Source organism: Protopterus annectens, chromosome 5.part0 (genome assembly GCF_019279795.1).
Source record: "Protopterus annectens isolate FY-2018-M chromosome 5.part0, PAN1.0, whole genome shotgun sequence".
NCBI lineage: Eukaryota > Metazoa > Chordata > Ceratodontiformes > Protopteridae > Protopterus > Protopterus annectens.
The window spans coordinates 1,869,652,692-1,869,724,780 of record NC_056735.1 but is presented as its reverse complement, the minus strand read 5'-3'; the positions used below and the strand labels follow the sequence as shown (position 1 = coordinate 1,869,724,780).

Genomic DNA, 72,089 nt, shown 5'->3' with positions numbered 1-72,089 from the left:
AAACCAATGTAATATCAAATCCAAAAAATAATCCAGCACAAGGGAAAGATGAAAAAATGTTTTAAGAATTTATTGTGGCAAACCCCATCAGCTAGAAAATTATAGCCTTCAAAAAACATTCATTAGGGCAAACCCTTGAAGCTGCTTATATATATATATATATATATATATATATATATATATATATATATATATATATATATATATATATATATATATATACATACACACACACATATATATATATATATATATATATATATATATATATATATATATATATTTATGGCAAAGACTTGATCACTTACTTGAAATAATTCATCAATTGGTTCAGACCAGAACAAACTTAACTCATTCAAGCCTGGTTTAAATAAAGCACCTAACGTAATAATCCAAGCAGATTCTTTTTGGTTTAATAAATTGCACCATCCAGCTTTACATAACCTATTCATATGCATTTTATCTATTATGGTAAAGGTGAATTTGGCAGTTTTATGTGTTAGAGTGTGTTTGTAGAGGGCATTATAAACTCTTTTATTTCTTATTTCACTTAAATGTTCGCTGATTCTATGTCTGAAGAGTCTGGATGTTTGTCCAACATAAAATGAATAACAAAGCAAGTGGCCAAATAAACAATCCAATCACTGCTGAAATTTCCAAAACATCTTATTTCATAAATTTTAGATGTGTTACAGCTAGTAAATTCCTTAGTTTGGGATACGTGTGTGCAAGCACTACAATGACCACAAGAAACACATCCTAATAGTATGTCTCCGAATAGGGTTCTCTGTTGGCTGATAGGTGGGCTGTAATGTTTGTAATAGGTTAGATATGAATTAATAGTTCTGCCTCTACGATAAAAAAATAAACATCTGGAGTTGAGCAGTTCACTCAATTTATCCTTGGCTAACAAAATATCCCAATGATTATTTATGATGTTTTTAAATCTATTGGTATTGGTCCCAAAAGAAGTGACTAGCCTGATGGGTTGCGGAGTATGATTTTCAGCCTGAATGGTTCTATCTTTATATTGTAACAACTGACACCTATCGAGTTTGTCAACCTGATGTAACGTCCAAATAATAGAAACCTGATGGTATCCTCTGGTAAGTAACCTGTTAGTTAGATCATCTTGGCAGGCTTTAAGAGTTTGTTTGGAGGAACATATATGTTTGATACGTAGATATTGAGACTTAGGAATATTGTTGATGATGTGGCGAGGATGGTGGCTGAAGGCATGTAACAAGGTGTTATATTCTGGAAATTTTCTATATACTTGCAATTCCAGTGTATGATCCTCCTGTCTGGTTATGATGACATCCAGAAATGTTTTTTTTTGTTGGTATTCAATATGCAATGTAAACTGAATACCCCACTTATTCTCATTAAGGTATTGAATGAATTCATGCACATATTGTTGATCCCCCCGTCACACCATCCAACAATCGTCCAGATATTGTCTTCAAATATCAAGCTGGTCCAAAAATAAATTATGACTGTCATCATATATTAACTGTTCCTCCAAAAAACCCATAAACAGGTCTGCATAAATGGGAGCAAAGGATGCTCCCATAGCCGTATCACGAACCTGCTAATATGATTTCCCATGAAAGTAAAAAACATTTTTGACAACACGTGTTCAGTTAAACATATAAGGAGTGTGTTGAACCCAGGAGTGTATAGTTGTGATTTATCAAGCCAGAATTGAATAGCATGTAGACCTGCCCAATGCGGTATACTGGTGTATAGGGAGGTGACATCAAGTGTACATAGATGCCAAGCTGGTTCCAGTTGTGTATCCTGAATAATATTAAGAAATTGTGTGGTATCCTTCAACCTAGACCTAACCATGGGTAGTAAAGGTTGCAAATATTTTGTAAGGAAGGCAGATAAAGGTTCAGTTAATGATCCCCTCCCAGATACTATTGGCTGTCCTGGATGACTAGTAGGATGTTTATGTATCTTTGGTAGTAGGTATAAATACTGGGGTACGGGATCTGAACCCTTAAGTTGTCTACAAATTTTCTGACTAATTATGCCTTCCTCTGTTGCTAGGTCTAGGAAGGAATCAATTTCTTTTTTAAATTCGGAGTTGGATCCACTACCATGTGTATGTAAAAATGGGGATCAGACAGTTGTTTTTCAGCCTCTGCCTGGAACATGTTCCAATCCATAACCACAATGCCACCTCCCTTGTCTGCCGGCAAAATAACTAGGTCATGATTATTACTAAGGTCCTGTAATGCTTGTTGTTCTGCTTTGGACAAATTATATATAGCCAATTGGTATTCATGAGAAAAGTGAAGATATTTTAATACACACTCCTAAAACACTGCAACGTGCTTATCCATGGGAGGCTCAAAATTAGATTTTCCAAAGTGGAAACCAGTAGATCCTTGAGTATTTTGTGTATCTGAAAAAAATATTTTCAAATTAAGTAATCTACAAAAATCATTAAGTTCATTGACCAAAGTATGTTCAGGTACCACAAAAGTCAGCACAAAACTGAGACCCTTATTCAATAGTTTAATTTGTACATCAGACAATTTGTATGAAGAGATATTATGTACATTATTCACTGTGATACAATCTTCTCTAACAGTTGTTGAATACTGTGTGTTTTTTCTATGTTTCCTGCCCCCCCCCCCTACGTTTTTTATGCCTAAAGGGTCTACATGAGGTTTCCTTTTGGCCACTGGAGATTCTTGGGTAGAAAGGGAGTCTAAATCAGTGGCAGAGGATGAGTCCTCATCAGAAGTGCCACTATGAGTCTGTGTTGATTTTATAAGCATTGATCTAGGTCTCTTTTTTCTTTTGGTTATTTTGAAACCAGGATCTGAAAAGTGCACACTTTTTTGGGTAACAAAGGGTTTCCCCTTTTCATAATCTGTGATGTCTCTTTGGAATTTTTGGGTTTTCTTCTTAACAAGCTGTTCCTCCAATACTGATAGATCTTTGGCCAAGTTGCATAGATAACTATTAAAAAAAAGTTTCTGTCTCATATGCCTTGTCCTGTTCACAACTAACAGTAACTTCCCCTATGCTTTTATCAATCATCCTTTCATAATATGCAATCAGGATGTCCACAAAAAGCATGGATGCTTTACGTTGTGTTAAGGCCCAGTCCTGAGAAAGTTGGTCATCTATCTGGCCCACCAGGGGTTGAATCCTACTTGTAAACCTTCTGGTTTGATGTCCTTAAGCTTGTAAGCTTTAAATATCAAAAAATCAACATCTACGTATTAAACATATATATTCCTCTGAACAAACTTTTAAAGCCTGTAAAAAAATCACTGTTCCACTGGTTAAAGCCTGCAAAGATGATCTAACTAACAGGTTACTTACCAGAGGAAATCATCAGGATTCTATTATTCGGACATTACATCAGGTTGACAAACTAGATAGGTGTCGATTGTTACAATATAAAGGTAAAACCATTTGGGCTGAAAATCATTCTCCACACCCCATCAGGCTAGTCACTACTTTTGGGACCAATGCCAGTAGATTTAAAAACATCAGAAATAATCACTGGGATATTTTGTTAGCCCAGAATAAATTGAGTGAACTGCTCAACTCCAGATGTTTATTTTCTTATCGTAGAGGCAGAACTATTAATTCATATCTAACCCATTACAAACATTACAGCCCACCTATCAGCAAACAGAGAACCCTATTTGGAGACATACTATTAGGATGTGTTTCTTGTGGTCATTGTAGTGCTTGCACACACGTATCCCAAACTAAGGAATTTACTAGCTGTAACACATCTAAAATTTATGAAATAAGATGTTTTGGAAATTGCAGCAGTGATTGGATTGTTTATTTGGCCATTTGTTTTTGTTATTCATTTTATGTTGGACAAACATCCAGACCCTTCAGACATAGAATTAGTGAACATTTAAATGAAGTAAGAAATAAAAGGGTTTCTAATGCCCTTTACAAACACACTCTAACACATAAAACTGCCAACTTCACCTTTACCATAATAGATAAAATACATATGAATAGGTTATGTAAAGCTGGATGGCACAATTTATTAAACCAAAAAGAATCTGCTTGAATTATTATGTTAGGTGCTTTATTTAAACCAGGCTTGAATGAGTTAAGTTAGTTCTGGTCTGAACCAACTGATGGATTATTTCAATTAAGTGATCAAGTCTTTGACATATATACATATATATATATATATATATATATATATATATATATATATATATATATATATATATACATAAGCAGCTTTAAGGGTTTGCCCTAATGAATGTTTTTTGATGCACTGAAGAAAGCTATAATTTTCTAGCCGAAACCAGTTTGCTTTTACTGTAGTTATGAGGTTTGCCACAATAAATTCTTAAAACATTTTTTCATCTTTCTCTTGTGCTGGATTATTTTTTGGATTCAATGTAAGATACTTAGCCCCACCCAGCTGCTCAAGGGCCTCATCTGTCCTAGGCATGGGGCAAGCATCTGACTCTGCGTGACTATTTAATTTCCTGTAGTCCACACAGATCCTGATACTGCCATCCTTCTTTGGCACCAGCACCACTGGGGAGGCCTAGGGACTGTTGGACTCTTGAATTATCCCTAGTTCTAACATCTCCTGTACCTCCTCCATCAGAGTCTGTTTGATTCTCTCAGGCACTCTATAAGGGGCCTGCCTAATAGGACGTTGGGGTCTTGTATCCACCTGGTGCTGCCCCAGGTGGGTGCACCCTGGTTTCCCAGTGAACATGTCCCCAAATTCCTACAACACTGCTCAGATTTCCCAATCCTGGGTAGGGGATAGCTGTGGGGACATTGCTACCCCTTCTATTGAGGTGTCAGCCCAAGCCTCATTGAGGAGATCAGTCATCAGCTCTCCCTCAGACTCCTCCCGCAATCCACTGCAAATACTCAGCACAAGGGCCTTCCTATCTTGGTAAGTTTTCATCATGTTAACATGGTACAATTTGTGCCCTTGCTTTCTGCCTACCAGTTCCACCATGTGGTTAACATCGCTTACCTTTCTTACCATCTTGTAGGGTCCCTCCCATGCTGCTTGCAGCTTGCTGTGTCTGACAGGAATGAGAACCATTACCTGCTGCCCCCAGCATACTCTGTAGCTTGAGCATTCTTGTCATACCACACCTTTTTCTGTTTTTGGGCTTCTGCCAGGTTCTCCTGGGCCAAGTCCATGAGTTCCCTCAGCCTTGTCCTGAGGTTTAGGACGTATGCCACAACAGACTCCTTGTGAGATTCGCACTCAACTTCCCCCTCATCTTAAATTAAATCTAGAGGTCCCCTCTCCCTATGCCCATACAGCAACTCAAAGGGTGAAAAACCTGTGGATTCCTGGGGACCCTCTCTGTAAGCAAACAACAGATGGGGCAAATATTTGTCCCACTTCCTCTTAAACTGATCTGCAAATGCCCGTAGCATGGACTTGATTGTAGAGTTTAACCTCTCAACAAGATCATTAGTTTGGGAATGGTAGGGGGTGGTCTTCATGCGCTTCACCCCACAGAGCTTCCATAGACAAACCAGCAGGTCTGACATGAAATTGGGACCTCTGTCAGTCAGTATTTCTTTTGGGAAACTTACCCTGCTGAAAATCTCTAACAACACAATTGCCACCTTCTCTGCCTCAGTAGAGGACAAAGCCAACACCTCAGAGTATTGTGTAGCATAATCCACTACCACTAGGAAATACTTTTTCCCTGTGGAACGTGGGGTACTCAGGGGACCCACAATATCCATAGCTACCCTCTGAAATGGCTCCTCAATCATAGGTAAAGGCATCAAAGGAGCTCTCACCTTGTCTCCTGTCATGCCTACCTTTTGGCACTGCTCGCAGGTGCTGCAGTACCCTGTTACATTTCTGAAAATTCCAGGCAAATAGAAGTTCTGCATAATACGCCTCTTTGTATATTTTATGCCCATATGACCTGCAAAGGGAATATCATGGGCTATGGCTAGAAGCACCAGATGGCAGGCTCTAGGCACTACCAACTGCTGTACTCTCTCACCTTCTAGCCCTCCCACAGGGGTCCACTCTCTGTATAGTAACCCTTTGTCCCAGTATACAGATTTCCCCTTTCCTTGAGAATCAGGTGCCTCCCTAGCTACCTGCCTAAGGCCTTGCAATGTAGGGTATGAGAGCTGAGCCTGTCTCAACTCTCTCCTTGTAACCCTTCCCAGCTCCCCTTCCACAGGAAGTCTGGCATCCTCTGACAGTGGTGCCACACTGTCAGCCTGGGTACTACTACTCACCTCTACCTTTGCAGTCACTCTGTCCAAGGGACCATTAGTACCCTCAAGCAGCTGTGGCACACCTTCAGTCTCACTGTTACTGGGTAGCTCCCTCCCTGAAGTAATAACCTCACCAGTCCTGGCTGCAAGTATGCGGTCTGTCTGCGTCTCCCCCAGGCTACCAGACCCACATGCTTGTCTCCTAGCCTGAATGCATGTAACTGCACAAACACATGGTACTGCCTCATCCAAATCCTTCCCTATCCAGACATCTGCAGGATGGTAGTTTGGTACCCTTGTTGTCTCAAGACAACCTACTATTGGCATTTTGTCTTTCCCACTTACTGGCTCCCTCACCTTTTGTTCGCCACCTTGCCTCTGTGGACACCTGTATGCCACATGGCCCCACTGGTTTCATTCAAAACATTTAACCCTAGCTCCTGGATGTGTACCTGGACTAGTGGCTTCCCCTGCTACTGGCAGATTCTGTTGGGACAGTCTGTGCTGCTCACCATGGGTTCCTTTAGACCCATGATCAGTACTGTGGGTCCCTTTCCTGTGCAGGGCTGTCCTGCTTGCCAGGTATATGTCTCCCCTCTTCCCCAACACATCTGAAGTGGCACATTGTCTATCAGCTAACCAGATCCTCATGTCCTCAGGCAAAGTGCTAAGGGCTTGTTCCCTCACCAAAAGGTCTGCCAGCCCTTCAAAAGTGGTGACCTGACATCCACTCACCCACCTATGGAAATAAGTGTTCCATTCAGCAACATATTCACACACACTTTCATCTGCCTTGTGTCTATGCTCACAAAACGTTTTCCTATACGTTTCAGGTGTTAGCTTAAACAATTCTAAGAAGTGATTTTAACAGCGGTATAATCAAAACATGCAATGTCAGACATTTTTGACAAAACAGTTACAGCTTTACCATGGAGTAAGGGGGTCAGGAACCGTACCCAGAGCCTTTGGTCAACACCATACTGTTTGCATACCCTCTCAAACATATGAATGAAACTATCAAAATTATCCCCCTCTTTAAACTGCAGAAGAAATTTACTGACCTTTTGTGCTTCTCAGTTACTCCTTTCCCCATTACCTCCATGACTCTGGTGAAGAGTCAGAATCTGCTTCTCATGCTGCCTCTGCCTCTTCTTTTCCTCAGCTTCCAGGCATAGCAGTTTCTCATTTTCCTCAGCCTGCAAACATTGCATTTTCTCCTTGTCCTCACTCTCTAGACGCCTTACTCTCTCAGCTGCTTCTAGATCCAAACGCCTGGCCTCCAACTCGTCTCTTTAGCTCCAGATGGATTTTTAAGTCCTCTGCAGAAAGGTTGAGCTGTCCATTCTCCGAGGGTATTAAATCTCCCCTGCCAGTCTGATTGTCCTCCTGGTTGCTGTTTTCTGATGCAGCTGTAACCAAGGCTGCAATCAGGTCTGCCTTAGTCAGGTTTCTATGCACCAGTCCCCTAGCCTGGCACATCTCAGCCAGCTTGCTCCTTGTCAGCTTTCCATACTCCTCTGATGACATGCTGCCTGCTCACCCTGACTAACTAAGCTAACAAAAGAAATAAAACAATTGTGATCTGAACTCTGAGTATTCACTGCGTGGCTGATTTAGAGTACAAAACACCTTCAGAACTCACTGTACACCAGCTACAGGAATTCACTCTACCCACACCACTACAAGCCAGTTGGTATTTGCCAACCAATTAATATGTGGTGTGGATATCCCACCACTGCCAAACAATTAATATGTGACTCCCGTGCCCTGGCCCAGCAATCAAGGAGCCTCAATCCTCAACACTAACACCAGTGAGGGGCTTCTCATATAGGAGGAAAGGATAACAAATACACATGGTAAAGTGCAATTGCCCTTAAGAGCACACAAAGATCACAGTCTGGGGCTGGTCACTCCCTTGCTCTCCAGGTTCCCAATAAGACTCCCCTCTGGCAAAGCTAAAGGGTCCAGATCTCAGCCTAGTGGGCAAGCTAAAACCCCCAGCACCCTCTCTGTCCAACCAGTGCTTCATGTCCCTGTCCACTGACACACACACACACACACACACACACACACACACACACACACACACACACACACACACACACACACACACACACATGCACACACTTTGAGAAGAGTTTATACAACCACACAGACACTCCTGGAGAAGGCTGGCACAGGTATCCAGCTGTGCCGCTTTTTCCCCAGACTATACGGTAGTACCAGAAAAGCAAAAAGACATGTTGGTCACACACAGCAGGCAACTTAATCCAAAAATAGTAAGCGCTTTCACTGAATCCTACCGCTTCATCAGACTAACAGTGAATGCAAAGAACATCACATTTAAAAAGGTTCACTATATCAAATTAACCAGTCAACAGTTATGCTAGTAATTAGAGCCCTATTAACACTAAAAAGGCCATAGTTGCAATACCTAATAGTAAATAGAAAATAACTACATTCATATGAAGTATGTGAACATATATAACATTTGAATACATTATATGTAAGATGCTTTATAAATAAAAACAATAGCATAAATATAAATTTATATAAAATATTAATGTAAAATCAATCAATAAAAATCACAGTACAACCATTTATAAAATTAATTTCAATGCTTAAGGGCCCTGGCTTTAAGAAACGGTTTAAGGGATACTTTATTATTAAGGCCTGGTGGCCTATCAGCTTGAAATTTCAGTATCCATTCCTGTTCTGAGGCTTCAGTATTATTGCTCAGATTACCCCCCTCTTATTAATAGGGACCACCTCAAGCACTAAAAACTTAAACCTATGAATAGGTCCCTTTTTCTGTACATGTACAGCTAACGCATTGCTCTCTTTCACATTCTTAATGTCACGCATGTGCTCTAGAATCCTGTCTTTTAAATGTCGGTTAGTCTTACATGTATAAAAGGCAAAACACTGTACACAATAGCTAAAATAAACCACATTCTTGGTATAACAATCAGCATAAAAATTAGCTTCTATTGTAAACCCCTTCTGTGGGTGTATAAATTGTCTTCCAGCATGTATACTAGTGCATGCTGTGCATCTCCTACATGTATAGGTGCCAAGTCTGTCCGACTGAATATATTTATGGGTGCTTACAGCTTTATAACAAAGTTGCCTTTTAAGAGATCTATTATTCTTGAAAGTAAAATATGGTTGTTCTCCTACTACTCCATTTAGTTCCTTCACACTAGAATGTTCCAATTATTCTTAACAATGTCACACACCACATGTATATTACTTGCATAGGTCAGCGGCAGTCGTAGTACTTCACTATCTGACTCACCCCTCTCCATAGTACCATTAGCCCTAGCACTATGAGATCCTATCCCTTCACTACCTTCCTTGTTATAGTACGGTTTACACCTACCATCCCTTTCTCTCCAGGCTACATCAATCTGTCTATCTATCTCATTCTCTCTATACCCTCTTTCCAGAAACTCATGTTTAAAGGACAATAGTGCTCCATGTAGTGTGTAATCATCATTATGTAAATGCATACAGCAAAATATTTGACCTTTCAAAACATTTAATTTAGTATGCCTTGGATGCATACTGCCGTTCTGTAAGACATTATTTTTCCTAACAGTTTTTCTAAAAAGTGTAGTCGAAACCCAATTGGGGGCATCTCTAGTAATCTCCACATCAAGAAATTCAATCACTCTATCAGAGTATTTATAAGTAAAGTTCAGAAACGGAGTGATGTTATTAATGTATACCAGAAACTCATTAAGGCGTTCCTCGGTATCATGCCACAGCAAAAAAATATCATCCACGAATCGTTTATACCATACGATAAATTCAGCAAATGCATTATTTGCCAAAACATAGGTAGTTTCCCATTGCACAAGAGATAGGTTGGCATAGCTATTGACACAGGCAGTACCCATAGCTACACCAACCTTCTGTATAAAGTGTTCATCACCAAACATGAAAACATTGTTCTCTAAAATAATTTCTAACAATGCACAAATTAATCTAACCTTACTTGCTTGAACATTCCTTGCATGTAGTAGCTCTCTAATATTCTCTATGCCCCAGGCAGTACCAGCTGCCATCACCCACTAATATTTATCAGCTACTCAAAGGCCTTAAAATGGTGTCCAGTTATTACTGTGCAATATTATTATCCAATTGTTAGTATAGCCCAGGGCTAAAGCTATTGAAGTGGCTTTGTACAATTTTACCAAAGGCATGCAAGTACTCTAAAGAGCTCAAATTATCTCTACAAAAACAGCCACAGTTGAAAGGGTTTAAAAATATTTAATAACAAATAGTCAAAACACAAGACAATACTTTTTATTACACAGTGCTAGTCAAGAGTTCAGAGATCACAGAGAAATACTTAAAATAATTCAGTAGTACAGTTCTGACATCACAGCAAAACATGTATTCTAATATTTCTAATTTCTAGCTATTTCTAAGAGAAAACACAAGTCTAAGATAAACTTACATATAGAGCAAGACAGTGCTGGTGAGTTGGATGGACAAGACAAAAATGCTTCTTGCTATCTGATTCTCTGTGTTTTTAAAATCACATTCCTGGTTCACATTACATCATTCTTCACACTTCCCTGGGTTCCCAGGCTAACAGAAACTACATTTACATTCTTCACCTCTGGGCAGAAACCAGAGCAATAAAGGACATTTATGCATGCAAATTCTGGCCATTAACTCTGGCCATAAAACAATAGGCAGGATGCCTCACTCTAGACTTACTTGCTCCGAGTTTTAACATCAAAGGGTCACAACATGCTTTACTTGGTCAGTAGAGTGCACTGTTGTTACATTTTTTTCCCAGTTCCACATGTAACACTATTTTTACCATTTAAGACAACAAGTCTGTGGTTTGCATTAATATTTACAGATGAGAGAATTATCTTCAAAATTCTATCTGGCTAGGCTGGCAGCCTTCATCTATCTTCAACCAATCTTCACAATAATTTTCAAGATCATTCATATTTTTCATAAAAGGGGCCAGATCTGTGGTAATGTGTGCTAATCTGTAGCCTACTGATTTTATTACATTGTGCTTAGTTTTTACTCGATGCATACTGGCTCTGTGAATTAAGTGGTTCACTCTTGTTCGGTTCCTGTATAAGTTACTAATAAATCTTCCTCTGTCTTTATCAATACTGGTAGTCATATCAAGGAACTGCACTGCCTCCGAGATGACGGAAGTGGTAAATTTCAGTAAGGAGATAGAGTTAGTGATGTAGTGGATAAACTCAGTGAGTTTAGATTTTGCACATTGCCAGACAATATATACATCATCAATAAAGCGAAGGTAGCTGGTCATAAATCTCAGGTATTCACTTTGCAGCACAAATTCCTCCTCCCACTTCCCTAAGGCTATATTGGTGAGGCTTTGGACCATAGCTGCACCCATGGCTATACTCCTCATTTGATTGTAAGCCTGGCCATTGAAACTGAAAAAATTGTAACTCAACACCAAGTCTATTAGCTTTCCCAAGTATTCAGTTTGCCCTTGTGTAGCATTGTTATTTCTGCTATAAGCCTCTGTAGCTAATTCAATACAGTACATGTGGTAATACAATATACAGGGCTTCAATGTCAATAGTTAATAATATGCTTTCTTCATTCACATATACTTCTTTTATTTTTCTTAAAAAATCAAGTGAATCTAAAATAAAAGATGAGTTATTTTCAGCAAGAAGCTGTAGAAAAAATCTAAGTATAGGTTCATAGGTTCATAGGTTCATACTCGGCTATCTGCCCTGGGGCAATTATAAGCCTAGCCCAATTCTGTATGGCTTACGCCACCCCTTGATTTGAGTATACTGTGCCCTTTTTAAGGTTTAGTTTACTGTGCCTCTGTCTAATAGTGACACGGGAGTAATCCCTGGGACAAACCTACGATCCCCCATCCACCTATTGAGATTCTTCTTGAAGAGATTCAGTGAGGTGCTCTGTCTCACATGAACTGGAATTCTATTCCAGAGTGAAGGGAGCCCCTGGGTTATGAACCTGTCCCTCCAGCAAGTTCTATTTATTTCTGTGCTGAGGTTCAAGTCCCTCGAGCGTGTGGCTCTAAGGGATTTAGATTTACTGAGGTGGAGCATGTCCATTAATTCTGGATTTGACATAGCTTTGTATGTCAGGCATAGATCGCCTCGAAGTAGGCGGTATGCAACTGAGTAGAGCTGAAGTTTTTTTAACCGAGCAGCATACGGCATCTGTTTGAGACCCTTGATCCTCTTGGTGAGATACTTTTGGGGTCTTTCTAATTGCTGCAGGTGTCGGGTAAGGTACATCCCAAAAGGGGCATTGTATTATATGATGGGCCTGATGAGAGATGAATAAAGGGGCACGATTACCTCTCTTGATCTAGATGTGAAACTCTTTGTGATGAGGTGAGCTATGTAGAAGGTTTTTCTAACCACTTTGGCAATGTGTTTTTCAAAGGAGAGATTGCTATCAACTTGGGTCCCCAGGTCCCTAATAACTTTCTCTGTACTTAATGGGTTTCCGCCTATGTGGTAATTTGTGGGCACATTGTTTTTGCCAAAGGGTATGACTATACATTTTTTGGCATTTAGCTTTAAACCATGGCACTGGCACCAGTTATCTGTCTCTGTGAGACCTTTTTGAAGGATGTTTGTGTCAGCTGGAGAGTTGATTATGGCACCCAGTTTGCAGTCGTCTGCGAACTTGGTGAGCCATAGTCATCCCACGTTTGCCTGTACCTCAGAAAAGTATATACCAAACAAGAGTGGTCCCAGGACAGAACCCTGTGGGATGCTACTTGTGACCGGTTTTGAGTCTGACATGGCTCCAGCAACTCTCACTCTGTGGGTTCTGTCTTTGAGCCAGTTTGTGACCCATCTTGTGACATAGGGGTTTATATTTAAGCTGGATAGCTTATCTATGATGCCCAAGTGGGGTATTGTGTCAAATGCCTTTGCAAGGTCCAGATAGGCTCTGTGGACTACCTTCCCTTCATCTATGGCTTTGGTGACTGTTTTGAAGAAACGAAAGAAGGCACCACCAACCAGGAATGAACACGAACCAATAAAGGATCCAAAAACAGTCAAACAATGGTGTGACTATTAGATGTGGTTTTAATTAAATTATTATATGTACGAATTTTACTTTGTGAAAATGTTCATTTTAGAATAATTAACTAATTGATCAACTGTTTTAAGAATTGATTTATTGATTTAATTGATGTTAATAGGTTTGTGTATATATAGGGTTGTTCAGTGGTTGCTTTTCATTCACTGAGGAAGTTGATGATGAAAACGTGTTGGAACTGTACTAGCGTTTGTGGAATAAACTGTTTTTGGATCCTTTATTGGTTCATGTTCATTCCTGGTTGGTGGTGCCTTCTTTCGTTTCTTGGTTGTTTTTGCACCGTTGGTCCCTGCTTTTGGTTAACTGTTTTGAAGACGTCAACCAGGTTCAAAAGGCAGGATCTGCCCTTGACAAAGCCGAACTGGGTAGGATCTAGTGTCTGTAGGTCCCCAATGTCTTTGTTTATGAGCTCCATGATGATCCTCTCCATAGCCTTGCAGACTAAGCTAGTCAGGCTTATGGGGCGATAGTTTCCAGGGTCCTTAGAGGATCCACCTTTGTGGAGTGGGACCACTGTTGCTGTACGCCATTCTGTGGGCACATATCCTGTAGTGAGGCTGAGATTGTATAGCTGTTTTATTTGAGGGATTAGTTCCTCTTGGAGTTCATGTAGGACGCAACCTGGGACACCATCTGGTCCCATGGAAGCAGTGTTTTTTGCTTTGGAGAGGGCAGCCTTCACCTGAGCATCAGAGATGTTTGGGAGGCAGCCCTCTCCCGGGATAGATACTTGCTCTTTTGGGGGGGGGGATTTTGCACTGAACCTGTCTGCCAGGCAATGGCCTCTGATATGGAACCTCCACTTGCAATGACAGGTCTGTAAGGTGGATCTTCCCTATTCTTATGGGGTTTGGGAATCCCAAAAAAATAAAGTAACTTGGGGTGAGAAGTGTTTAAATACTCAAAAAGGTTTTCACTAATAAGTTCTTCATTAAACATTGTGGTTAGCTTCTCTTTCCATTCTGCAGTTTTAACCTCCTCAAAGAAATGTTTAGAATAAAACTCAGGTGTGTTCAGCATGTTCACTAGTTTCATTATATAACTGTCAGTATCTGTAACTAGTATGCCCCCACCCTTGTCAGCCTTCGTAATACATCTAGTTCTGTCATTGCTCAAATTCTTAAGCGCTAATATCTCATCCTTTGAAATACTATAAAACTTACATTTTGATGTTTTTTTCAGAGCCTTCCTTATGTCTAGCTCACATTTTGTCTTGAATGCTGCAAGGGTGGGATGCAGTGGGGGCAAAAACTACTGGGTCTTTTAATTTTTTCTTCGATGGGTTTATCTTCCTCCATGTTGTTTTTCTCATGAAAGAAAAGTTTCAAATTCAAGTTCCTCACATACATTTTTAAATCAATGATGGTCGGTGTCTCATTATTCCTTTTGTGAGGTATGAATGTAAGTCCTCTCTTAAGCACTTTTTCTTCGAGTGCTGTCAGTGGTTTCTTCAAATGATTCCAGATCCTTGGGGCTACTTCCATTTTCAGGCTTGAAGTCCTGATGGGTAGAAGCTGTTCTTCACCAGGTACCTCAACTCTCTCACTCTTGTCCACTGCTTCCTCCTCCAGTTGTTCTTTTCCTCACTCCATGGATTCAGATGGTAGTTCACTTCTTCTCTTTGAAACCTTGGTGGGCTGTATCTCTGGTCATAGTTGTAGTTGTTGTGATGATAATTCCTGTTCATGTGTACTGGGCTCTGGTGATATGAGACCTGGGGGTTGTATTGTGTGTGGCTGGGTTTGTATTGTGGCTGGGTATTTCTGATATTTTTTTGTTACTCAGGATTGCTTGTTTGTGATGAATAAAGGCTTGTTGGTTTGGAACACTACATGGGTTTCATGATTTTTGCAAATGATTGTGACTGAGCTCATCAACAAAGTTTTAAGACTACCAGCATTTCAAGTTGCTTCACATAAACATACAGTAATCACAGTAGATTATATGAGCTTACTTCATATAAATACATATCAATCCTTCAAAGCTAGCTTAGTGACAGTTTACACTTCAGACATCTGATTGTGATAAAAAATGCAGTAATGTATTTCAACTTTATTTCACACAGACAAGTAGCCACAGAATAAGACATTCCAACTCACCTCACACAAAGCGCATTTACCCTATAAAGACAAAATAATGAGCAAACAAAAGCAGCCATTCATGTTCCTCCACAGACAACCCCACAATTACAGTTACTTTGTTGTACTCACTAATCTCAGATTCCCAACTTTTATAAATTAATAAAAAATAGAAAAGTGAAGAAGGATTATACAGTAAAATAATTATTCTCTTTTGCTTGCCCTGCAAAGCCATCCACTGCCCATATCTGGATGCCTGCCAGGCTTACCAGAATAATCATCTGCTGCTGCTGTTGCTGTTCTTTTCCAAAGCAACTGTCCATTTTATCACTTAATAATCATGGTCTTTCTACCCTTTGGCATCCCATAAATCAGGTAGATTGTAGCATGGTAAGGAGTAAAAAGTTCCATGTATTGACTGGCCCGGTGCACAGCACATCCTCCATTGAGCACCACAGCTTTAGACTGCGGGCTGTTTAATAGTAAAGAAATGCTGCTGCTGCTCTGTTTCATTACTTGAATAAAAATGGCAGAAAAGCTTCCCTAGCTGAGTGGTGCCCTAGGCAGCTGCCTAGTTTGTCTATCCATAAAGCTAGCCAGGCATGCTGTGGTCTATCAAGAGACTGTTGGTTTACATCACACATGGAGGCATGGTATCTACAACAGGCAAGTCAATCTCTGCAAGCAGCAGTAACTGGTAGACCTGCTCATCTCTTGTAGATACACTCCCCTGTTTTTGGGGTGGCTGGCAGTTCTACCTCAGGACAAATCAGGCTCCCAGAGTTAGGACCATGGATAGAGGAGAGTGAGGCTTACAGAAAGTCATGTTGTCACAAAAGAGCTGACCAAAACCCATATAACTCAAGAGCGGCAATAAATAAAATAAAAAAAATTATTGCAAGATGTGGACAAATGTGTCAATAAAAGAATATTTGTGAAGTGTCTTTCATTTCAAATCTAATACAAGTTTTCAATCCCACAGAAGTCGCAAAAGCCAATATATATGGTTTAAACAAAAAAGATAGTAAAAAATATCATAACAAAGACTATCTTTAAAGTGTATACAGTGAAACAATGGAAGACTAGCACAGAGGGGAGTAAGGCTATTCACTGCTAAAAAGCTTTATCTAGTAGTCCATAATTTGGTTCCATTAGTCTCCATATACCTACTCCACAACTATGACCCAGTCACAGAGCTCCCAAGCTGACTCTGAAAAGAGGGTTGTACCTAGTGGGTTTACCCAGTTAACAAATGGATAAAATAACATAAAATAAACAAATGACTAAAAGTGGCAAATATATGGTAGAATCACAGACCGAGATCAAAATGTGTATTTTGTTTTAGATGTAGAAACTAATAAGTTATCAGACAAAATGGAGGGGGACACAGAAGATGAATCTTTTAACCTGATATGCTCAGAACTGTACAGCATGAAATGAACTCACCAAAAACATTTGAATCACTCCAGATGTAGCAGGAGTGAGACTTAAAATGGAATTATATACAATAACTGTTTGAGCATATGACAGGGTGCCTAGAGAGAAGTTGTGGTGTTGTATGAGGAAGTCTGGAATGTCAGAGAAATATGTAAGAGTGGTACAGAATATGTACGAGGGCAGTGTGACAGCGGTGAGGTCTGCAGTGGGAGTGATGGATGCGTTTAAGGTGGAGGTGGGATTACATCAAAGATCAGCTCTGAGTCCTTTCTTATTTGCAATGGTGATGGACAGGTTGACAGACGAGATCAGAGAGGAGTCCCCGTGGACTATGATGTTTGCAGATGACATTGTGATCTGTAGTGAGAGTAGGGAACAGGTGGAGGAGATCTTGGAGAGGTGAAGATATGCTCTAGAGAGAAGAGGAATGAAGGTCAGCAGGACTAAGAATATATGTGTGTGAATGAGAGGGAGGATAGAAGAATGGTGAGGATGCAGGGCTTAGAGGTGGTGAAGGTGGATGAGTTTAAATACTTAGGATCAGCAGTTCAGAGTAATGGTGAGTGTGGAAGAGAGGTGAAGAAGAGAGTACAGGCAGGATGGAGTGGGTAGAGAAGAGTGTCAGGAATGATTTGTGACAGACGAGTACCAGTAAGAGTGAAAGGGAAGGTCTACAAGAGGGTAGTGAGACCAGCTATGGTATATGGGTTGGAGACAGTGGCATTGACAAAAAGGCAGGAGTCAGAGCTTGACATGGCAAAGTTGAAGATGTTAAGATTTGCACTGGGTGTGACGAGGATGGACAGGATTAGGAATAAGTATATTAGAGGGTCAGCCCAGGTTGGAAGGTTTGGAGACAAAGCCAGAGAGGCAAGATTACGTTGGTTTGGACATGTGTTGAGGAGGGATGAAGAGTATATTGGGAAAAAGATGCTAAGGATGAAGCTGCCAGGAAACAGGAAAAGAGAAAGGCCTAAAATAAGGTTTATAGATGTGGTGAGAGAGGACATGCAGGTGGTTGGTGTGACAGAGCAAGATGCAGAGAACAAGAAGCAATGGAAACAGATGAGCTGCTGTGGCGAACCCTAACGGCGATAGAAGAAGAAGAACTGCTTGATGTATGATTTTGATGCAAGTATGATAAACTATTGTCATGTTTACCACTGAATAAGTATGAAGCACTATGAAAGACCTATTATAATGAGAATGTGACACAAAATGACAAAGGAAGGACATCATTGCCTGAGAGAATGTGGATAATAAACAAGTTTAACTAAACCAGGAAGTGGTGTCAGTGGGATTAAGGACCATGCTTTCAAGTTTCCAGTCATCTACATATCTGGTAAGCCAATCACAACAGTCAGTTTGAATAGATAAGAAAAAGATGACCAAAGAAGTGTCATCACAACAGAGTCTTCTGAGAATGCACTGGTGACAGGGGATTATGAGGCTAGGAGACCTACTGTTCCTACCTGTTGTGGACAATTATGAAAACTGTTGTGGGTCCAAGTTGCTATTGCTTCACTTCCATCATGAGGTACAGTGCCAAATGTCAGCCAAATCAAAGTAAGCTACATGGATAGACATCCAAGGTAGAACACACACTCTCACAAATATTAATGGAGTTAAATTTGCAAGATCTACCCATGGCAAAACCATACTGGGTTAGGCCATGGAGAAGGAGATTTTCTGCATCTATCTGACCCCACTGTTTTTTTTCAGGATTTTTCATTTCAAATCTAATATAAGCCAATCAAATGAGGATTTCATCCTTCAAAGCATAAGGGTTCTGTAAAATACAAGCCAGTCACTTGAGAAATACTTTTGAAGTTCAATTGGAATCATGACATTTATATTTCTGCAATCACTCCTTCAGTTTCATCACATTCCTTCCATCTAGACAGCCTTACCTGCTAGGTAACATGATAAATACATTTTACTATCGAAATATCAAAAATTAAAAAAAAAAAACGGTACAAAACAGCGAATCGTTTCGCCGAAAGTGCAAATAACCTAACGGCCCTATTGTCAAAAAACAGCTGTTAATGCCCAAAATGTCGACAATGACATTTTACGGCATTAACAACAATGCCACCCTTGCCATAACTGCCTAATCCCTACACCTAACATCCCATTTATGCAGGGGGGCACCCCCCCAACTTAATATTCCAACTCCGAGATCGTACTACAGGGATGTATTTCCCTAACCGCACTGTACCGCGATCCCTGTACATAATCGAATGTTATATTTGCGAATGCACAGTCCAATCACAAATATAGCATTCACTCTGTAGTTAGAATACTTCATAGCCGTGCAAGTGCATGGTGACATTTCAATAGTAAACCGATAAATACATTCTAAAGTAAGGATTACAGTACAGTGGGAGGAACTTAAGAGCTATATCTAAAAAACAAAGTCCTATGTGACTACATTGGGAAAACAAAATTTAGTCAGAGTGGATGCTGTCAGAGACAGAAGAGGTTTACCCAAGGGAGAGGTATACTAAGAGATCCAGGTATCCTGAAATATGATTTTAGTGTGGACTTCAAGAGGTTAGGTTTCCTGATCTGTTAGATGTAAGTGGGTGGGAAATTCCTAGATAAAGGGAAGTCAGAGTAGGAGTTTTGGGAGGGATACAGGTCAGGAAATTATCTGAGATTATCTGAGAAGCAAAGTTTTCTGGTGGAAATATACCATTGAAGAATATTTGTAAGGGCTAGGCAGCTGCCTGGGCTGTGTAAAATTTTATGTGATAAGTTAAGTTGACAGTAGTTGAGGTAATTTGGCTTTTCAAGCAAAATTACTTGTTTTATGGCAACGTAGTGGTTGGTTTTGTTGTTTACGTTGGTAGTGAACTCAATTAATTTACAGTAGCATTGCTCAAGTTTTGCAAGCTGGGTTCAATACAAATTTGTGAAGATGAGAGCAGCATACGAGTGTGTGGAAAGTAAGTAGGCATTTGCTGTGTGCTTACAAGAGCACTCTGTTAAGCAGGATTTTGCTATGTATAACAGCCCATGTTTTTGTTTTGTTTTCTTGACTTTCTATTAGACACGGAGATAAAATTTTAGATTTTCCACAATGATGATACCTAAGAGTTTTATGTAGTAATGCCATTTGAAGAAAGAAGGATGATTGTCACTTTTAGGGCAGTATTTGACTTGGAGTGAATAGCATTAGCTTACTTTTAAGGGTTTAATACAAGCTTGAATTGCTTGAGCCAGTCTTCAATGGAGTTGAAGGAGAGTTGGTTGATGGTCTGAAGCTTAGGGATTGTTTTGGCATTAACATACTGAGTAAGGGCTGAGTTAGTGGAGGTAAGAAGAAGGTTGTTGATGAATGGGTTAAAAATGGGGGGAGGCAAGTATTGGGCCTTGATATACTCCAACTAGTATTGGAAGAAAGCTGGGTTTAGACTGTTGAAATTTTGCACTTTGGGTCCTATTAGTGAGGTAGGTATTCAACCATTCTAGGATTGAGGGAAGTGACCAAAGGATGATAGCCAGGTGAATAGTATGGAGTCAGAGACTATACAGATCAACCATTCTGGGATTGAGGGGAGTGACCAAAGGATGATAGCCAGGTGAATAGTATGGAGTCAGAGACTATACATATCAACCCTTCTAGGGTTGGGGAGAGTGACCAAAGGATGATAGCCAGGTGAATAGTATGGAGTCAGAGACTATATAGATCAACCATTCTAGGGTTGAGAGAGGTGACCAAAGGATGATAGCCAGGTGAATAGTATGGAGTCAGAGACTATATAGATCAACCATTCTAGGGTTGGGGAGAGTGACCAAAGGATGATAGCCAGGTGAATAGTATGTAGTCAGAGACTATACAGATCAACCATTCTAGGGTTGGGGAGAGTGACCAAAGGATGATAGCCAGGTGAATAGTATGGAGTCAGAGACTATACAGAATGCTTTTGATAAGTCAGGGAAGACTGATGACACAAGGTTCTGCTGTAGTGAATGGTGTTAACTAAAGACAGAATAGCACTGTTACTGCTATTGGAGAGACATAATTCATGTTGGGATGGGGAGAGGAGGTTGTTGTCTGACAGACAGGTTAGTACTTGAGAGTGGATGCATTTCTCAAGGATCTTAGACAAAGCAGAGAGAGAGAGAATGACAATGGGTCTGAAGTTAGTGATTTTAATCAAGGGATCACCTTTGTGTAGTGATGGGATATAGGCTTGTTTGCATGAGATAGGTCATATGGGTACCTGTAAATATTAATTATAAGGCTAGAGGCATGATAGGCAAAGGCATTGGTAAGGTAGCTTGAGGTATTCTGCAGGTAGGTGGTCTGGGGCCAGTTTGTTTAGTTTACGTTTAGTGAGATACCGCTTTACTGTGGATATCGGTACGGGCTGGAGAGTGAAATAGAGTTGTTAGGTGGAGATTTAATTAGTGGAACTACATTGGAGTTGTGCTTTATAAGACCTGTGGCTGCAGTGACGAATTCTAAAGACAAAAAAAGTGCATAGAATTCATAGCAACAATTCATCCTTAATCCATTTCCCTATATTTCCCTAGGAAAACAATAAAAATAAATGCCACATTCTAATTAAGTATTTACATATTTTACATATTTTGACAACATGCACAACACAGAGAATAAATTTGCTGTGCTCAATGACTGTGATTTGGAGGAAGTGTTAGTATACAAAAGTGTAACAAATCCATACATTAGCTAGCAATACAACAGGAGGAGGAGAATGGTGCACAAATATATGTGACCCAGTGACAACAGAAAAAGAATTTCATAACACAAATTCAACAAAACCAAGTCATACCTATTTTGCACTGTTCTGAGATTTGGATTTAATTTAAAATTTATTTCAAACTTTTACAGCAAAATACTGTCATTTGTAAAACAAACAAAATGGACTCACACTGAAAACAGGCTTAACATGAGCAACAGTAAACATTTCTTCCCTTGAAATTCACACATAATGAAAATGCATCTGGCAACCCAATAAACTACAAGAGAATTGCTAGGATTCATATTTACATATTATATAGTGAAGCACTAATCAGCAGCTACTTCAAGGATGCAACAATTAAAAAGACAAATTTGCTAACAGCCTGGGACAGGTCAGTAGACACAAGTGTCCCTTGCAGGAGCAGCAGTCCAGGAGTACTGTCTGGTGAAATGACTTGGTCAGTCACACAGAAGGCAAACAAAGGTGGAGGAAGTAGTTTATTCATCTGCATTTGAGTTACCAGCAACCCAAGCAGATGAGACCTCGGTTTAACATTGCATCAAAAGGACAACACACTCAGGAATGCAGCATCCCATTTGATACTGCACTGTAGTGTCAGTAATTGATCTACCTGGTGTGGGAATAGAACCCACAGGCCTTTGCATCAAAGGCAAGTGTGCTACCTGCTGCACCACTGACACTGCGGATTAACTACAACCAGCCATGTGACTGTACACCTTGGATATTACCTGAGATTAAGTGAACGAATAAATTCATAAATAATGACCCAGAAATGGGTCTCAGCTTGCTACTGTCATAACCACAGTGCAACTCCCTACTACTATCTCAACTTCTAATGGGTCTCGGGTTTAGCTTTACAGACATGTGATCTCTCTTAATGGAATGGGGGTGGCCATCAAATTGCCCAAGTCCAGAACTGGCACCATGACTCCCAGATACCTGCAGCTCAATGAAAATACTCCTCTATAACAGAGTGCTACAGAAAATGAATGCTTAACACACCTTGGGAAGATGGCCTTTGGACCTGCAGTCATACAGTAGCTGTAAAACAAAGAAACCATATGTGTAAGTTCCATAACCCTTAAATGGTCAAATAATGCAGATAGTACTTCATGTTCAGTCATACCCACCTGGGGCATCACAGATGGATATCTGCAGTACCATTAGCAACTCACCATCAACACCAACCTCTAACACCCCACTGTAAATTCCAGAACTGTCTGGAGCCCCAGACAGCAATGCCAGGAACTCTCCTCTATCTATCTAGATATTTTTTTCAGTGGACTTCTTCCTGTGGCCCTTTACTACTGTGCCAGATGGGTAGCTTTACTCCATACCATGGTGACCCTTCTTCATACCTGTTCATAGTTCTGATTTTGGCCTCTGACTGACCTGATGTCCCCTATAACATCCTGACAAATGTGTGCATGGAATGCCCAGTCGGATCTCTCATGATAGAGCATCTGCTGACCATGATCATCAAGGTCCTGTAGCAGGATGTCCTGGCCAGCTTTATGCCAGTGGTGTTTCTCATCTTCAGGCATGGCAACCTGGAATAGCAAAGATATATGTGTTTAAGCTCTTGGGAGGGCATACATAATCTACCCCTACTTAGCTTCATCGGCAACTGATGAGTACTGCAAAAAACCCTGCTCTTTTGCAACATGTGGACTAACCACATGTACAACTGGCATCTATGTGCAGGTGTTATGTATGATGCTTTTCCTGGTGTTTCTCCTGCTGTTGCATTAACACTAGGCTGGGATGTCAAAGTACCTTGAGCAGAAAAACATGTGCACAGATGGCTGTACATAGGAAAGCTCCTGCTATCTGTACATGCATGGCCTGTATAGGCAAATATACTGACTCCATGTACACTTCGGAGGATTGCAACTGTTGTTATATGTATCATGCCATAGACCCAACAGAGGATGTGACTGCAAAGGAATTAAGAGGTATTTTGGTCTGTTGTTTACAAAATCTGTGGCTTTCTGGCAAATTGTTGCAGACTGGTGGCTAAATAATTTCAGACTTGTGAGTTTCAGACTTTGCATTCTTCATAAAATGCTTGGTTATGTAAAGCTTGTTATTCTAGCAACTTTCTAGGTTATGACTGTCAGTGTTCACTAGCCTCCCTGCCAGTAATGTACACCATTCCTGTGATTTACTGTGTATCAGGGCTCACAGCACAATCACCCGATATAGAATAAGGTAGAGTATGTGTATGCCACCCACAGGTAGACATAGGCATACAACAAGACATCCTGCAAGACATGAATACAATATCCTACTACTGTCTGCAGATTCCCCCCAGCACAGTTATGTGTATAGGCCTTCCTACCACCACAGTAAAAGAAATAGCACAGGCCAGACATATAACACCCTTGTACAGATGTAGGAAGGAGATGACTTAAAGTGACAGAAAAGCCATGGCTTCAACACCCTTCACAGTGTTAGATGATGCAGACAAGAAGTGTGTGATTGATAGCTTACAAGAGCCATGAGACATTGCTACTGTATGCTCCCCACCTCCAGACTTATTCTACAACTGCAGCGGCTTCCCCCACATGTGCAGTCAGTAGAAGGATGTGAATGTAAAATATGTATGGCCATGCTAGCCATGGATGGATGTTAACAGCAAAGCCATTCTATGCATGCCTCTAAACTGTGCTGGTTGGGTCCCTCTTCACCAAGAAATATAACCTATAATACTAGTACCGTGTCAATAATTTCAGCATCCAGACTTACAGAAATGAATACAATATACTACAAACCTAACAGAGATAATCCACCCACCCACCCATACAGGACACCACAACATTACTGCAGCAGTTGTGAGGTTAATTATCAGCAAGCAGAACACCTTCCAGCACCTATATATCAACAATGATTGGGACATACATAGCGCTCATCCAGCAACTTGGCATATGTTACATGCATAGTGCACCAGCACCTATAGATCAACAATGACTGGAACATACATAGTGCTCATCCAACAACTTGGCATATGTTACATGCATAGTGCACCAGCACCTATATATCAACAATGATTGGGACATACATAGTGCTCATCCAACAACTTGGCATATGTTGCATGCATAGTGCACCAGCACCTATATATCAACAATGATTGGGACATACATAGTGCTCATCCAACAACTTGGCATATGTTGCATGCATAGTGCACCAGCACCTATATATCAACAATGATTGGGACATACATAGTGCTCATCCAACAACTTGGCATATGTTACATGCATAGTGCACCAGCACTTATATATCAACAATGATTGGGACATACATAGCACTCATCCAACAACTTGGCATATGTTACATGCATAGTGCACCAGCACTTATATATCAACAATGACTTGGACATACATAATGCTCATCAAACATCTTGGCATATGTTATATGCATAGTGCACAAGGAAATAAACCTCAGAACTGTATTTTATTGAACAGGCTATATCCCATCCCCTCAGTCTTCCTTGTCATGGCAGTACGCCCTACACCTTTATACACAGACAATACATAAGTACAGCCTTAGAGGTGCAGCAGAAATTATACAAGCCCCACTCCCCATGCACTTACCTCTTTTTAAGCATGTTTTGTGTGGAGTAATCCCTATAAACCCTGTAAAGAAAAAAACTTTACAGTCCATTATCCAGCAGTCTTCAATAGCACAATAAAGTTAGCAGTTGCCCCAGCTGTTTTTATTGCACAATTTTGAGTCTCTTAGCACAGCCTTTATGCATCTCAGCCTAATTTTAGTGAGTGTTTCTGAACTGTACATTATGTCATTCTGCAATTCACTTATGCTGTGCTAAAAGGCTCAGTTATCTTCATGCATTCGCACAACTTCTTAGGAAGCACAGTTGCCATGTATGGATGAATCAATAGCCCCTGCGAGGTTGTGGAGAAACACATTGTAGTATTATGGCCTGTAGAGGCACTCAAGAGGAAAACTATTAACAAATGTAGACAGTGTGAGGCATGTACAATTGCTCTATGCCACTCTTCTCACTCTTAACACCATCATAACATACCATGCATTTTCACGCTGTGTAATGGTAGTACTGATCAGGCTATATACTTACCTAAACATATGTGTCACATATCAACAGACTGTGTGACCATAGAAGGCTACCATATTTATCTGGATTGTGACCTGCTGAATGGCATTGGCTTCCAAGAACATTGACAACAGGGCTCCCAGGCAGTGCCCTAAATGAGCCAAGATCTTTCTACACTTGCTCTACAGGGACAGCAGGGAGCACTTGATCGGGGACTCTTAGAACCATTTCACTTACATAATTATCAAAATAATAAATCTAAAAAAAGTGCATTATCTTCAAAACTGAAGATGAACAGTCAAGACTATACTCCGTTAAAAGAGGTGAGTAATTTCAGCTTAGTCTTTTTTAGTGTTGCTATGTCTGGCACTGGAATAAATAATAGGTACACGTAGAGAGGATTTGAAGTCATACCTCTCAACCTCTTAGAACAAGAAATCTGGACAAATCACAAAAGATAGGGGAACCCTTGAACAAGAAATCTGGACAAAGCACAAAAGATGGGGGGACAAAGGCCCAAAAATAGGGGCAATTTTTAAATACTGCTCTTACAAACTTAGAAAGTTGATAGAATAACACGTTTTGAATTAGCATGGATTGTCTGAAGGGTGTGAAGTCTGAAACTCAAGCATGTGTCATTAATTTCAAACTTCAATCGTTAATGATTTGCCACTGATTTGCCAGAAAACCACAATTTTATGAAAAATGGACCAAAATATGAGGCAAAAATATAGACTTTCTGTGAAACTCTGTACAGTTGAGATGTATTTTTGCAGTTCACAGAGGGCATGATACCTGCAGTATACTAGTGAGAAAGAAAAAAGTTAGGATAATGTGGAACTTCATCAAAACACAAGAGATATGGGCTAGAGTATGGCATTTGATTTTAAAGTTAAAGTTGCATACAGCATACACATAGATGCCAAGACTAACAAAAACATGTACAGCAGAAATAGTCTGCTAAAATGAGATGGAAAACAGTCAGAAATATAAATGGAAATACATTCAAAACAAATGTATGTATGCAACCGGACAGTGCAGAAAAATAATCAAATAAAAAGGATAAACAGAAATAACACATGCAGGTAAAAAGCTTGAGTATGCCTGTATCTTAAACTTGAATAAAAAGTCTGGAAACGTTATATGTTGTTCTGCACCAGTAAAAAATAAGGACTGGTTTATGGGAAAGCCAGCAATAAAATATGCAGCCAAAATGACTGAAGGAGAGGAAGGGAAGTCTTTCTTGGATGGGTTAAAATATTTTAACATGTATGCCTTTGAGCCAAGATTAAGAGAGAATGCCATGGAATATCATCACGGAATATCATCACGGAATAAGTAATGGGAACAGCAGTTAGTTCTTTCCCTGAGTGGAAGCACAGCCATCTAGTAAATCTGTTTTGTTTAACAGCTGCAGGCATTAGCAAGTGGAATGATGTGTTAAAATGATTTGTATTCGCAAAATCATTACAGTGAGTCTACCACAGATGGTATGGATATATGACCACTGACTACAGTAAGAAAACTGGAACAAGAGATGAAAGACTAAATAACTATTATGGCAATCAGATCAAAAAGTAAGCAAGAACGCAGTGACTCAAAATGTAACAGAGTTGTTAGCACTTCCTCCGTGTCTCCTTTAGCAGCACTGCAGGACAAGCAGACTGCATATTTTACTGATCCTGATCAAAACTACTTGCTGTAATATGCAGTATCACAAAAAGCTAATTAACTAATTAATATGAACAGTTTATATGGAGTATAAATAACTATTAAAAAGTCAGGGATTTGAACCAAGGAACAGTGGTCTAAAACATTATAATTATCTTAATTTTTTGTGATTTGCATCATCATAGCTGTCATTTTTAGTTATTTCTGCTTTCCTCAGAGTTGTTTTGCACATTTTTTTCATTACTATCATTTCATCTTACCCTCATTTGTATACTGTGTACAGTTAATATAGTTTGGTTTGTACATGCTGTATCATTACATCAGTAAAGTTATTTGTATATAATATTAGATTTGGTGTGTGTGTGTGTGTGTGTGTGTGTGTGTGTGTGTGTGTGTGTGTGTGTGTGTGTGTGTGTGTGTGTGTGTGTGTGTGTGTGTGTAGAGAGAGATAGAAGTAGAGTCTCATACCAACAGAATTAGGGCTTTTCCCCATTAATTTATTTTCCATCATTGACCATCTCCTCAAACACTTTAAGGCTTACTAGCATCCCTGTGTATCCTTTAAATATTTTTATTTATTTAACATTTGTTTACCACGAAAGTCCAACTTGGAACAAGCCAATTTTCAGGGGAAGCCTGGGAAGAAACACTCCAGACATATGTCTTTGTAATGTGGGAGGAAACCAGAGTACCCAGAGGAAACCCACACAAACACAGGGAGGAAATGCACACTCTCCACACAGAAGGCACCCCAACTGAGAATCAAACTGAAGAATCTCTTGCTGTGAGGTGACAACACAAACCACTGCACCAGTGTGCCACCTTTACCCAAGTACCACTCCCAGATGGTCTATTCAGCATTGCCTTATTTGCACATCTGATCAATAACAGTAAAACAGAAATCTGAGTGATTTTTAGGGCAGTAATCATTTTTGTCAGGAACCTTTGGGTCCTTTCTAGCTGCTTGATATATCTGGCATGGTACACTGTAAAAGAAGCATTGTACTCAATAACTGTTCTAATTAGACTAGAGCACAGAGATTTAGTAACGTCCTTCTACCTAGATGAGATACGTTTGAAAATCAGTTGAGCTTAAGAGAAGGATTTATGAGCTACTTATGCAACATGGTGGTCAAATGTTAGCTAACTGAACTACATACTGAGATGCCTGCCTATTGAGAGCATGTGGAGTGAGTTATTGGCTATGCTGTAAGTTTTAGATGAGTAGTGTTTCCCAGAGGCGATAGTGCTACATTTTATGCCTTTAGTTTGATCCCTTTCTCTGTACACCATTAGCTTGTAAGGACTAGTTTTTGCTAAAGCACTTCTTTATCACTGGGGAGAATATAATAGCACTCAGTCTGCAGTTATAGGTAAATTCAATTAGCCATAGGTCATGATTTGTGGTACAGAGGCTGGAAAAATATAACCCAAAAAGGAAGGGTCCCAATACTCCACTGGCTACTTTTTCATTTTCTGAAGTAGAAACTATCAATAATTGTGTGAGTTCTAACCTTCACCTAGTTTGCCATCCATCTTACCATATAGGACCTTTACCTCTTTTAGCTTGTTTACAATCCCACACTGGGGTGCCATGTCAAAGGCTTTGGTCAGATCCAGATATGCTTTGTGAAGTGAGTGGTCATTTAACATCGCCTTTGTAACCTTCTCAAAAAAGTCTACCAAGTTGTGTATACATGATCTGACCTTCACAAAACCCAAATGTGGTGCGTCTAATTGTATGAGATTTTTAATACTCCAATTTAAAGTCATCTTGCACAACATCACAAATTAGGAGACTTAGGGTGATGAGCCTCTAATTTCCAGGGTCTTTTGAAGGGCACCCTTTGTGCAGGGGAACCACTATTATTTTTTTCCAAACCTCAAGGATATACCCTGTGGCTAAGCTTAAGTTAAGCAAGTCCTAGAGCAGCAAGGTGAGGACATGTCTGTTGCTGCTAATTACGTAATCAGGTAAATTGTCTGTGCCCATGGAAGTGATGTTTTTAGTTTTGGAGATTACAGTCAGGATATTTTCCATGATGAACTGAGGGAGTGAGAAGGACTCAGGGATTTGTGGAATTTATTTACATGAACTGAGTGCAATCGTTCATCTAGCTAAATAAGTAACATAAATAAATAGTATAATAAATAATAATAATAATAATAGATAAATTAGGAAATGGATCAGTGCATTGCAATGATTTGTTAAAACTCAAAATATGTATTACACAGTTTCCAACTTTTACTCCATTTTTTTGAAACAGTAAATAAATATAATGTATAAACCACAAATAAAAAACCAAACGAAAAAATAAAAGAATGAAAAAAACACAGCCCAGCAGTTCAGGACCCGTAATTAGCAGCTACTTAATCCAACTTGTTCCAACCAAGGTGAAATTACTGGCAACGGCCGAAAGGTCTTTGAAACAAACAGTCTTTATTGAAACAAAATTACTCCAAGCGCTTTCACCCGTATATTATCGGGCTTTTTCAAGGAAAATCACTCAGCAACATGTGCACATACGTTCTAGTCTTTGATGTCTCTGCCATCAGATATGAATACATCTTTCATCCTCCAATGAGGAATATATTACTTCTTCTTTTGGCTTTGTCCCGGTTAGGGGTCGCCACAGTGGATCACCTATCCACTCATGATTGGCAGTAGAGTTTTATGCTGTCAAGTTGCCAGCCCAGCACCCAACCTTCCACAGAAGGCACAAACACACTCATGACTAGGGGCAATTTAGAGTGTCCAATCCACCTACAGCATGTCTTTGGGATGTAAGAAGAAACCAGAGCACCCAAAGGAAACCCATGCAACCACAGGGAGGACATACAGACTCCACACAGAAGGCACCCCAACCAAGGATAGAACCAGAGAACGTCTTGCTGTGAGGTGACAGCACTAACTGCTGCACCACCGTGGCCACCCATAACTTTGAATGGACAGTAATTCTATATATTGTAAATGTTGGAACCCTGACTACAAGCCAGGTGACATGGGTTCAGTTCCTTAGAAGTCAGCCAGGAGGTAGGAAAGGCCAGCATTTTCTCAGTTAACCTATTCCAAGGGAAGGGGTAGAAGTACAGTCAAAGAATACTTTTGATTGGTGGATACAAATGACTAACTCAGAGTCAGGTGTTTATATGATGCAAGTGAAATATTTGTGGGAGGAGGGGGACATTAGCTATGCCATTCCAAAAATGTCTTTCACAGCTGTTAAGATGGCACCACACCAGGATGCCCAAATCTATTCACCCTTTCCCCTACATGGTTGCACTAATGACTTCCCCACAGTCAACTACGGGGCCCCAGCCTGAAGGGAAAATGGACAGATATTGGGAAAGATGGAGCAAATGATTATAAAAAGGACTCCAATTGACTATTGGCAAAAGTCTGCATAGGGACTAATAATAATTATTATAAAACAACAATAATTAGTATTAGTATCATCATCAATTATTATTATTATTATTCCATATGGTATGTATGCCACATGATCATCTCAGCAGCACTAGGCATTCACAGTAAAGACTTCGTGGAGCCTGGTCATACATTTGAGCGGTCTGAATCCTTTTTTTAACATTGTAACAGAATCATAAATACTACATATTTTAAGAAGTGTTAGGGGTGAACAAGTGCATTTTAAGCTAGCTATGATACTGCAGTACAGGTCCAGTTCAGAGCTATAATTTTTTTAAATAAATTTTCAATTTTCGTTTCCCTTGTATAACTTTGAAAACCCAAATTGCATGTCATTCTTTCAAAGACAAGATCGTCAAAATGTTAACTACAAGAAATTTTCTCACTATGAGATAAAACACTAAAAAACTGGAAGGCTCCCTACTGAAGTGTTGACACTCAAACTATTAAATGCCAAAAGGCCAAAAAAAAAAAAAGAAAACCTGGAGAAGACTGAATCTGGAAAATCGCTCTTCTCTTTAAAACTTTTTTTTGCAGGGGTCAAGCCCAGCCCTGCACCCCCATGTAAGGGGCAAGCTCACCCACACCCCCAGAACTTATATATACCAACTCCAAGATTATCAAACTTGGAGAAAAGGGAATATTCTGAGAAACACCATCTCAGACTTGGCATATACAAGTGTGAATTTTTGGCCATTCAATCTGCACGTTTCTGCCTTTGCTGTAGCAGGTCCCAGCATTTCAAATGGCTACCGTACTGGAAACTTTGGATCTATAATGTTGTTCTTCATTATATGTAGAATACCTGAGAAGCTGGAGAAGTACAATGTTCTGTGATTCTGCATGTCACACAGGAAGAAACTATGAAGGTGTTTAATACTTTTAAGAAGAGGAAAAAGACAACACAGCGGCAATAAGGAAAAAATTCATGAATTATTTTGAGCCAAGAAAAAAAATCTGCCATTTATTTATCTTTTTTTTTTTTAATTTTATATATTTGCTAACCATATAAGCCATGGACGCAAGTGTTCTTTTTCAGTGGCAATCTAGGAGCACTGTCTGGGCAGGAAATTTGCTCAGAGAGACACAGTAGGAAAATGGAAACAGAAAGATTCAAACTTTCTACCTTTCACTAAATGAAACAGCTTTTTAACAGCTCTAAGTTTTATCTTCTTTATTTATTATATTATTTTATTTATTTCTTTATTTATCTCTGTTTACCAGGAACAACTGACTGAAGATAAAACCCTTATTCAGCCGAGGGCAGACAGAAAAGCTTCACATTTAATGCCAGTTATGATATATATATATGTGTGTGTGTGTGTGTGTGTATATATATATATATATATATATATATATATATATATATATATATAGTAGATGATATCAAAAGGAATACAAAATATAGTAAAGTATACATATATACATGAGAAAAAAAGCTTGACGATAGCTTACACAAATATTTAGAAATGTAGCATATACATAGCTTGCATGGGAATACAGTGTTGGTCATTCATTTGAAATAGACACAGGCTTCTATATAAGAGAGGGAAAGAGACATATAACATTGTAAAAGATATTAAAATACTACATGTAATTTCTAGCAATTAAAAATAATAAGAGGCAGCTTATGTATGGAAATAGAAAGTGGGAAGGGATTAATAATAGGGTTAGGAGGGTGGCCTAATGGTTAAGGTGTTTGCCTTACAAACATAAGGTGCAGGGTTTGAGTCTCACAACGGATAATTGGCTAGGCTTAAAATGGCTCGCAAAGGCAGTTAGCCGAGTACTAATCTATGAACCTATAATGTAACATAGTATGATATGTTAAAGCTACGAATGTATTGTTACGTTTAAGACTGAGATGTAAAGTAATTAGGAAAGTGAGAATAGTTGGGGACTAATTGGACTGTTATAAAGAGTATTAGTTTTGGATAGCTGAGGAGAGGGAGTAGTGAAACTGTGACAAAGGGACAAACAAATGGGTAGTGGTTGATATAATTAGAGAGAAGAAGAGATCAAATCTTGCCACTTAAAGCCTGTAACTCGTGTAATTTATGTAAACAAAGTTATTCTGTGGTTTAGTGAGTATCTTTCTAGCTTAATGGAGAAAGGGGGAAGTAGAAAAGTTGAGTATTTGGAGAAAAGGTAGCAGGTGTGGTTATGAAAGTTATTCTAGCCAGGGGCAGAGACAATTTTTGCTTAGATATTGTTTTAATACTAACTTGAAGGTATGTGTCTTATCTGTCTATTTGTAGTGGGTTAGACTTCCAGTTTTTAGTGACTTAGTGGGAGAGTATAGAGAATCCCCAGATTTGTTGCTTGTTTTGGACATGGACAGAGGCAATCTGTTACTTGACTGTAGCAGTCTAGAACTGGAGTACGGTTGGAGCATAGTTTTCAATGATGGGTATTTTTCAGGGAAATTAATTAAATTGTGGACTAGTTTTAGTTGTGAGTATATAAGGTAGTAGAGGAGTTCTAACCAGTGTGAATCTCTAAGGGCTAAGCAGTGGTAGGTTTTTATTGGGGCATTTGCAGCAAATTTGGCTATTTTATTGTAACATGCAACATGTTTAGTTTTAAGGGTGGTATTGAGATTTGTAAAGATGGAGATGCATACAGAAGGGATAAAAGCAGGAATGTGGCGGCTTTGAATTTTCCTGTAGATTCTGTGAGGAAAACATTTTGCTCTTTAAAGTGATCCTAGTTTCCAGTGCGTCTTTTTGATGGCATGGAGCAGATGTTGGTGGTATTTATGTTTATCATCAAGTAATACTCCAAGTAGCTTTGTTTGTGGTAAGCAATCAGTTTTTGTGTTGTCAGATGACAGAATGTGAAATTTGTGTTTTTATTCCATGAGACTTTTCGAGGTATTGAGCGTGAGTTTTGTCTTCTTGGGGTTGATGAGGAGGTTTGCATTTGTGAGTCAGGATTCTGTGGATAAGAAAGCCTGCTGAGTAATATCTTGCTGAATATGCAGTGGTTGTGCAGAGAAGATGAGTCTTGCATCCTCTGCACATTGAATGAGAGTTGTTTGTTGAGAATAGATATGTAGTCTGTTGATAAATATGTTAAAAAGGAGATGCTCAAGTACTGAAACTTGGGGATACCCAACGTGGGGATACCCAACAGCAACTGGAAAGAAAACTGAGAGGTCTTACTTCCACTTGACTGCTTATATATTTGACAAATAACTGTGGAACCAGGTTAGAGCTGATTTGTTTAAGCCAAAAGATGCTAATCCATAAAATAATTAGCGATACAGTACTGTGCCAAAGGTTTTTGACAAGTAAAGAAAAATTGATGAAAATAAACACACACACACACACACACACACTTACATTGCCAACAAAGGAAGGCAAGTGGCACTTCTAAATATAACCAGAAACTAGGCCAAAACTTTAGCATGCCATGTTTACTGATTGGATTGGACTCCATAGGCATGGCCTGTTTTCAGGGCAGACCCTAGGAGGCATTAATACTGGCTAGAGGTAATTTGATCACAGTACTGGGAAAGTCTTCCATGCATGTTCAAGTAACTGCCACCACATTAGGCCTATAGGACCTTGGTTTAACATTCCATTAAACTACACTTCAGTACTGCAGCACCCCATTATACTGCATAACAGTGTGATATGGGAACATGAATCCAAGCACCTGGATATTAAGATTGTGATACGGTCACTTAGTCACAGCACATTTTGCTGAAATCTGTTGAAAAAGGTTGGACATATTGGATGTTTAAGAAACCCTTTCTCCAAGATAAGGTGATCAGAGTTAAATATCTTAACAAGAGGGTGCAGGTGGTCACCGGCAGCATGGGAGTATAACCTGAAGCTCCACCCCAAAAAAGTAGTCTTTGTTAGTTATTATGACTTTTGCCAAACCTCTGGTTTAGTATACTTAGCTTGACCTTTGGCTACCAGGTAAGTGTGTCAAAACAAACCCTAAATTAAAAATGTTTATACTGGAAGCCTCTTAATTGGATATCCAATAATATGATATAATAACCACATTTAGCTGAACTCATTGTTGCCTCATTTGAATAATTTCAATTTCTTTTAGATACTTAATGGTGGGAAATTGTATGTCTTTCTTTGAGGCTAACACTATTCCCTCAAAATTAACTTGTACATGCCAGTCTGGTTGCATAAAGGGACAAAAACCTGCTCAGGTGGCCTGAGTTTGACTAGCAGCTCTGATGTCCTGACAGTACTGGGAGGGAGGATGTGTGTGCCTCTCCTGGAGCAAGAAGGGAGGATGGGTGTACCTCTCCTGGGGCGGAGGAGGAAGGATGGGTGTGCCCATACTGTGGTGAGGAGGGTGGATGAGAGCACTAAAATGGGTAGAGCATTCATTAGGCTCTAGTGAAGGCCATGGCACCAAAACCACCTGGCTTTACATTAACAAGTGCAAGACATGTATGTTAAAAAATTACAATTCTGAATGTACAAAAAGTGAAATTTCAAGAATCACACTTGAGATACCAACACTGATTCCAGTTCATATTTTATTTTGTATACAAAAATATATTTCAATGCAAAAATGCATTAATAAAATTACAATCTCAAACTCTATAAAATTAAAAATATATTTCATTAAATGCAAATTAAATTACCTTCAAGCTTAAGGTTTAAAATAAAGCTTCAGCACAACTAAACATACAGTCAATTCATTTCATATCCTTCTTCTGTCTGAAGACCCATATTTTGTAATCACTCATCTTCTCAGACACATGCAAGAGTTTTACCAAATTAAGTATTTCTGAATACATAAAGAAAACTGTGCAATTACATTGAACTTTTAAAAATGACACCATGACCTTATCTGCCACTGTTTACATTTTGAGTGCTACAGTAGCATAACCCCCTTCCCCACAAAAAAATGTAGTCCCCAACAGATCCATCTCTCAGTACTGACATAGCAAAACAGCATGATATGGACATTTCCAAATTCAGAAAAGATACATCAGAAGTAGCCAGAAATATGCATTCACATTTTAGTTTGACCAACACTGGCATACATCTCATACTATGAGCATTAAAAATTATAACAAGAGATCCATAAAAGTGAGAGCTTTAACATATGAATTAGGCCTAAAATATCGTAGTGTGTTGTTAGTGGTAAAGAATTTTTTTAAATAGAGACTTATAGAGACTTAAGAATGCATGTATTCATAAATATCTGTACTTTTAAGAATATAGGGAAAGTTACAAGGGACAATGGTTAATTCTAGATGTTATACCAATTCATCATCTGAGAGGTGCAAACACAAGTACAAAAGCACTTTGATTCATTTACAGGTAAAAAAAGATACAAAGATAAAATGACTACATCAGTACACTGTAAAATATGTAACTAATAATTACAATTTGCTGTTAGGGTCAAGGTCTTCAGGCTTAAATAATTAAATACACCCCGGCAAACAGAAGGTAACAGAAATATTAGAGGTGGTGTACCACAGTCAACACCTTACAGTGTTCGAATTTGTAGTCAGCCGCTTAACACTATTTTATATTCTTCTGATTAATATTTTTATATTAATCACTTGATTAAAAAAATAAAGAGCTGTCCCATGGCTGGAGAAATTTCTGTTCCTGTGATGATGTGGACTTATAATAGGACAGTACAACCTAATAGCAGTCTTTAAAAAGTTAACAAAAAATGTTACATTATATTCCAAAATGAATATATTATTGAAGCACTACTGTATATATGTATACAACATATATATATATATATATATATATATATATATATATATATATATATATATATATATATATATATTCCAACACTTCAGTAAGCCATCACACAGTTAATAAATGTTGCCATTTGATGAGAAGTCCTGATACAGTACTTGTTCTCCTTATGCACATCTCCAAGTTCATTTCAACAGCTTGGTGTCCCTTTTCTTCCTATTTACATGCCTGCAAATAAAAAGAGGTAACATGATCACTTGCTGTCTCGTATTCAAAAGTGTCAACATGTCTATAGTTAGAGTGGAGTTTAAAGTCTAATGACATCGTACTGACAGAGCATATAAACAATCTACTTTCAATTAGCCCTTAATCCCTCCTGTGAAATTAAAGTGTGATCCTACCATTTTATTTTATTGGATACTATACTGAACATTTTTAAACTTTTGGTCTGCCCAAAGAGAAGAAACTGTAGTCACTTTTGTTCCTCCAAAAACAGGACTCCTACAACTAGTGAAAGTATTTTATTTAAGCAATACATATACATTATATAAGATAATTGCAGTTCATGAATCACACCCACTGTAATTCATGTAATGTGGAGTTTTATGAAAAACTATAGACCCAGCTCTTCTATAAAAGTATCAGTAATACATAAATACAATTTCCATCAAATCCCAAATAAATCTTCTAAAAGGAATCAAATAAGAATGACATCCAAGTTATTCTGTCAACAAGTGCCCACACTTTGCCACTACAAAACAAAAATACAGCAGCTATTTATGCATGGTGTTGTTCTCATTGCATATCCGATTGAATTAGAAGTAGTAACTGGTTGACAACTGTAGTTGTGAATGCAACTGTTCAGAAAGTCTCTGTACGAAGTTTTGAAAAACATCTGGAGACTTGCCCAGTATTGTATGAGACTTAACATTATTAACAATGACAATATAAATGAAATAACAGAATCAACTACTGGCAGCTGAAACAACAAAGATACACTTTCTGTGTCTGGAGATGTCTTGTATTTACAGGTTTTAATAGGAGGTTCAACCGATGTCTTCCAAATACAGTCTTCTGAATAAGATTTACTGTTGGGACTGTAACAAGTGCCAAGGTTGTACAAATGAAGGATGTGGAAGGGCAAACATAGCTGGGAAATACAGTAAATGACATGTATCTGTATAAGCCGTTTAGTCATGTGGTTTGGGCTAGATAAATCTGAGTGAAGTGTTACAGCAGTTTTGTCTAGTATAGCTAGCTTTAAGCTTATGTTGGTTGTGAATGTACAAATTTCTGCATTTACTGTTTTCATAGTTGTGCTTGTTGAGGATGGGAGTTAAACATGAGCTCAAGGTCTTACTACTAAGTGGAACAAAACCATACAATGTGAATTATGAATACAAAATATTGTTTTCTTCTTCCTGCCTGTACAAAAGTTGATGAGGTCACATAATTAAGTTTCTGATTGGTATATGAAGCAGGGTTTGGAGGTCTTCCCACAAAACAAAGGAAATAGTTTTTTTTTTTTTTACAGTCTTGTGACAAGCTGAACTAAGTGGGATATGTGCTACATAGGATGTCATTGAACTAATGCACTAATACATTAAGAATACTCTGGTTTCAAAAGCAGATCTTAAGTAATAAAACATTTCCCTTAAATGTTTTAACCTGCCCCAAAAATGTGCAACCTCAGGGCTGGATGCAGAATGTACTCAGGAGACCCCCCCCCCCCCTGCACAGAATGTAGGGGCCTGTCTCCTATCACCTACGTCTTGTGATTTAACTTTACTTGTATTTTAGTTTGTGGAGGTAGTTCACAGGTTCATAGGTAGGTACTAGGCTATCGGCCCTAGGGCCCATACAAGCCTAGCAAAAAATGTACCCTGGCTTTCGCCACCCAAGAAAATGTTTTTCCTGTGCCCCTGTCGAGCAGAGCCACAGAAGTGATCCCCGGGGTGAATTTCCCATTTCCCATCCAATCATCATGATTTTTCTTGGAGAGTGCTAATGAGGAGCTCTATTTGACATAGATAGGTAGTCTGTTCCAGAGTATGGGAAGTCTGTGGGACAACCCATCACTTAAGTCAGTTATACACATTATAATACATGCATTCTTTGAGGTAGCTTGCAGAACCAAAATATTTTTAAAAAAACTCCTTGCAAGACTTTAGCAATACAGTTTTTGCCCCCAATAATTTTAACTGTGGCTTAAATAGATGATTCCAATGGGTGATCACCGCATTTATATATTGCCCTTGAAGATGGCTCCAGTAGGCGGTCTTTCGCCTATTATCATAAACCAAACTGGAAACAGTAAGTAATGTAGTCCTGAAACTACAAATGTACTGAAACACATGCTGGGAAAGAGACATTACACCACATTTACTAACCTACTCAAGTAACGAACATTTTTGCTGAATAGAAAGGTTCAGTGTGGCCCTGATATCAAGTAATTCTTTGGCTGAGAGGGGTTCAAAGAGCAATGAAATTACCACAGCTTTTTAAGACAGAGGAATTATACTGGAGTATAAAAGGAGACTGAAGTTAGAAGAAATGGACTTACCAATAAAGGGAGATACCATGTTGTGGGAAAAAGGAAGATGGCATCTTGTGTGAAAGAGGGTATAGTGGGTTAGTTGTAAGCAGAGTCTGTTTTTAAATTTTGATTTCATTACTTGTAATCCTGCAGAATAATAACTGCGGTTTTAAGTGATGAGCTGACAAGTGCAGCAGCTAGGAGCGCGAAGGACATGGCCAGGTGAGATGTCGGACTGTCAGAGTCAATGAACAGAAAGCAGGTAAAACACTGACTAGTTTTTTAGCAACAGGGCTGAACCTGTTCGACTATTCTTAATGAGCAGCGCCCAGTGGTATTTTTTTGCATTCTTCCAGGAAAAAAAGTTTGGGGTTGCAAACTCATGTTGCTGGAGCCAGAAGGTTGCTACTTCTGGCTACTTTTACCAGTACTTAGCAGGTAATTTAAAAGTAGTGGGAAGCAATTTCTGTCTATTTCCTCCATATTTTATTCCTTTCTCTTTAGAAAGTTAGTGGATAGTTACACCTATTTGTCTTCTTATGGTTGGGGAAAAATTTAATTCTGAAAGCTAGAAAGAATACCGCAGAAGTCCAGAGAAGAGTCACCACAAGCACAAAAAACAGGGCGTGGTCATTACTGGCTAAGATGTGACAAGGAGTGGTACTTTGGAGGATGGGTCTGTGATGGGTCACCTGTGATGAGTCTGAGAGTTGTTGAAAAACAGTGACAGCTGAGAGGACAGTGATCAAAGAAAACATGTTTGGAGATACACCTACACTGACCTGGAGTGTTTGTTATAATCCAAACACTGTGAAGTTACACAAATGAGAGAACAGGACAGCTGCAGAAGTCAAGATAAGAAAGTAAATGATCCAGAACTGTGTCATTAAAACCCAAACAAATCATTCCAAGCAAAGGATCTTTGTTTGTATATGTGTGTTGGGGGGGGATTAAGAGATGGAGGTTGTGGAGTAATGTATTATGTGTGCATTCCAAAATATGTCCTAGGGAGGTGGGATGAAAACTAACTTATACTGTTTCGTGCATTATTTGCATTACCTGTTCCTTTTATTTCTATTATTAAAACAGAATAAATTGCACTTACTTGCTAATGTTCTGTCAAGATCTGCTATGAAGTCTTCCAATTCCTTTGTGTCTCCAAGCTTTGCTGTAAACAAGACAAACTAACCATCATTTACATGCTTTTAGTATCAGTTAAAATACAGCCAACAGCACATTTGTCTTTTATCTAGAATAAATGACCATATTCTTAATTCAACATTCAGTAACCAAATAATCTTGGACACAGATTCCACTTTTCTGTATAATGCTGCAGATCTCTTTAGTTACAGGCATATAAAGGGAGTCTATATTAGTTCACTAAAGTCTAACTTCAGTGAACACCTATTCAGCGACCACACTCCAATGAAAAGCATTTCAGTGATTTGCTGAATCTACCACGGGCATGTAAATACTTGCCCTGCAGCACAACGAACCGACACACAACTAATTTGAACCCACCCACGTGGGAGGCGTCTCCCTCAACACCCTCCCAACTATATATACCAACTCCAAGATCACACTACATCACAGAAAAGGGCAAAGTTGAGTTGTTGGCCAGCTACTTCTTTGCCCTTGGTAAATTCAGTGAATTGCTGACGCAATTTTCGTTGAAGTGCAGTCGCTGAATAGGTGTTCGCTGAAGTTAGACTTCGGCAAACTAATATAGACCCATATAAAGGTGCAGGTCCCTGAAGCAGTATTCTGTAACTGCACATGGACTCTCCTAGTCAGAGAGAGAGAGTTCAAAAAATAAAAATAAATTAATGCAATCAAATAAATGGTAAAAAAATGTGATAACATAAACTGTAGAAGAATGCATAAATGGCAAGGAGAAATAATGGCTGGCAGGCAATCAACATTAAACAAAATATCAACGTGATCATGGTCAAATTAACATATGAATAAACAATACCTCTGTGAGGAGTAACAGATGGTGAGGTTGAGAATGGAGAAGCCACTGCTGGAGAATTTAACTTCTCATCACTGAGGCTAAAGCTGTTTCTGTAAAGTGAGTCTGCACCTGTAAAGAACATGAATAGATATCATCATATAATGGCTTTTATACAAAGGCTTGAGCTGTAAAACAGACTAATTAAGAAATACAATAAACCAGTGCTTTAAGCAGGACCCTGAACACGTCTACAGCTAAAAGGGCCACACAATAAATAAGCAGCCTTTATGGACTTATTCTGACTAAAGCAATATCATCAGATTTAAGTATATCAGAATGCATATGAGTAGCCATAAACATGGACGTTTGGCTTATATGAGCATCTCTGTTTCTCCCAATATAATAATCAAAAGGAGGACCACTTTACCCCAAGATACACATTTAATTCTTAGCTGGTAGCTCTTTTAGCAAATCTGCAAAAGAACAAAAGTAAACTTATCAAGTATAAAATAAGACAATAGTCTTTATAACTAATGTACTGGCATTTCTAGGCTTTGGGGATGCAGGTGATATACACATAGAAACTATTTATAGAAGAAATCTATTCTCACATTCTTTTACACATTTTGACAAAACTGGTATAATACCCAATCTGGCTGCACCCCTCAAATTGGCCCACTATAATCGCCCTTCCAAGTGTGGATGGACACCAACAGAAGCCATTTACTAATCAATGCAAAGACAACTTAAAGTAAACAACAGATGTTACAGCCCCATCAAATTGTGTGTAGGGTCTAGGACAGTAAGGCAATGGTCAAAAGGAGGCAGTAAACAGTTATTAGTATTGTATTACACATTTATGCAGTGTACAAACACACACACACACACTCACGTCCAAATGTGTGCACGAATATCCTCAAGTGTTCATGGCTATTCTATACCAGTCCTTTGGAAGTATTTTTTGCACACGCACTGTTTTATACACGATTGAGTCAGATACATTTCTGAAAATACTTCCAAGTGCAATATAGTGAACGGCATAAGAAAAGAAGAAACTGTCAAGGCAGAAGTCTTTAGAGCAGGTTGATGTGTTGGTTACTAGCATCAGATGTGCTCCAGTTTCCTGTCCATCTTGGAGCTATAAAAAAGTTACTTCAAAATAAAGTCTTACATGCAGTGGGTTTTGCAGCTTTAAAGAAAACATCAGTTTCTAAGCAAGATATTTCTCTATCAACAGCACTAAGTTGCGCGGTGAATGTTTACTAGTTTTTCACTTGGCTCCACACTGCTGAGCACTCCTCCCTATTTATGTAAGTCTGCTTCTCCATTTTCATGTTACACACCCAAAAGCATGCTAATTAAAGTAAATAACTTGTAGAAGGTACCTCGGTTTAGCATGTCCTATCCTTCAGCTGCATTCCAATCCTGTGGCCTCTGTTCCTGCACTCCAGATAAACATGCAGGCACTCATATTGCTTCTCGGTTATAATGTAGAAGCATCAAACCACTGAAAGCAGTGTGTGTACTTTTGGGAAGGATAACATTGTATCACACCAAAAACAGCACAGGAATCAGCAGCCTTTCAGTTGTTCAGTTAAAATTTAGAAGATTGCCCCAAAAATGAAGTAATACAGTTACATCAAAACATGTGAAAGTACTAATTACATCAAAGCATGTGAAAGTGCTAAATAATTAAAATACTGGGTATCTGATCAAATCGTTCTGCATTAGAAAACTACACCAGTCATAACACAGATGCTCAGATTGACTTAATAAACAAATATCCAACAAATAAATCCAGTTTTGGATCATATTGTGTTTCAGGAATCTGTGGGGCACTTTGTCCCACACCATAAAGCTACTTTTAAGCCCGCATTCCACACACGTTATATAAATTACATCCACAGGTTACATGGGATGCAGCACCCAAAAATAATTGACATCATAGAAACACACTTATTTCATGTCTAACGAAGCATAGGTGAAACAATTTTGCACCGGGTCTAAATTATAAACACAAAAGCTGTAAACAGTGAATACATCTACATCGGCACATAAAGGTTGATGTACAAAAGGAGCAAAATATGTAATCAACAAAAATGAAAATGCCGAATGTATTTAGTCAACCAACAGCGCCATGCAGGTAAGCTCAGACTAACTAAATAAAATTAAATTAACAAACTTTTGCAGGGGAGCAAGCTCCCTGCACCCCCACACCCTGGTACTTAAATATACCCACTCCCACACTGCACTACAGTGGGAAAAAGGATATATTTCCTCATCCCCACGATCTCCCTTCTGGCCAAGCAAATATGTTTGGCATTTTCATTTTCACAGAGTACATATTTCGCTCTTTATGTACATCAACCGTTATGTGTTGATGTAGATGTATTCGCTATTTTGAGCTTTCATGTTTATAATATAGACCCTTTTGCACCTTTACATGGTGGTCAACCCTCAAACCCCTGCAGCCAGAATGCATTTCAGCAGTACACACACAGAACAATTACAGAAACATTTTGACAGGTAATAAAAAAGAAACAAGTAAAGATGATGTCAACTTTCAAAATACCATAAAAACTATGGCTGTAAAATATATTTATTTCAGCACTTCAATAATTATCGCTAGAAAGGGAAAGGATGCCTGCAACAATACACAACAAAAGTGGGACTGTTTTTCAAGCATTTGTTCTCTTTTTAACTCTGAGGGCATTGAACATTGAGTTAAAGTGCTTGCCAGAGTTACTTTGAAGTGTGCACTGAATAAGGAGTGTCTTGAGATACTGAGTAAGCACTCCAGTCCATGGGTTCTCTGTGACAGCACTTTTACACCCAGTCTGAAACTGAAAGCAGTTAGTTAGACATGAGAAAAGTAATGCTTCAAGGGATGACCTGACCCCGCTGCTTCCAATTATGCTTGTTGGGTTTTTTTTATTCTGATACCAATGATTAGAATAAGTCTTTCAGAGATCTCAAATGGTTAAGCAAACTGCATCTGAAAATACAGATCATATACATCCAACAGTATGAATTATGGTTCCTAGTGGGTTGAAACTTTCCTGGAAAATTAAAGCCTTGGGATAGAAAGAGTGTATCTGGAGTCGGTAAATAAAGAATAATGTGGGGTTAGCCATGCATTCTGTTGGTTCAGAATGTAGAAAATTATAAATAGCTCAGTGCCAAGCAGTGATCTAAAAACATACAAAATTATATATGAAAATGCAAACTTAGTGGGATGGGAGTGACTTCCTATACAAAGTCTTATGCACATTCTCATACTTCTCGACCTCTTAGCACAAGAATTCTGGACAAAGGAAAAAATAATTAGGGGACAAAGGGCTCAAAATCAGGGACAGATAGTAGCTACGGCTCATATAAACTTAGAAATTCGTCAGAAAATCTGGTTTTGCATTAGCACGTATTTTATGAAGGAAACAAAGTCTGAAACCCAAATGCCTCTCATTTAATGACTACAATCTTCAAAGATTTGCCAGAGAATCACAAATTTGGTAAAGGATTCCAGACTTTTGCCTCATAGTTTTGGTCTTTCTGCAAAATTCTAAAGAGCTTAATTAGGACTAATAGTCATATCAGTGGAACTTTTCATTTGGACCATGTCACTTTTGCTGTTTTTCTTTTGGTACTGTAGCAAGACATAACAGTAATGAGGATATTGCTGTGGGCATTTACTGTATTATATATTTCCTCATCCCACCCTTTGCTTCAGTGCATATCTATACTTTAGACTAACTGCAACAATAACTTGCATATGTCATCTCGTTCTTAAAGCTATAAAATGGGACAAAAACTCTGTACAATATGTTTGTCTCTGTATTGCTCCCATGTGCAATATTTAAGGCCATAGAATGCATAGTGTTGCCTTCACTCTATATTACAGAAAACACTATCCTTGTAGATTCTAAAAGGCAGTTAATATGCAGTTCTACTTGGTCACCAAAATAACCCCAGGCAGAAGGCCTTAATCAGCATGCAGAGAAGTGAACTTTGAGACCATCTCAATCAGAACTGCTGCTTATGCGAAAAAACATTTTTTTTTTTAATTCATGTATATGGAACTGACAAATAAAAACAATGTGAAGTACAAGTACTTAAAAGTAAAAGAGCTAATAGAATGATGAGGCAATGCCAGCCTGCCTCTCTTGGAGGGGGGGGCTGTGTGTGCATGTGTGTTGGATTCCCTGGTGGACAGCAGCAAACCCTTTGAGGTGCATTGCTCAAGGAAGTGCAGTGCTTTGAGGATTGTGTAAGTTGTCAAAATTCCAGCATCCCTTACAGCAGCTCAACGCACACCCTTCCAGTGAACATCTATGGATAAGAGTGTGGGAACCATACCATGATCCCCTCTGCAGACAGAACCACTCTCCGGGGAACGGAAGAGCTCCTAGGGGGAAATGAATGGATCAACAAGGGGAGAGGAGAGACAATGGTCAGGAGTACCAAAGCCATAAAAAAAGAAAAGAAAATCACAGGCTCTGGACATGAACCCACTGACTTACACATGCAGAAATGTCTGTTTCAGGAAAACTGAAAATTCGAGTCCACATACTTTGTGTTAACAATGTCCTTCATTACTTAATACTTCTGTTCTTTTCTCTAAGGAATCAACTGCAGGTACCCCTCTCCCAAAGAAAAGCCAGATAGGTGTGTGTGTGTGTGTGTGTGTGTGTGTGTGTGTGTGTGTGTGTGTGTGTGTGTGTGTGTGTGTGTGTGTGTGTGTGTGTATGTATAATATATATATATATATATATATATATATATATACACATACATACATACACACATATATACATATACATACATACATACACACATATAGATATAGATAAACATATATTAATGTTGTTGTCTATACTGTGGTAAAACTATTGATTTATGGCCAAGGCTCCGACATGGCATTTTGCTGAGCCTCCCACTTTACAAATTCAATTCCTGTCTACCTGACAGTTTGAACAAATCTCTTGCAAACTATTAAAGTTATTTCTGCACAATAAATTATTCACTGGACAATAAGAACAGTCTAAAGTGAAAGTGTGTAAATATTTGCCATGTGACATCCAGCAATTACAGTAAGCCTGCTGCAAGTGTCCAAGATTTGCAGAGATCCTTTCTAGGAGATGTAGTCCAGTACCGTGTTATTTTACTCAAACACGACTGTGTCTCTCTGTGTACACTGTGCAGTTGTCACAACATTGAGTTTAAGAGGATGTGTAGAAGAGCAAAGATGGCGGTGGGTCTATTATAAAGTTTTTATTGAGGTAAGGACCCAGGTTAGCCCAGCAGCAAATTTTGGACCAGATAATGGCAGAATGCCTAAAAATGTTCATATATTTTAAATATCGTTATTTGGACCAGCCATTTAGTTTACCTGCTGTTATTAGACAAGGCTGAAAATAATAAGCATTTCCTATAAACTTACTTGTTCAATTTTATTTACTTTGATTATGTGCTTCTACAAGGAAATGATATGCTGTACTGTTATTGCACAGCTACCTTTTTGCATTAGTACAGCTGTGTGCTCTGAATAGCATTGCTGACAGACTGTAGCTGGGAAGATCTCTCTGTTTCTGGCAGGGAGCCTACTAGAGCTATGTAAGGACGCAATAGCAAAGGGAGGGAGGGAGGGATATTAATAGCTGCCTGAATGAGCATCAATCAGGAAAGGTTTGTACACACCATTCATGGGGGGGGGGTGGAAAAAGGAAAACATAGCACATCCTAAAGTTGGTTTAGTTCTGATGATTAGCAAGAAAGACTATTGCTTTATTATGTCTCACATTACTTTATCTTTATTTTATTCTTTATTTTATTTTACATTTGTTTACCAGGAAAGTCCAACTGGAACAAGGTCCATTTACAGTGGAGGCCCTGGGAGAAAAGCTCCATAACATAACAGTACAAATACAACAAATGACAAACAAATTTCTGTACAGAGGCATATATACAATAAGAGCCCCATGTCTTTATATGACAACACATAATTCATGAATGAACAGAAACTTTCTATACAGTGGCATATATACAATCAAGGAGATTTTTCGTACCTTAGTTTGATTTGAGTAAGCTTGGTATATAGATAGCAAAAGTCTGAATTCCCTAGTACTTTTAAGGTAGTAACACAGAGTGCATGGCATGTTCTATATGTTAGTTGTTGTTCTGTTGCAATGACATGGATGTTATACAGTATAATCAAGTCTTGTGGTTTTTATTCCAAGGTAAAATTGTCCCAGAATTGTTAGTTGATTAGTTTCACTGTGACTTTGTGGGCTTTGCTTTGTGTTCTGTTACTTTTTAAACAATACAACTTTAATGGCTTTTCAATTCTTCCCAGTAAGAATAAGAGAGAGGATATAAAGATGCTGATTCAGTCAGTGTCACTCATTATACTGTATTATTGGCCTTTGCTGTCAATTACAGCTATGTTTTTGTTACCATCTCTGCAGCTGCTTATTTCTGTTAACTGTCGGGGAGTACATCATATATGGATCAAAAGGCTGTAAAGAACGTTAAAATGTGCCACAGAACATCTAAACGTTGTACCACAAAGCATCTAAAAATCCCATGCTACCAATCCCCTGTCAGCATTTAATTATTCCCTCCAAATCACCCAAATCCTCATTTGTCTTTCTTCTTTTCAAAGTTAAGGGTTGCCACAGCAGATCACAGGTCCGCAGATTGATTGGCAGTGGTGTTTTTACAGTGTCGAGTTGCCAGCCCAGCACCCAGCCTTCACAGAAGGCACACACATACACACAAACGCACCTACCACCATGACTTTAAAACTCACTTGACCGCAAGGAGGACATGCAGACTCCAAACAGAAGGAGCTCCAGCTGAGAATCAAACTGGAGAACCTCTTGCTGTGAGGCGACAACTCTAACCTCTGCATCACCCAAATCCCTATTGGTGAAGTTAGATAAAATAAACTGCTTAATTTACATGTATAAGTGTGTATAACTCCCTTAAGCTACATTGATTATTCCTTAATTTTGTGCTTCATGGAAAATCCACCCCCCCCCCAAAAAAAAAACAAATTACTTAGGAACGTCCTAGGTCTCCTATTCTAAGCTGTCTGCCACCAAAGCCAATACTGCTCACATCCACATTACCAAAGCTCAGCTAATTGGTTTAGTGAACTTCAGGATTATACCAGGTACTTAAGAATTATACCGTGTATTTCAGGATTATACCATGTACTTAACAATAGTAAAAATAAAATATACATGCAAAGTTTCAGCCCTTATAAAAGCCAAAACAAACAGAGTCCAGTTACCTTTATTATGATTTGCTGTATGGTTTGCTAACTTGAAGAAAAATGCCCATTACAGAATGGCAAGATTATCTATCAAAGAAACTGGTTGCAGCCGATCGTATTCCACACTGTTCTCTCTTGTCTCTTTCCCTCACTCTCTCCTGCTGGGATCTAGACTGCAAAATCTTTTCCCATTTCCCACCTCACCAGAGCAGTTTGAGCAAACATGGACATGAAAAGCAATGGCCATCTATGACAGATGCTGTTGGGAATTATATAAAGATATTTTAATCAACACGCAGGTATTCATAACAAATGTTTAACTCAGCAGAATACATTGAGTCACTTATGAAGGACTGCAGGTTAACATGAGTAATTAAAAATGCAAAATGTGTACTAGATACTTTCACTTCTCATCAAGCATACACAAATACACACACATACACACTGCTTTGGACTTTTTCCAAAAGCTGTAGGTTTCTTATGCTCACATCAACAGCAGTCCAGGAAACAAATAAAGGGCAGCTGCTCTAGCAAGAAACAGAGCAACCCCCTCCCCTAGCCTAAAATCAGAAATTATTTTATATCTTAATATGGTTCTTTTTGAAAAATAGTCCCCTAAGTAAACATGTTCAACCAACTGTGCTTACACCCCAAATCCAGCCTGAGAACATCCCAGCAGAGGAGGATTTGAACTGCAGCCAGTTAACCAGTTTTAGTGAGAAGGACAAGAAGTACTCACTGTCAGAATCGCTCAGCCCGCTGTCACTGACGCTGGCACTGCTCCGTCTCTTCATGCTTTTCAAATGCTCATCATATCTGAAATTCCTTTTGTGGATGGGGGACGAGAAGTCTTCAATCACTGCATTAAACTCGCACAGGACATCACTTAGTGCATCATCCACAAAAAAAGCTGCAAAACAAGGACATTTACATTAACATGGATTTATTCTGCTGGAATCATTGAAAAAGAAAACGTTTAGCAGGAGGAACTGTGCAATTTTGTATGGTCTGACATGCAATTGTAAGAGCATTCAATGGGAAATTAAGTCAATTAGACAGAGATCCAAATAGTTCATGCCAACTTCAGCCTATGTTTACCACTGGTTCAAAGCCTCCCTTTGACAGACTGGGAATTATCAGATCTAAACCTTCTTACATCTGATGAATGCTTATCACTGATCCTCACTGCTGTATATTCTCATATACCACAATGCTATCCTCAATCCAAAATTACCATCTCACCTGTTGCAGTTACCTACACAGAACTTCCATATGGCTTCACCTGTGAGACAGGAACACCTACCAGTTTGCATCTCCATTAAATCTCTATTAGGTAAATTGTAAACAATTCCTTTATCAGTGCTATACCAATAAAACATCATAATTAAAACATGACCTAACAAAGTGCATCACATAACAAAACAAAAAGATTAATCATTCGACAAAGGAAATACAGACAGTAATGGATCCATCTTAGCAGAACTGCAGCTGTCTGACTTTCAACTCCAGCTGTTTTCCAGTACCTTATCAACTGTACTTCTCAAAGATGTAAACTTAAAAGCTGGGGCAGTGTGTTTCTTCATTTGGAATTTTACCTACAGCAGACACATATATAATTTCATAAAGACATCAATACTCTGAAGTAATTGCTGCCATTTAAATTATAATGTAACTGGATATTGCCAGGGAACCCATTCTCATAAGTAATAGAGATGAACGCAAGTTAGTAATGACCCCAGCAACATTCACTCTTAAAAAGAAACAGAGACTTCAAAACTACATCCAAGTAAATAAGGAAACAGAATTGGCAGCGCGCACAATTTTGCCAACAGTACCCCCCACACACACACATTATCATAAGAAATCTGGACAAAGCCTAAAATAATGTGGGGACAAATGCCCAAAAAATAGGGGCAAATTTATTTTAACTGCTGATCTCAAGAACTTTGAAAGTTGCTAGAATAACAGGCTGTGTCAGCGTGCATATGAAGTCTTAGACTTAAATGTATGTCATTATATTGTGAGTTCAATCCTCTGTGATTTGCCAGAAAACCACACATTTTATGATAAACAGACCAAAATATGAGGCAAAAATGTGGACATTCTTCAAAAATCTGGACAGCTGAGAAGTGTTACCCCCCCCCCCACACACACACACACACACACACACAGCTTCCCACCTTTGCCATTCCTCGGGAACTTATAAACGTGAACCTTAATTTTGCTGGATTCACAAATAAAAGTAGAATCCCTTTCAGCACACTCAGACTGGTTATAAAGCAGATGCACCCCTACAACCTCAGCCGACAACTAAGGAACGTTAAAAGCCGCTAGTATTGTCCCCCCCAACACACTCACACACGGTTATGAATGCGCACAAAGCACTGGGCAGCAGATACATGGGGAGTTTCAAGGTTAACAAAATGTTAAGTTATGCGGGTGACGAAGGATAAAAATTAAATCAAAGATGTGCTTCGTGTACATTACTCATATAATTCACAATTTTTGCCCGTAACTTCGAGAAAAGTTTAACTGCAACATGCAAGTTATCAGCAGGATGGACATTCATAATTGTACAAACACACTCAGCTAGATGCTTCATACAGCGTTGAGACAGATGGATAACTGTGTGTGTGTATTGCAAACCGTCAGAAGGATCAGCAAACATTATTGTCATATTAAAGATACCCAGTACTTACGTTTTGTGTTGCACTTAGAGTGAGCTTTAACTTTGGGCGACATTCTATTCCAGTTCCAATATTTTTTAAGTCCAGTTAATAATCAAAATATAGTGCCAGCACGTTAAAAGTACGACGTGGTGAGGATAACCAAGGCAAAACACTTTCAAAGCACGTCTTTACCAATACTTCCGAAGCACTTTCCCAACCAAGCAAATCAATCAACTCAGACAGAAGTTCGCTCTTTCCTGAAGTGCAGGTTGCAGCCCAGCATCCTTCTTGTACTCCTGGAAACTAGCTCAAGTAGGACTGCCTTTCTACGTCACCAAGGAAAGGGGGTGGGCTCGAGGTGATGTGACGTCATACACCCCTCCAAAGCAATGCTGTACAAGGCTTTGTATGGAAGGCACTTTTAAGAGCAATGATATTCAGAAATAAAAGGCTACTAGTCTGCAACTAGATGCGCTTTTTATTGCATCCCTCACTGTATTTTGTAATGGTTCTGTAAGTCTCGTTCGGAGTTAAAAGGCCTTCAGACATTTTTCGAAAAAATGTAAATTACGTAATGACTGTAGACCGAGAATATTTAAAATAAAAACAATTCGTTTTGAAACAACGAAGGTGGGGCGCAGTAAGCTCCCCATCCGGCTATCCTCTTTCTTGGCTGCAAAACTAAGGCTGACAAAAGTGCTATAAATCATTGTGCCGTCATGCACTGGTGATTCATTTCAATTCTACGTGTGTATTCATTGTGCTACTGTTAATAAAGTGATTTCTACCCGATTTTGTTAGTAACGATTTCCAGTATGTCCTGTGCACTGTATAAATACTTCGCTGTATAAGGATTGTGGTTGAATAATAGATGTAAGGGAATGATGAAAGAACCATTTATTACCAAACAGTAAATACCCGGGTCGTGTCTGGAAATAGTCTGAGAACCAGTTCACTGACCCCAATAACAAATAGTTAATAAATAGGAAGGCAAACATCATGACGACAGTACTTAGTGCTCTAGGATTACATGTGTTCACAAAATAAATGCCATGTTGACATTAACCTCACCAGTCTGCCTGGGGAAAGTTAGGGGTTCAGTTGCTTCCTTAGAGTATATTTGGCAAACGGTTCCCAGGGGATGTGTGGCTATACCACTCAGTCCAGATTTTTGCATCATATTTTGCTCTCTTCCTCATAAAATCGGTGGTTTTAGGACAAATATGAGGACTGAAGTCACTAAATAATGACAGACATTTGAGTTTATATCATTCAAAAAGGCATAATAATACAACACCTTTTATGCAAGCAACTTTCTAAGTTTATAAGTGCGATATTTAAAATTTGTCCCTCTTTTTTTGGCTCTTTGTCTCCCCTTCCCCCATTGTTTTTGACATTGCCCGGATTTCTTGTGCTAAAAGGTTGAACGGTATGCTTAGAGTGATGAGCAGGACTGCTGTCCTCTGTTTTTATGACGTTTTGTTGCAGCCCTTCACCACTTGAACATGTCAGCAGTTTCAGCCCGGAGTGAGTTGGGAAGGCGTTCCAATGCCAACTTTCAGACTTCATATCCATCAGAAAATGCATGATAAAAACCTTTTATTCTAGCCATTTTCTAAGTTTATAAGAGTAATATTTTAAACGTGTCCCTATTTGGGGGCCATGGTATACCCATTATTTTTGGCTTTGCCCAGATTTCTTGTGGTAACATTTTGAGATGTATGCTCTAAACTGCTCAGATTTTTGTAGAAAGTACAGATTTTTGCCTCAAACGTCTGGTTAGCTGCCCATAAAATTTGTGTTTTTCTGGCAATTCTATGTCGTCTGAATTCATTAAATAATGATAGACATTTTAGTTTCGGACTTCATATCCTTCAGAAATGCATGGTAAAACAAAACCTTTTTATTCTAGCAAATAAGTATATGAGTAGTGTTTAAAATGTGTTCCTATTTTAGAGCTTTTGTCCCGCCATAGCTGGCCTTAGGCATAAAGCCAACTAGGCGACCGCCACTGTAGTAGGGGCACTTTTCCAGTATTTATTTGGTGTAGGTAGACCGGGATGAGAGCACCGGGTGTTGTGGGGGCACCGTGGAGCCCTTTTGCCTAGGGCACCAGCTGACCTAAGGCCACTCCTGTGTCCCACCATAGGTTCATACTAAGCTAACTGCCCTTGTGAGCCATTTTAAGCCTAGCCAGTTATCCCTTGCGAGACTTTAACCCTGCATCTTGTGCTTGCAAGGCAAACACCTTAACCATTACGCCACCCTCCCAACCCCTTTTTTTTTGGATTTGTCCACATTTCTTGTGCTAAGAGGTATGATTGGGGGAGGGGGCAAAACCTTCAAAAATAGGAATAGATTACACATTTTAAATATCGCTCTTATAAACTTAGAACGTTGCTAGACTAACGTGATTTGTGTTAGCATGCATTTTCTGAAGGAGATGAATTCTGAAACTCAAATGTATGTACTTATTTAGTGACTTCAGTCTTCAGTGATTTGTCAGAAAAAGCACGCATTTTATTTGGCACGGACAACAATATGACGTAAATAAAATCTGGATATTTTGCGAAAACCTGGACAGTTTAGTGGTATGGCTACCAGTTAGTGATCACTGTAATAATATAAAAAGTTAATGTTTTCTAATAGTTTAGTTAATGTTTTTTAACAACACATCGAAAAGAAAACAGAAATTCTCTCTCAGCGCAGCTTTAGATTTTGTATTGCACCGCTCAAGCCGCAGTCTACATTAGACCCTAAGTGTACCTCCCTCTCTGGGTTAAATGGTCTCTCCATATATGCTTTCTCCCCACTGCAGGCGTAGAACCTGGGCATGAAGTGCGGTATACCTGTAACTTACGCTGAAGCCCAAGAATGAAAGTAGAACCTGGGCATGAAGTGCGGTAAACCTGTGACTTAACGCTGACTTATGAATGAAAGTGTAAAACAAACTGACATAACACTGGCGATATATATGTGTGTGTGTGTGTGTGTGTATATATAGCACCGGAGTTCTGAATGCTAAAATTTACTGACGTGTCACATACGCAGAGTTCTTTGGAAGACTTTAGTGATGTCATGCATACTAAAAATTTCTCTTGAGGTCACTAGATCGCATGAAAGGCAACTAAATTGTTGATTTCCACCAATATGCGTGTGGGACAGTACTTTTTTTATAAACAGAGTCATTTGTAATCACGTTTCTTTAAAATATTTTTAAAAAGGATTTACTCTTCCCTTTTCAGTAACTACTAACTTGATATTTTATTAGCTTAAACCAGCCGTTATCTCTGTCGGGGGCAAGCCCCCAGCCCCGAACTTATATATACCATGCCCACAGTCGCACAAACGTAAGTGAAATCTCCCACAAGCAAGGAGTCACAACCAGCGCTTACAAACCGCAAAGGGCACAGACTTGCTTGTGGAAATAGTGCTCGGTGGGTTTAACTTCTAGTTGTACTCAGCGAGGTGATTCGTCGTACACGTAGCTCTCAACGGAATGAATCGGGGATAAATCTGAAAAGGATCAAGGACACTTTTAAAGTATTAGGACATTTACATACCTCTCAACTGTTCAAATTTCCGCCGAATGTCCATATTTTGCCTCATATTGGTGTCAAAATATAATCAAATACATCCCTACACAGACCGCGTCTTTTGGTTCATTCATTGTTCTAAAATGAGCAATGAATGAATGACGTTCACTGTCACAATTACTCTTAAGTTCTCTGTCTCTTGTTCTTTTTTATCTCTGTTGAAGTCTTCTAACCATCTAACATATCAGTCCAGTGATTCCTGTTTATGTATTATTACAGTTTTTAAATGGCAGTTCTGCAACACGATGCTAAAGAGTCAGCCTGCCATGCCCAGCATGCACTTACTGGATCAAATACAGAGCAGACTCGTAAGATCCATTGAAAGTAATACCTAATTATACTGCCTTCACTGCCTTAGACATCAGATATAGGCACTTGCAAACAAAAAAGTACAAATGGTTTCAAAAACTGCAGAACAATTTGCTATGGCTGTAGGACTACACTTACTATAGCTTGGTTACCATTAGTGAGTTCCAGTTCTGACAGTACAATTATTTCTTATGTTTTATAGTTCACATCAGGCCGTTATTTGTATCATGTGATAAATTAGACTATGCAGATATATTTGAAGTCTATGAGACAGTAGATGTGGGAGGCAAACCAGGCAAGCTCTTCAGTTATTGACCGGAAATGTCACATACTTGCCTGACTGCATCTAACTTATTCCATTGTATGGTTTGTAGTAGGAGGGCAACTATGTACACTGGAGGAGCAGAGTGGATTCCATATACTTAGGATTGGTGCCATGTGAAAGCAGCACTCTTAATTTCTTATTAAGGTTAGGCGGGGTTCTGTGTACCTTGTGACCCTACCAACCTCCACAGTTATGCTTGTGGCTTGTGTATTGTTGTTATAATGAATGGATATATTCTGTTAGCAGCTACTTTCGATTAAGTGTAAATACATCCCACACAGTGTATATTTATAGTCCAAGAAGAGATGAAGCAGTCAGAAATGAACCTCAAAGAAGCAGATGAAATGGAAGTTTCCATAGCTCTCAACTATTCAGATTTTCGCAGAGAATGTCAAGATTTTCTCAAAATTTTGATCTGTACCTCATACAATTTCTGGTTTTCTGACAAATCACTGGGATGATCTGAGGAATGAAATTAGTAAATAATGTCATACATTTGAGTTTCAGACTTCATATCCTTTAAAAAATGTATGTTAATATAACTCCAGTCATTCTAGCAACTTTCTAAGTTTATAAGAGCAATATTTTATATATGTTCCTCTTTTTGAGCCTTTGTACCCCCATTATGTCTGGCTTTGCACAGATTTTGTGGGCTAAGAGGTTGAGAGGTATATTTAGAGAGAAGTATAAGTAAACCTGCAACCCTTTAGGAGTTGCCACAGATGATTAAGGGTATGAGCTGATAACAAGCTACTTCCTGTGGTACAGAGTTTGATTCCCTAAGCCTTCATTTACCTATGGCATGACCTTGAGCAAGTTACTTAACCAGGGAGTGCTGTTAAGAATTTGTGCTAGTCTCCCTATAAACAATGGGCAACCTTGGAGTTGTTGAACTCAAAACAAATATTTATTTAGGCAGAAAGTGCTTTCTTCACCTTTTCTTCTTTCTTATAAAACATGGTTTCAGTATAATTGTTGCAGCAAGTTGTGTTTTATGCTTATGTATTGTGGGCAGTTTAACAAATATGGTATTATAACCACACAACAGCAAACATATGACACAACAGTGATTAGCAGCTTTTAATCTGAACAGGAAGTGCACTGTATTCCTACAGTAACTATATAAATAAGAAAGTATTTGAATTAATAATGGATGATGTAAAATTCACTAATGGATAACGTAAAATTTGCTGGTGGGAGAGGATAAAAGCCAAAGCCAGAACAAAATGGTGCAAGCATTTTTTAACTGAAAGACATTTGAAGTACAAAGGCATTTTCCTAAAAAAAAGTGATACGAGTCAGTACACTGGATAGAATGGTTAGCAATAAGGTCTAATTATTTTTAACCTATTTCTTGGTTGGATAAACCCACTAGATAAATTTCCCTTTTCAGAGGAGACTCAGAGCAACTGTCTGGTTACGTGATTTGCTCAGTCACACAGTAGGCAAATGAAAGTGAAAGGAATGTAGCCAGGAACCATGGGCACAGGAAGCAGTTCATTAACAGCTCAGAGCTTTATTCCTCTGGACAAACAACATGGGGAGATGGAAGGATGCTTAGCCATTTAGGGCACTGACGGATTATCCGTTTCTCAAGAACTTCACTGCTGTGGTAGTTTTTAACAGCTTCTAGAGAAGTATGAGGAGAACCCAACAAATAAAAACAAGAAGGCCTAAAGTTAGCTCTAATTCTTTTCTTTATTACATGTCATGTCTAGCTACTATAAACCCTGGCTCGAGATGATTGTCACTGTGAAAGTGATACTCTGGCCCCATGTGCAAAAATGGGAAAAGGGGTTGAGGATGGATGGATGTCTGTTGAGGATGGATGGATGTCTAGCTACATTGTCCCTTTCCCTAAAGGTCACCATCTTCTGGTCAAGATGGCTTCACATCCTGCCTCCCTTTTCTTTGGGACGTGTTATGTCAACCTCTCTGTATTCTTCTGTCACCACCTAAAACTGGCTTACAGAATATTCAGTTTTCTTCCTGCTAGCTATTCCCTTATCTTCAAGTGAACTTCTGCATAGCTACTTTTTAACAGATAGTATATCTCTCCTGTTTTTCACGTCATTTGCACATACCAGAGTCTTTACAACACCATTTATTTACATCATATCATACTTATATAGCAGCTGATGTACTGTGGTTGTCTTGCACTGTATGTGTTAATGTTCCATATTTTTTCCACTTCTGGAATTTACCTTGTTACCAAGTCTATCCAGTAGGTGGCAATGTTGACCAGTTTTTGTTTGTTTTTTTTCCACTGCTGAATAGCCCCGGATTGTACATATTTTTTTTCCCATTTTGTCTAACCAACTTAAAATCCATGTGTTTTGATTTGTGATTTTTCTTTTCAAAAAAACTGTTCACTATACCACTGGTTTAGATCATTATCTCACCTTACCGGTAACTTACTATACTTGCATTTAATTAATGGCTAATAACTGACTTTATTTGCATTTAATTAATGCCTAATCACACAATAGTGGCACTGCTGGCAAACTGCATTTCTGAATGCCTTACACATCTTTTCTATAATTAACACATCTAAACTCCATAGTTAAACAGCTGATGACATGTTTAAGCAACTTTTCAGGACATAATATTTAGATTTATGTTGCCTCTTAATGTTGCATATTTTTTTTTTCCTTTTTTATTTATTTTTTTTAAATTTCAAAATGTGTTTCGCTTGCAGGAGTGCTATATCTCTTCAGCATTTTTTTAGGATTTGTTGTTTTCTTCTTTCTAAATTTTTTGTTCTGGAACACTGCTGTGACATAATTTTCACAGCAAACCATGATGTCACCACTGAGTATAAGGACATGCAGTAAAAGTTACACTACATGGACAAGCACTGAACATTTCAGGAAGAAATTGTATATGTTTAAGCATATCTCTTTGTTGTTACATAATGGGGAGTGAAGGTGTATAAGATATATTTAACGCAAGCAGAAATATACCCAGTTGTTACACAGTTTATAGCTCTCTGGAATCATCACTAAGAAGGTTGTTTAAGCTTATAGGTTCATAGGTTCATAGGTAGGTACAAGGCTATCTGCCTAAGGGCATTTATAAGCTGTCAGAGTGTGTCGGCTTTCGCCGCCCCATTGATTAATTAAATGATCCTCTGTCAAGCAACGCCAATGAAGTGATCCCAGGAGTGTGTTTTCTGTTACCCATCCACTCGTCAAGGTTTCTCTTGAAGAGTGTTAGTGAGGAGCTCTGCCTGATGTAATTTGGAATTTTGTTCCAAGGCATGGGGAGTCTCTGTGACAGGAATATATCCCTCCAGCATGTTCTATTTATTGTTGTGGCGAGGTTTAGCTCACTAGAGCGCGTGGTTCACAGTGACTTGGATTTCTTTAGGTGGAACATGTCCATCAATTCTGAGTTGGACATGGCTTTGTAAGTCAGGCAGAGATCACCTCTGAGTAAGCGATATGCCACTGAGTACAACCAGAGTTTTTTCAGTTGGGCTGCATAGGACATATGTTTGAGACCAGTAATCCTCTTGTTGAAGTACTTTTGTGGTCTTTCCAGCTGTTGGAAGTGTCTTGTGAGTACATCCTAAATGGGGCATTGTACTCAATGATGGGTCTAATGAGTGATGAGCAGAGGGGCACTATAACTTCTTTATTTCTAGATGCAAACCCTTTAGTAATTAGATGGGCCACATAGAAGGATTTCTTAACTACTTTGGCAATATGATTGTCATAAGAGAGATTACTATTTACCTGGGTCCTCAGATCTCTTATTACCTCTTCTGTATTAAGGGGGCTGCCACCTATGTGGTAATTCGCGGGTGTTTTGTTTTTCCCAAACAGGATGACTGCATTTTTTGGCATTTAGCTTGAGGCCATGACTTTGACACCAGGTGTCCGTCTCAGTAAGGCCCTTTTGGAGGATGTCTGTGTCAGCCAGAGAGTCAATTATGGCTCCCAGTTTGCAGTCATCGGCGAACTTGGTTAGCCATAGTCCTCCTGTGTTTGCCTGTACTTCTGAGAAGTATATGCCAAACAGTAGGGGTCCCAAGACCAAGCCTTGACGGACACTACTTGTGACTGGTTTAGAGTCAGACCTGGAGCCCGCTATTCTTACAATGTGAGTTTTGTCTGTAAGCCAGTTGGCAACCCATATCGTGACGTAGCGGTTTATGTTCAGGCTGGTGAGTTTTTCTGTAATACCCGAGTGGGGAATGGTGTTGAAAGCCTTGGCGAGGTCAAGGTAGGCTGTGTGAACCACCTTTCCCTCGTCTATGGCCTTGGTGACTGTCTCAAAGAAGTCAACCAGGTTTAGAAGGCATGATCTGCCCTTAACAAAGCCGAACTGGGTCGGGTCAAGTGTTTGGAGGTTCCCAATGTCTTTGTTAATGAGTTCCATGATGATGCTCTCCATAGCCTTGCAGACCAGGCTAGTCAGTCTTATGGGGCAATAGTTACCAGGGTCAGTTGTGGCCCCTCCTTTGTGGAGAGGAATAACCATTGCTGTGTGCCATTCTATGGGCACATAGCCTGTGGAGAGGCTGAGGTTGAACAGTGTGTTTAGGTGGGGGGTTAGTTCGTTCTGTAGTTCATGCAAGACGCAGCCTGGTACACCATCTGGTCCCATTGACGCTGTGTTTTTGGCTTTTGAAAGGGCTGTTTTTACCTGTGCGTCTGTGATTTTTGGGACACTAAACTTTTCCGGTATTGTTGTGGGCCCTTTTGGAGGTGAGGGGGGGGGTGAAGTTTGCACTGAATCTATCTGCCAGGATGTTGGCAATATCAGTAGGTTCAGTACATTTTCTGCTATTTTGCACTAGTTTAGTGCATATCTGCGAGTTGCCACTTAGATTCTTAACATAGCTAAAGAAGGCTTTGTGGTTATCTTTTGAATCCTTGGCCATTTTTCTTTCGAAGTTAGCCTTGGATGATTTCATGAGGGATCTCAGTTTCTTACTGATACTGATCAGGGATGTCTTTCCTTCTTGGGATTTGCTTTTTTTCTGAACTAGTTTCCTCCTTCTATTGTATAGCCTGTTTATTGCAGGGGTCCACCAAACTGGTTTCCTTCTCTTAGAGGAGTGAGTCTTGGTTTTGCTAGGGATGGCACGATCCATGCATCCTTGTAGGTGCTCATAGAGTGCATTTATAAATGTTTCTGCATCTTGGGCAGCGTTATCCTTTAGCATGGGGGCTGTGAAACTTACCACCTCTGTCTTAAGTAAGGTGAAGTTTACTTTAAAAAAGTTTTTTACTGTGGTTTCCTTAGTTGGGGGTGGTGGTGTGGTGTGGACATACAGAGTGATTAATTTATGGTCTGATCTAATTAGTGACGGGTTGACCTCCGGTGTGGAACACCTGTCACCCATGTTGGTGATGACCAGATCCAATATGTTTTCACTCTGGTAGGGGAGTTTACCAGTTGATCCAGGGCGTTTGAGTTGATGAATTCCAGGAAGCGCTGGGCCTGGGAATTTGTACTTGAGTAGTTTTCCCAGTGAATGGTAGGGTAATTGAAATCGCCCAATATCGGGGTGTTTGGTAGGACCTTCATGTTTTCCAATGTCTCCAGAAAGGTGGAGTGGTGGTCCTGGGTCATGGAGGGTGATCTGTAGTAGGCCACAATTTGCACTGCAGATTTGCCCGATGTTAGTTGCACATGGATGATCTCAAAGGTATCATGCTGTGCCACTAACCTGGAGGTGTAGGTATCCTTGATGAATATGGATAAACCCCCTCCTTTTGTGTTTCGGTCCGTTCTCTGTGGCCGAAACGTGTGGTATGAGTTGTAGCCTGGTAGTGCTGGGGTGTTCTCTAGAGCCTTGAACCAGGTTTCAGTTACTGCACAGATGTCGACGTTCTCCATACTGAGGAGTGCTTCGAGCACCTGCATTTTGAGATTTAAACTCCTGGCATTGAGTGGCATAACCCTCAGTTTTTTGTTAATTGTGCTGTTTACGGAGGTGGGTTTGACTTTTGAGCCTTGCCTAAAAAAGGCACTATGGGGGCAGCAAGAGCCTTGGCCAGTATTCGAAAGCCTAGGGGTGACAGATGCAAGCCGTCTCTTGCAAAGCAATGTGGCTTGTCAAGCATGTCGTCCCAGGCTGACACTGGATCCCTTTTGAATGACACCAGAAGTTTAGCCAATTGTTGAAATTGATCATTTTTTCTTTATACTGAGGTATCATTCTTGGTGAAGGCAGGATGCTACTCAGGGTCAGGGTCATACCAGCCTGGGCTACATGATCAGAGAGCTCTTTCATGTCTCTTTTCATGTAGTCCAGGGAGGTACATCTCAGGTCATTCACACCAACATGAACAATGACAGAGTCATATTTGTACTTGTTCTGGAGTGACCTGAGTGCTTGTGTTATGTGGCGGATTCTGGCTCCCGACAGGCAGCTAACAGTAACCTTCTGCTTGTCCAGCCTAGTGAGTGGAACGTCAGTGTGCCTGACTATAGAGTCACCTATTACTAGTGTGTTAGGTATGTTATTTTGCCTTAAGGGCTGTGATTGTGTGGCACACTGATTTTGTGTTTTATATGTTGTCTGGTTTGTGACGGGAAGTGCAGGTTGTTTGGGTGTCTGCTTTGGAGGTCTCTGATGCTTTTGCAGGTTTTTATTTAGAGCCTCCAAGTATGATTTTGTGTATTTATGTGTATTTTTTGCCAGTGCTGTTTTAGTAGGTCTGAGTATCTCCATGAAGCTCCATTTCTGGTCTTTGATATGGCACCTGGAAAATACTAGCCAGCTGTCTGCAACTGCTGGTAAGCTCTGTACCTTTCATGGAGGCATATTGCAACTTCGCGTCCTACATCCCTATCTACTTCACCTCGGTGCAGCACATTTCTCACTCTGTTTTATGCCAAGTACTAATATTTATTTCCAAGCTCACTTCTGTCACAAGTCTTTGGTTGAATTATCAAAAGAAATCAGTTTCTGATTTAGTTCCAAATACACAAAACTTGCCTTCCGGGAATCTCGCTTTGTATCTGGAGAATAGTGTGTTTATCCCCAGGCTTATGCCATTCTGCTTCCTAAAAATCATTATGGGATTTGTAAGTATACAGTGTCTGACAATAAATTGTATTGATTTGATTTATTAATTTGGTAATTAGATGAGTGAACTAGTCCAAATAACCCTTTTCAGCCAAATTACAGAAAATGAAGTAAAACATCATAATGTTACACTGGAAACAGGTATTTGCACACTTTAGCATACAGTACTAAATCATGATCAATTTTTATAGGCTGACCAGGTAAACCTGCTATGCCAAAATATTTCTATGACCCATAAACACTGCAGGTTTAAGTGACTTAGGGATAGACACCGAGAGAACCTATTCCAAGACTAAATGATGAAGCTAATTAATACTATATATCCTTAGTCTTCTTTACAAATTCTCAGACATACATTTGATAAAAATGAAGTTATACTATTCATAGCATGTGAAGATAAACTCTGTGATGTACATAAACTTTACGATGATAGAAATAATTAACCAAAGTTAAAAAGAAGTAAACATTACAAGAGTGAAATGTGGGTCAGACATTCTTTTTTGACAAGATAGCAATATCACAAACATGGCTGAGATCATTCATCCTCACTTACTAAACCAACATCTAGAGCTACAACCACATCAGGGTGAACCACCAGGGACATGTGAGACAGAAAATGTTCCTGTAAACCTTAAAGCTTTACCTCATGACAGCATATTTCTCCAAGCTCCTTGCCTAACATTTAACCCTGGATAAGATATAAAAATTACCCTTGGTACATCTATACATGCACACACACTGATGAACCCTTGTTTGGCTTCTCTGTATTATAAGAATCAACCCAGCAACATAATTAGTGTAGTGTGCAAGCTTCAAAGAACATAATCTAAAAGTTATAGAACATTCTAGAAACATTCTGCTGCTGTTCTGATAGACAGTCATACACAGCTAGTGTAGTACATGTATAAATGGATTTCTACTTAGTGGAGATTATATCATTTATAGTGGCACATTTATAAACAAGTCTTGGACTTACTATGTGTATAGGTGATCACGTCCGCTCACAGTGGTATATGTATAAAGATGTTGCAGCTTGATGGGGTTAATTACAAGCTGTATGTATGATATTCATGCAGCTCAGGTCTTTTCTACCTATGAAGGCAACCATTTATCCAGATCACATACCTGGAAGTGGATGTTTAAATCTCATATAAAATGTATCAGTTAAGATACAGTCTCCATACTTCATAAGGATCCACAAGTACTGAATATGGCCAGCTGTACCACACTCTTTACCCTAGCAAAATGTAAGGCATTATATTCTGACACATTTAATAGCCAATGTCCTGGGATATTTGGTCTTCATGGCACTGAACAAATGTATCAAGGTCCACACTCACACGGTTTCAGAAGACTGACAGCATCTCATAAAAGCAGGTAAAAGCAGGTCCACTATAAATTATTAAAATAAGAAAACATTTTTTTTAAGAAATCGAAAAGCAACTGAGTGGGCTAGAGAAGATCTAATGCTAAGAGAGATTCCTGGCATCATCTCTTTATAAATATAACAGGTCATGATTCATTAGAGAAGGTTATATTTATTTGGGCATGACTGATTTCCAAAATAATTAGTAAAATGGAAACAGAGAATTCCATTTCTTCAGATGATAAAACAAACAGTAACTCTGCTCCCTATAAAAATGAGGGGGGATCTCCTAAAATAATTTTAGAAGCTGATAAGTGGGTTTCTCCATAGTGTTTGGGCAGGACCCCTCCCCAAAAAAGTAGTAAACTAATTTCAAAAGACTGTTATAAGATTAAGAGTTTTCTTAATGCCAGGTTCAGTACCTTTCGTGACTACCTGGCTACACTTCCTTGTTCCCTTCCTACATCTTTTCCTCGTAAATAACGATGTCAGTTTACTGACACCATTCATTTCATTATTTCTTTATTTATTTGTAGTTTTGTTAAACAGTAACGTGAGGTAGTCCAAACAACCCTTTTCAGCCAAATCCCTGGACAGATGCCATACAAAGATTTAAAAATTAACAACAGAATCAAGTATGCATAAAATGGATAGCTAACAATATATATAGACATTACACATGAAAGGTACATAACAGCTAAGGTCAGAAATCACATAAAGAAGCAATGTTGTGAAATAGCATAGTTATCTAACACATATTACTACCTGTACTGCATAAAAATAGAAGGAGAATTCCAGTAGCAAAATACTGACGTAAACAAATAGGTAATGTCTGGAAGTAACTCAATATAATATTAATTAGTGCTGTACTACAGAAAATAACATTCAACAAACCAGGACATCGGCTATTGATAACGCTATGCACCATGTACATTTGTAAGCTTCTATGAGATGGTCTCTTAGTAATTTTCTAAACTGGGAATTTGCTCCATGGCTCTCAACCAATCAGGGGCAAATCTACACAAAATCAGGGACAAATCCAGAAATAATCAGGGACAAACAGGAACACTTGCAATATTAGTACTATTAACTGGAGATATTGACAGAATAAGAGAATGTGAATTAACATGCATTTTCTGAAGTAAAATAAGTCTGTAACTCTAATTATTGTCACTATGTATTAAGTGTAATTCACCACCTTTTCTTCAAAAGGCTCAAGTTTTAGGAGGGATTAAGAGGAACACAGCAAAATTTGATTCAAAATTAGGGACAGTTGAGAAGTATGGTTGGCTCTGGTATTCATTACATACTGTATTAAAGAATTCCAGGAGTCAGGGGAAATGTTTGGAGGATACTCTGTCAAGCCTATGGATAAGTTGAAGGAGTGTGTCACTAACTGTGTGTGTGTGTGGGGGGGGGGGGTTCTTGATAATTTTTCCACAGCAAGTAGGAAGAAGAGTTTGTCATAAGTCTATTTGTAGAAGAAGGGCAATGGAGGAAGTATGGCAGTCTGAATGTTACGAGTATTTATGGGAAGAGTAGCTCTTGCTATAATGCATTTAGTAATCTACTGGTTGCAATATTCCCATCTCCTGCATGGAGAGATGAAGCAAGCAATCTAATTTTCAGTTAGTTTGGACCCAGTCGTGTTATAGGTGCAGTTAAGGGCCATAATAGTATTGGTAAGACATTGTTTATACTGGGTATTTATTTGTATTTATTGAGATTATCCTTCTAGCTTCCTTTGTTAAGAGACTGGAGAATTTGTGTGCATATTTTACTTTGCCTAGGACTTTGTCCATTCGGTTATTAGTATAAAAGTAGAAAGCGGTTTTGGTATAGCCAGACCCAAGTGTGTCTGACTGATGGCCTGTTTTAAAGCAGTCACTGTGGATATGTGTGAAGGTATTGTAGAGCTCTAAAGACCATGGCTGCAGTCCTAGGACAGTTAATTCTCAAACTGTCGACAGTAGCTAGTTATAAAGAAGCTGCATAACTTTGGTAATTTTGCTAGATTTTAGTACCAGGATGTTGTTGACATACAAATATTATCCAGGTAAACTATTTATAAACAAGAAGAACATCAAGAGACCTAGACAACGTCTTTGGGAATGCCACAGAAAATGTGCTAATGTCTAATTTGTTACTACCCAACATGACCATACATGTTTTCATTCATCTTCTTCCACCATGTATCTCCACCATCATTAAGAGGCCCAATGGCTGTAAGCCATTGTTTTCTAAACTGAGTAGGATATGGTGCCACATAACTGATAGCCCTGCCTTCAATCTCATCAATAGACTTTTCTTGATGGGTACTACATCCTCCATGTTTCCCCGCTTTTATAATGTAGCAGCTCTTGCGTCCTCAAAATTGGACCTTTATTTGCTCACTACTGACCCCCATCTGCTCTGTCTCTCCTCTTCCAAAAACTTAGTTGAAGGAGAGATCTTCAGCTGTAGCACAGGTCATGACCCTCATTGAGACAGGGACAAATCTCAACACCAGCAGGGAAAATCCAAAAATAATCAGGGACAATTAGGAACACTTTCAAAATAAGAGTGCTGTTAACCAGAGACATTGACATAATAAGAGAATGTCAATTAGTATACATTTTCTGAAGTAAAAGAATTTATAAATCTAATTATTGTCAGTAAGTGTAATTCACCATATTTTCTCCAAAGGTCACTAGTTTTAAGAAGGATTAAGAGGAATTGAGCTAAAATTTGAGTCAAAATGAAGGACAGCTGAGAGGTATGGCACAGGTTATATATGTGTCATACACAAAGGCTTTGCCTCTCTCAAGCATAAACTCTGTAACTTGCAAAACATGATAACAGCACTGGTTAGAACAGTGGTCAACATCACAGTTATCTTCCAACACCACAGAGGGAAACCACATGTACAGATATGCAATCGTGGGACTGCACACATATCTGCTGACCTCACAAGACCCACATGTAGTGAAAGTTTTGAAACATGAGGAGAATAAATCTAAGATGACTTCCCTGCTTAGTCCAGCAGAAGCATATCAGTGTCAAGCAGGGATGGAACTCAAACCAAGATAAAAAAAGCAGGCAGCACCTTAATGTGCTGAAAAACGAAAGAAAGAATATAAGGTGAAGGATCAGATGAGAAGGCAAGAAATGTAGAAAATGCACAAATATAGTTACAAGTATAGAAAACTTCTGAAAGAACCTCATGTTGATCTGGATCAAATGCCGGAATGGTTAAGGAGAGGTGGATTCAAACCAAGAGATGAAAGGTTAATATTGGCGGCCCAAGATAGTGGGCTACATTTACGCTGGTTTACAAAATCCACTGAACATGTGGGAGAAACAGCCAAATGTAGGTTTTGTAAAACCAAATTTGAAACAGTTGCACACCTCGTTGCTGGTTGTAACATACTAATGGCAGAAGAGACTATATACTGAAAGGCATAATAATGTGCCAAGACTGTTGCACTGGGGATTGTGAAAACATTATGGTATTGAAGTAGCTGAAAAACACTGGAAACATGAGCCACAAAGCATCATAGAAAATGATGAAGTCTACATCATATGGGATCACCCATTACCAACAGTTCAAAAGACAGATGATAGAAAACCAGATATAGTGGTCCATGAAAAGAAGACAAAAGTAGCATTGATCATTCAAATTGCCACACCCAATGACTACAGTGTCTTGCGCACAGAGAGGCACAAAGTATCAGTATTTGCAAGCAGAAATGAGAGAAATGGGGAAGAAAGATACAAAGACAGTTCCAATAGTAGTAGGAGCAACAGGTCTTATAAAAAATAATTTACAAGCGTATTTAGATAAGTTACCAGTACATGTAACTCTATACGAATTGCAGAAGGAATCATTACTGGGCACATTGCAGGTGCTGCATAGAGTACTTCTGGCTGACATCAAAGATTGAAATAATACTAATTTCATGAACTTTTATAATACTTTGACCTAGGAATGGGGTCCACTCCTGTCATAATATTAGAAAGCCAAAAGATTTGGAGAAATTAAAAAAAGGAAAAGTGACATGAAATAAACAGCAACTGGAGCACTTTAAGTGAACAAAACATGATAAATCATCACCTCCTGTTAGCCAGTTCCAATGGAGCAAAGACTGTAGCCCTGACTATGAAGCAGATGATTGTGGTTCTAGTTTATATGGAGCCATTGCTGCACTTTGTAAGACATCAGTGAGGGTATGGAGGCAGTAATGTAATTAGGATCTGCATCCATTGCATGTCTGACATATGGGAACAACCTGGTGAGTACAATACATGGAAACTCCCCACTATGGCCTCCTGCTGCTCAACTCCTGTCTCCAACCACTCTGGTAGTAAGTCTGGTCATCAAAAGCGTAGCTCGCCCAGAAAGGAGGGAGAACCCTAAGGGATAATTGGGGTGCTATGACAGGTATAACTGGGAGAATGACTGGATCAGTTAATCACTGGGGGATGTAGATGGTAAAGCTGCTGAAAATTAAAAAAAAAAAGTCTCCACCATAGGCTGGCCAAATTCATGTCTGCTGTTTTGATGGTGCATCCTTATCCTGTTTTCGTTAGTCAGAGTGATCAAGGAAAGTATGCATTTCTGATCAGACCCACAGCTGCCAGCCACAGACAGTCCACTGGGAGCTAGCGTCTGCTTTTCTCCTCTGTAATTCATTGGGTTGTCAAGTCCTTAGCATATTTATTTCATTTGTTTTAAAAGTGAACTACTGCATATGTGCATTTGTCTCAGCAAAACAACTCCCTTTACCCAAGAGCCCTACCTATTCTGTCACCCTCTCAGGCATTGCAGCCTTCTCAAACCTGCTTCATCTAATCTAGCAGCTGGTCTGAAAGCTTCTTTCTAAATTTACATTTTAAATTACTAGAAGCCACTTGCTGGATTATTTCATAAATTCAGGGACATAAGCATTCTTTAAGATGAGCTCAGAGGAACTTATGCGCAAGACCATAAATATATATACCCCATGTATGTCAAAGCAAGCACTTTACAAAAGACCAAATTACTTATCACACACACACAAGAACACACAAGAACACACACACACACACACACACACACACACACACACACACACATAAACACACACACACACACACATATATATATATATATATATATGGGTCTACTTCATATGATCGACAGACTATTTGATCGACACCCATTTGGTCAAAAGCTCATTTGGTCGACAACCAGTATTCAAGGCACTTAGAGATTTGCCCCCTTCCCCAATGCTGTGCGACCCTGGACTTGTTATATATAGTTACAGGGGTGTGGAGGGCATGTTTAAAATGTGTAGTTTTTCTTGTATTTTCATGCTTTTAAACGAAAATAGGTGGGGGGCTTGCCCCCCCACACCCACCAATGTTGGGGGCTGTGCCCCCCACACCCCCCTAACTAAATATAACAACTCCAGGGTTGCACAACATTGGGGAGGGGGGCAAATCCCTGTTAAGTGCCTTGAATACTGGTTGTCGACCAAATGAGCTGTCGATCAAATGAATTTCGATCAAATGGTCTGTCGATCATATGAAGTAGACCCATATATATATATATATATATATATATATATATATATATATATATATATATATTCTTTTTTTTACATTGTCTAGTTGGCTAAAAGAACTTTTTGCTTCATCCTGCCATTTCAGTATTTTTTGCTTCAGCCCTGAAAAGATATACTCTCCAGAAATATGTACTAACTGGTCTGGTGTGTGGGGGGGTATACTTGTTGGGGAATGTTGCACTCTGGAATCTGGTATACAATTCCAAGCATCCTATTGGTACCTCTAGTTCTGAAACAAAATCTGTTCTATCTGTCCCTGGATTCCGAAATGGCATCGAGCTCCAATACACACTCTGGCAGAAGCAAGGGCATTTTCCATGGTTTCCTAACTCCTGCAGTTCAACTTTGCAATGTGTGCCTATTATAATTACTTTATTACACTTAACATGTCTTAATTTCTACCAGATTTTGGAAGTATTGTGAGTCTGCCTTGTCACATACTGTATGCGTCACCTTGTAAGGAAGCATTGTGAGTCTGCCTTGTCACATACTATATGAGTAACCTTGTAAGGAAATGATGTACTGTTTCTTATTATAGCCTGCTAGTTTCTGCACTGTCATCTCTCCACTTTATTACTCTTCTGGCCTTTGGTAATCAGAAAATTCAATGAATAAATAACGCTATTTATCAACTCCTGCTTCCGGGCCACACTATGAAAAATACCTCTAGATCTGTTTTATTACAGATGACAAGAAACAAATGACTCCAACCGAGTAAAGCCTATGCAAGCATTTAAAATCAATACTTTAAACCAAAATTTATCATCATCATCATCAGCCCCCTTTTTCCCATTTTTCTACATGGGTTGGGGTATCATGTTAGCTGTCGCCAACTTTCTTGATTCAGTGCCATGCTCCTGCCTTCTTCAACACTCATGCCTGACTGTTGCAGATCTTCTTTCACAAAATCCATCCACCTCTTTGCTGGACATCCTCGCTTCCTCTTACCTTCTTCCTGTCTGTCCCAAATCTTCCTCACCAGATTGTCTTCTGCTTTTCTGCACTTGTGCCCAAACCACGTTTTCTGTTCTCTTTGATCTTTTCTGCAATTGGAACTACTTTGGCTTCTGCTCTTATGTCCTCATTTCTTCGTCTGTCCCACAGTGTGCATCCTACCACCTTTCTCAGGCATTTAATTTCCATCACCTCTAACTTCTTCAACTGTTCTGCCTTTACTGCCCAGGTTTCTGTACCATGCAGTTGTACTGGTTGCACCATCTTGTACACCTTACTTTTCAGCTTCTTTGGCATTCTTCTGTCATAGACTACACCTGATGGTCTATGCCAATTGGCTGCAGCCCCTCTGATTCTAGCTTTGACCTCTTCATTCAGATTACCCTTCTCCTCAACTACTCCTCCCAGATACTTGAAGCTGTTTACCTGTTCTACTATCTTCCCTTCTATCTCTTTTCCCAACTTCTTCTGATTTCCCCAATTTGCTTCCATTACCACCATCTTATTTGTGCATAATTTCATCCCATGTGCCTTCAGATTTGCATTCCATTCTCCTATCCTTTGCGGAAGTTCTAGCTCAGATTCTGCCTGTACTGCCACATTGTCTGCATACAGCAGCTTTGTTGATCCATCCCCTCCAACTTGTTTGCTAATGTAGTCCATCACCAGTATGAACAGCAGTGGGCTCAGACCTAAACCCCGATGTACACCCACACCCACTGGGAACCCCTCTGTGAGGCCGAGCACTGATCATACTTGAGTCATTGGATCCTTGTACGTAGCCTGCTCTAATTCTACCAATGTTTCTGGGACTTCAAACCATAGCAGTACTGCCCAGATAAGCTTTCTTGGGACCTTGTCATATGCTTTCTCCAAGCCTAGGAATGCCCAGTTGGACTCCCTCCTCATCTCTAGCTTCATCTCAAGTACTTGTTTCAATGCAAACATCGGGTCAGTTGTGCTGCATCCTGATCTGAATCCAAACTGCTCATCTCCCATTTTACATTCTACTACACTGCGTATCCATTTATCAATCACCCTCTCCAGAACTTTCGTGCAATGTGATAGAAGTTTGATGCCTCTGTACTGCCCACAGTTGTGGATGTCCCCTTTGTTCTTATATACTGGCACAAGTATGCTTATTCTCCAGTCATCTGGGATACACCTTTCTCTCCACACTGTTATTAGTACCCACAGGAGCCTTTTATCCCCTATCTCACCCAGCATCTTTATCATATTGCTGTGACCTCATCTGAACCTGCTGCTTTCCCATACTTCATCTTCCTTAGTGCTGTTTTTACTTCTTCTAGGGTGGGCTCCTCTTCTTCTCTCATCATAGGCTGTTTCTGGGGTAGTACAGCTTCTGTGGGGTTTCCTACATTCAGAAGCTGCTGGAAATACTCCTTCCATCTGCCTTTGATGTCCTCTGGGCTGGTGAGCAGGTTTTTGCTGGCATCCCTTATGAAGGGTGTCTGACTATCTTCAAACCAAAATTTGTTATAATGTATTTAATTTTAATTGGACTCATGGCACTCAGAATAAGGAATAGTATTCATAATTAAAGATTTACTACCTGTTCACAACATCAGGTTCTCAGTGTCCACGATAAAGAAATACCAGGTTCACTTGTAAATGATTGCGTGATTTGTATGAGCCTGTGTTTTTAACCCATTTGTCAATTTGCAAGAACAAAGAGCTGTGTGAACAATCAAGACTATATGAGACCATTAATCAGGACAGTGGATACTGTTCGCTTAATACCTTATGATGTTCTGAACTCATTAAGCCACATTCTAAGGTTGTATAAAATTACTGCCACATTCCTGTTGTAGCTGATGTTCTATTAAAATGTTTCTCATGATGAGTGATTTAAACTGTGTCATTACTATGGAAATGATAATGTTCGTTATGTTATTTGTATTTTGAGGTGTGTTATTATTTTTAGGCTAAGCTTACATTTTCTTTGCTAATAATATCACATGGACATTTTGGAGGAAACAGATTTTGATATGATAA

General features: G+C 39.2%; 1 protein-coding gene across 1 annotated transcript; it reads right to left on the bottom strand.

The window, feature by feature from the left end:
• Positions 1-36,542: 36,542 nt before the first annotated feature.
• Positions 36,543-51,176, bottom strand: RGCC (regulator of cell cycle). The gene is made up of 5 exons (XM_044071700.1): positions 50,924-51,176; positions 48,964-49,134; positions 40,973-41,080; positions 40,103-40,165; positions 36,543-36,689 (listed from the first exon to the last, which is right to left on the bottom strand). Exons 1-5 carry the CDS (start codon positions 50,964-50,966, stop codon positions 36,682-36,684), a joined length of 393 nt encoding a protein of 130 aa, XP_043927635.1. The 5' UTR covers positions 50,967-51,176; the 3' UTR covers positions 36,543-36,681.
• Between the last annotated feature and the right edge of the window lie 20,913 nt (positions 51,177-72,089).

What these genes read in the sequence shown, in the direction of transcription:
- RGCC (XM_044071700.1), bottom strand. Translation starts at nt 50,966, where the DNA reads ATGTCGCCCAAAGTTAAAGCTCACTCTAAGTGCAACACAAAAC. An exon ending in CTCTAAGTGCAACACAAAAC is followed by an intron (nt 49,135 to 50,923) that starts GTAAGTACTGGG and finishes CTTGTTTTGCAG; the next exon opens with CTTTTTTTGTGGATGATGCA. An exon ending in ATCTGTTACTCCTCACAGAG is followed by an intron (nt 40,166 to 40,972) that starts GTATTGTTTATT and finishes TCTTGTTTACAG; the next exon opens with CAAAGCTTGGAGACACAAAG.